At 40.2% G+C, this 72,089-nt stretch overlaps 1 long non-coding RNA gene across 1 annotated transcript; it reads left to right on the top strand.

Moving 5' to 3' along the window:
- Positions 1 to 21,367: 21,367 nt before the first annotated feature.
- Positions 21,368 to 44,556, top strand: LOC140705494 (uncharacterized). Its single transcript, XR_012084888.2, has 4 exons — positions 21,368 to 21,526; positions 41,347 to 41,460; positions 42,686 to 42,762; positions 43,641 to 44,556. It is a non-coding gene; the product is annotated as an uncharacterized LOC140705494 (long non-coding RNA).
- The last annotated feature ends 27,533 nt before the right edge of the window (positions 44,557 to 72,089 follow it).

The raw sequence follows: 72,089 nt of genomic DNA, 5'->3' as shown, positions 1-72,089 counted from the left end.
AGCAGAAGGTTGTAAGGAAACAAAAAATATTCACAGGACTACAAACAAGTTAAAATACCCCCTCCTCAAATACATTATGACCCAGGACAGAATCAATTTGCTGCTGATCTCCTGCTTCTCATGTTCAGCCAGAAGATAATGGAGAAGACTGCCCATAGAGCTGCTTGTGTGCTCAGGCTTACCGGATCATCATCACAGCATATAACTTAATTTGGTGACAGTTCCGTATCCATTTTCTGAACCAATGTGCTAGAAAATAAACCTAGGATTTCAGAGAGGAGCTGTTGATATGAGCCCAAATTAACTTTCTCACAAGAGATTATTTCAGGAACCTTGCAAGCAAGCATGTTTCTAGGCCTAGAAAGATCCACTCCAAGAGAGGCTGATGTGGCATTCCAAACAGGTGAGTTCATCCTTAGACCAAAAGCAAAGAAGGCCTAAGAGACTGGCGACAAACCACCCTGACAAATAAGTGGAATCTGTATAACATCTGGAATTGTGTAGCCCTTCAGGCAAAAGACACTTTCAAAACCCCAAGGAACATCATAACCTATCAAGCTTGTGATGCCTATAAAAGCACATTCACTGGAGAGATGTTTAATACTGGTAAATCCATTTAACCCATCTAATCTCCCTATTTTTTTTAAAAAAAATAATAATGGCAAAATCCTTCCCTCTGCAGCCTAAACTTTGTGACACAGAATTACATATCCCTGAAAAAAAAATTTAAAGGAGGGATTGTGGATGAGTATAGAGAGAGGTACTTGTGTGTACTCTTATGATTGTGGCACAAATGGCACCATGTTTATATTAAAATGAAGCAAAGCGCATTTTTGTCTCTGTGAGTGTAGACACACACACACACACACACACAGAGAGAGAGAGAGAGAGAGAGAGAGAGAGAGAGAGAGAGGCATGCTGGTGAAACAAATCATTTGCCGTTTTTGGGAAATTATATTTCCTGTTTAAAAAACCAAAGATATACTGTCCTGACAATGTGGGTCTTGCCTAAGGTCAGCGTAAAAGAGAAAAGGTTGTGTGTGTGTGTGTGTGTGGGGGGGAAGGTGTGGACCTCAGAATGCTTGGCATTCCTGAGAAATGTATTCTCCGAAGCCTTTCACAGCTGGGATCTGATGGTTGTTGTAGGTCTTTTTGGGTTGTTTGGCCATGTTCCAAACAGCCCAAAAAACTACAACAACCATTCCTGAGAAATCTTTACTCAAAAGGTCTCAGAGTACAGTATTTAACTAATTAGGTCTCACTCACATCTCTTCTTTCTGCAATAACAGAGGTTCACTCCAAATATTCCTATCTTTACAGACTCACAAATCCAATGACCAGCTGTGGTCAGGACCTCAGTTTAGCTTTTTCACTTAAAAGGCAGCACCTCCAGCAAAAGAATACCCCCTAGCTCCTTTTGGCACAAAGATGCAGTACTGAATCAAAGGGACAAGGACCACCTACTGAATCATTAACAAGGTTCCCTGCAGCCCACAGCATGGAACAGTACAGCTGCTGTCTTACTTATGCCTTCTTTCAGCCATGTATCTCCAAGCACTCTGTAAACGTTAACTAGATAGGTCTTTCAACATGGGCATCTTTTGTGCTTCCAAGCCACTTCACAGACTGATAAACTGAGGGGATGGCACAGACCAGGGTTTTATTGAGGAAAACATCAGCTATCACTGATATTAATTGGAAGCTAACAAGTGGCCTCACATTTTGTTAGACATATTGTTAAGTCAGCCTGACAGAACTGCTGCTGCTGATCCCTTGTGTGAAAAGGGAATAAAAATATGGTGGCCATGGGAAAAAAAGGACAGGATTTTGAGGTCTTCAGTGGTCATGTAGCAGCAGGAATTTCAGCACATCATGCTTGTGTAAGCAGCTACACTTGTTGGAAGGCTGTCTTCCACAGTCATCTTTATTTTTTTATGTGGCCACTCAAGGTAAAAAGGTGCTCCTGACCTATATCTACCCTATCCATATGGAACTTAACAAGTAAGGAGATCCACTCCTGCTGCCCTCTACCTTTTGCTCAATTAAAAATATAGTCCTAATCAATGACCAGAGTTGTATGGTGAAAGTAAGTCAGAACGTCGCCTTTCCTGAATGGCAAGAGTATCTCCCAAGTCCTCAAATGTAAATGTAAAATCAAAGGAGAGCTGTGAAAACAAATGATATCAATATTAGAGGCAAATTTATCCTAATTTTCATATGCCATGGATGAACAATTAAAGACAGCAGGCCAATACTGGAAACCAAATATTGAATTAGATCAATATCGATAGAGGCTCATGGATCAAACAGGGTGGTACCACATACAAAAATTTAGAGAAGTGGAGGCCATTTACTGCAGTCAAGAGCCACCTACGCATATTGGGCCAGTCCTACAAGTGAGAATTCTTTTGACCTTATATTTGTAAAAATGAGGAAGACTACAGTAAATGTGTTGATCTACCTTAAAAAGCTAAATGAAACAAAAACTTCCATACATGCAATATGGCACTCAAACAGATCTGGACTGCAAACAAAAACTAATCATGGCAAAGTTAAAAAGAAGCCTATGGTATGACATGAAACTGAAACATCATCAACTCACAGCTGAAGAGGTCTTTTAGCTTAAATCTGTAGGAATGAGGGATCCTACAATTGAGCTAGATTGTTAAACCAAAAATATATTTCATAGAATAGCTTGAACAAAATCATATTATGATGAAATCAAAGTAGAAGGACTAAAATAAAATAAAAAAAATTCTGTCTCATAAAACTGTTGTTTGTACATGTGTCTGTGAACTTTCAAAAGAATAAATCACTTACATGCTTCTGGATAAACCACAGAGTTAGAATAAAGGCTGATATGCTAATATGTAGTAGCAAGAGGTTAAAGATCTGCTTAGTAAACATAGTGCGACTTCCCTCACAAAGCAATATTATCATAAGGGAATAAGTTCACAATAGGAGCATAGATCAAGTGTATTCATCAAGACATCTGCCCTCTTTGCAGACAGAGACCATTGCTTTTCTTTGTTGTCATGTTCCTCTTTGTAGAACAGGCAAATTATGCAGACCTCTGAAGGTATAAACACTAAGAATTTGAAAAATAGACTGTCATCTCTGTAACATTCTTAGAATATGGATATCCAAGTAAATATACCTGAAAGAGGAGTTGGCCTTTAGATATTTTCAAAAATAGAGATTGCGTCTTTCTCTCAGAATGTATTGTTAGGTGTAATCTGATAAGTGCAACACCTACCGGTAGGTCATTTGACTTGAAATCCTTTGCTCAGAGACTGTGTCTAAATTACATACCTCAATAGCCATAAAGTATGGTCAATATTGGGAGTTTTCTTTTATTTCTCCTCTTGCCCTGCTTTTGTATCATTTAGCTGGCTCAAGAATTCTGGGGATCTTGAAAGCGTGCATACTTTAACCTTGGTTCTAAAAGCGTGGCTTATCTTTGCTTGTTTTGAACATAATTGTCATACAGCCTTCATCCCCTTTCTTGGATGATTGTAAGATTCTGTTTTGCTCCCACTGTAGTTTTCAGTCTTAATGTATGAAACTCCTTCCCCCAAGATTTCTATTGTCTGTGACAGGATTTCAAAGCCTGTCATCCACCCAACCAAACATTAGTCAACCAGCTAGTGACTGGAATCTGTCAGGTGTTGGGCAAGTCTCAAACTCCTGCCCTTTATCTTCATAGTTCCACATTTCTGGGCAATTAGCAAAAACAAGGGCCTAAATCCAAGTTCCAGTCTGAGAAGAGATAGATTTGAACACTTCAGCTGATTTATCTGTTGAACGGTGAGTCAACATTGCAATGAGTTAGCCATGCAACAGGATTCCAGTCATTGTTTGTTAGGTTGCTTGCTTGAACTGTGCTGCTTGAATTGGGCAGATGTGAGTACAGTCAGATATGTTTTTCTGGCAGGGGAGAGCTTCCAAGAGCACAAGTTTGCCCAAACAGAAGCTACACACTGAACCGAAGAAAGCTCTACATATGCAGAGGACCTATCCTAGTGTTTTCACTTTGTATTCCATGATTTCCAGAGGCCAAAGGAGATAGTCTTTTTTTATATCTTTTAGAGTATGAATAATCTTTATCTAGTCTAGAAAAAGATTAATAATAATTTCTTGTTAAAGTAAAACAAATTGTTAAAGCAAAATGTATTGTTTCCCCCAGCTTTCCACAACATCCGCATCAGTTTCTCCCTCTTCTGATTGCTCTTTCATGGTAAGTGTAATTTCTAAGTAAACTTACTAAGAATTAACAATTTCTGGGGGAAAAGCTATGTTGGAGCCAAAACATACAAGACACAAAGCTTCACAATTAGACGTGGAACAGACGTATGTAGCAGAAAAGGTCTGATCATCTTCTAATGTCTTTCACATTTTCAGAAGTGGCAAATAAGCTTGCTTTTGTTTGGTGATCAATGGAAGGAAACAAGCATTCTGGTTGCATGCTGATTTTGCAAACATGGCATATTTTAAGATATATCTCTGGAGTCATAAAGTGTCACCATCTAATTCTGAACTATCTGTCACTGTGTGTTTTGGCCCTTAGTGTATTGTAAAGAAAAGAATGAAGAGTCCAATAGAACCTGAAAACGCTCCAAATTTATGGTGGCACAATTTGTCATGGACTAGATTCCACTTCATCAGTTGTAATTCTAGGTCCAAACCCAATTGCTAGTCTCAGATAAAGTAGACCTATTGACTCCACTGCTGAATGGTAAGCGAGTATGTGGAAATAGTATTGGTTCAATGGGTGTGCCGTTGTTAGCTCTAGGAACTAGCTTTAGGCCTTAGGGGAGGCAATTCCAGGGAATGTTGTTTAGGACTTGACTGTAAATTACAGAAGTGATTGCATTATTGTAAGCATCTATTTACCTGAACTTGCAGAGGGAATGGCCAGCACTCTGAGGTTCATTTTTTCAAAAACAAACAAACCCTGAAACACAGGATAACTCTTCCTTGTTAACAGCCACCTTTCTGTCTCAAACAAATGTCTTTCTAAAGCATTTGTCATTATGATAAGACTGTAGTCATATTTCAAACGTGCTATAAAATGTAAACTTCAAGAGATGCAGATTGTTTAGAGTGAAGTATACTAACATTTCTGGAGTTTGTCCACAGCTTGTATGTAATTTTGGGGCTAGTTTACCTAGACTAGGTAAAAAGCATGTAAAACACACTTTCCTCTGTGGTTATGGTTTCTTCCTGCTTCTGGATAGGTTGGAAAGTCTAGAAGGACTGCCTTTCATGTGATATTTCAGCACCTTTGCTGCTGGACCTGCCATAACTCAGAAACACAAGAGAAATGGAAAACACAATGCAGTGTAAGAAAGGAAAAAGTTCAATTGAGCATATACATAACACATAAAATCTCACCTCTAAGACTATTTTTTAAAAAATTTAACCTAGAACTGATATCCTTATCCTTATTTAATGATTGCAAGCTTCAAATTTGGAATGAAACATTAACTGGCAAAGGTGGCCAAGGGCCAAGTAAGCTGACATCAGGCCAGTGAAGCTTTACTGAATCCAACACTAGGAGTGTTGGAAATTGCTTATAACTATATTTGCCATAACCTAATGTTCTGTCACAGTAGTATAGATGTATCCCTGGTCTAACTTGATTCCTTCCCTTCCTCTGCCTCTTCTCCAGCTCTTATGTCAGTAGACCTGTTGGCAGATTACTCTGTTGACCAGTCTCTGAGAACAACAAGCAGAGAACAGCTCTACTCATATGCCCCTCTCTAGTTTCGTATGGAAATCTTTGTAAGTTTCCTATGCAAATAGTTTCCTATGCAAATCTTTATAAACATGTAAAAGGACATCAGGAAACTAGATGCCCCTCTCCATAGGAAACTAGAGAGGGGCATCTAGTTTCCTGATGTCCTTTTACATGTTTATAAAGATTTGCATTTTTAGAACAAGAACAAAAGTGCAACAGCACAAACTTATCTTATCTGGATACGTCATATAAATACTGTATGTATCTGGAGTTCAGTGGACCAAAAAAGGAGGAGTTGCTTGAGGGAAGCATCCTGCAAAGTCTGTTTGCCTCCAGCCAAAGGAATTCGACCCAAAACCGTATCTTAAAGTGTCTAAATCACAAAGGATAGTTTAAATAATGAATATCTTCAAACACTGGAATAAAGTGTAGAAACAAAAGCTACTGTCCATTCCAAATCATTTATTCATCCATTCCCAGTTCACACACAATTTGAAATATCATCATCTCAGTCAAGGGAATCAGGATATAATTTCTGGATAGCAGAAAATAGCAGCTCCATTCCTCTTCAGCACTCCTTTTCTCTAAATCAGAACTTCATGAGTGCAATAGCCCAGTTTTGAGTTCCTCAACCACCAGGCTAAACCTATTTGTCCAATCTGTTACACCAGCAGAAGGGCAATGCTACTGACTGGAAGAGATTTCAGCCACCAAAAGAGGCTTGGTCTAATAGCCACTCCTTCTATTCTTCAACCTCTTCCCCATGCACAGAAAAGTACTGCAGAGGATTGAGGAATCATCTATAGCAGGATTTCAGTGCTCTGGAAACATAAAGGGAGAGAGACGCAAGGCAAAAAATTCAGCCACTACTGGAAATGTTGGACTGAATTTTCTGCCTTGTGTATTTTTACTGGGAACAGGGTAGATAAAAGAGTGAGATGTATATTTGGTACTATCAGAAACACAAGATTAAACTTAAGAGCACTGAGAACAGAGAAAGAGTCTAGCAAATATTGTAGTGTTTTGTAGCACTAACTTGTTAGCTCAGATCTTGTCACCTCTATGGGAAGTCCTTCTTGGCCCAAGATGTGACCAGTGTGTCAGACTTCACAGGGACAAGTGACAAGTGGTCTGTTATAAGCCGATCATCTGGTCTTTTGTACCCATTCTGATTCAGTGCATGTGGTCAAACTAAACACATGTAGAGCACATTAGTCATTACTTAGTCATTACTAAGAAAATGAAAATGTAAAATACAGAAGGAAGGAAGGAAACCTACCTTCTGCCTTCTCTTAAATAATATGGTTGTGTTTTGATGTGAAAGATTAAGAAAAGATATGTGAACTTTTATTTATATAACCCAAGTAGAAAGGGTCAATAAAGCTTTTTTTAAACTTCTCTTAAATTTTAAATTAAGATGGTTTTATAAGGAAGTCTTTAATGACATAAAAAAGACACCTTCCATAATTTCAACCACCATCCTGCTATTCCTTCAGGGAAGGGGAAAAAAGCTGAGAAAGAAAAACATAGACTATCAATTCATATTGGCTTCATTATTCTCTAGATAAAAGGCACTCAACATGAAATGAAGACTCGGAGTTCAAACTTTTAAAGAATTCACATATTTACATCAATTTTTAAAAGGTTTTATAACTAATGAACTCAGATTTCTTTTGGCATGGCATAAAATCCATTTGTACAGTTTTTAATTAAGAATGCAGCCTATGCAATTAAAATTAAGGGTAGAGACTTCATCAGATGTCCTGAGAGAACCCCAGTCGAAAAAATTATGTTAATGTTGTATGTCCTAAAAGCATTCTCTGAATGTTAGAAACAATTTATGAGAAATTATTTCTGTCATACAATAAGGATTTATTTAAAGTTGATAATTAGGAGCTTTTAATTTTGGAGTGTTAGGACCTAGTTTATCACTAATCTCTTTGGCGTTTGCTGTGCATTTGCAAACAAGAAGTAAGATCATTTAAAATAAAGAAAAGGAAAACATACACCCAGTCATGTCCGCAATCTATAATGCAAATAGTGCATTGCACACACAGACAGGGGAATTCTTAATGTGCATTTTTAATATTTAAAGTAACCAGTGCCATTATTGGGAATATTAACACACTTTTATGACGAACTGATTAATATTGCATTTGAAATAATGAATCAGATGCATATATAAATGTGTAAGTAAACTCCAATGTGTTTTAAAATGTTTTTAATATAAGAAATGATATATTTCACTATGATCTCCATAAAGTGTACATTCATTTTCTTTGAGTATGAGATACATGGTACAGTGTGAGGCAGTTTCAGGGTTTCTAGAGTTTAGCATTTAGCTTAAAGGAATATTCTTCGCAAATATGATTGTTATCAGGTATATACTTCCAAAGATATAAAGTCTTTTCAGTTTCATAATAGGATGTGTTTTGCAATCTCAACCAAGGAAAAAGCATGCAAGTGAGATTAATATAGAGCTTAAATGAAAAAGAAAGGAAGTAATTGCTGAAAGATGGTTTAAGTTAGGTTTGCTTCGTGTTGGGTCCAGGAGCTTTCACTTTACTTTTATATTGCAAAATGTAATAAAGTGTTTAGAAAGGTAACAAGGGACCTGAGGTTTAGTAGTCACTAGTGAGTCGATTTTAGTAAAGACTTAAAGGGGAAGAGTGGGAAATGATATTGCAGAGGACAAGAACGGAATTTCCTGGCTTAGGATATAACACAGAATGGGGGGTAGATGATCAGGGCAAAGGGAAAGCTTGCGGGGGGGGGAAGGCTTTTGTGAAGCCTAGAGAGGGGCAGGCTAATATGCCAACATGAAGGAAGATTGTTTCTACAATTCTAGTAAGTTTAATTGAAATATCAAAACTAAACAGAAGATAGAATATAGAGATTAAAATTAAAATATGAGGGGAAAGGGATAACATTGGGTACATGTAGCAGGTATAAGGGTCCCGGTATATACCCTTATTTATTTATTTATTTATTTATTTATTTATTTATTTATTTATTTATTTATTTATTTATTTATTTATTTATTTATATGCCGCCCATCTAGACATGGTCTACTCTGAACAGAACTGGTGAATATGAATGTTTTATGTGGAAGGACACAGCATTAGTTCTCAAAGTATTCACACATTGTTTTCTCGTCCCAGGTGCCTCACATGATGTGAGGTCTCCGAAGCAGATTCTAACATAAAATAATGCAATGGCATCCGAGAAACAAATCCCAAATTAGACCAGCTTGATGAAAACTACAGCCTCAGAACAGTCATACTAAGAACTTGGGAACCAAATAATATCAGATGTTCATCAACAAAAGCTGCTGTTAAAAGACATCTAAAGGGGAAACGGTGTAATAAGTGTCCTGCCAGGTTGGGCCAGAGTTATGTCTAATCTACCATTCTTTTCCCACGGTGGACAAACACATACCTATGGAAAAAAGACAAGGAGCAAGACATTAGTGCAACAGCTCCCTCCTGCTTGTGTTCCTCCACCAAATGGCTAGAGATAAGATGCAGCCAGCACGACTCGCAGAGGCTCTTCTGCTGTAATTTTTCCCTAGTCCCCTTTTAACACTATCTGTGTTGGCTGCCGTCACTGCATCTTGCAGCAAATCCCATTGTTTAGCACTGAACTGTGAAGTGCAGCGTATGATCTCAATACTACTCAGTTATGGGTGACTTCAGCATCTAACTATGTAATTCTTAAAAGTAATATTCAAAACTTAGCATTATGTTTCAGGTGACCTTCAGTTCTAGTTCTACAAGAGAAACATTAAAAATATCCACTTTCTCCACCCTATGTGTAATTACGACCATCTCTACCCAGAATCCAATAGGCCACTTACATTTGTGCCATAGTGGCAAGTTCTTGGCTGCATTCCTATGCATGATTCCAATAATACAAGGGAGTGCACACCCAGGAACTCAACCAACACCTCATTAAGTAGCAAATTTTTTTGCCACTTTCACTTACACAAGTGTAAATTGCTATTTGGGTTCTTGCCTTTGACATGTAACAAGCCTTACTCAAGCATTAGAGAGTAAGGCTAATTGATTATTTAGTGGGTAAATCTGTGCTAAACTTGCTATTGAGTGTAATATTTATATCTATCAGTAGGGAGGAATATGGTTCTGGAGAAGACCGAGATCAGAATAGGAAATAAAGCAGGAGCTAAAATGGGGCAGTTGGCAATAGTGATTTGTAGTTAGATGTCCAGTTATAAATAAATCTGGTGAACCAAACATTTTAATATTTCTGAAAGGCCTGCAGGCAAATATGTGGCCCATATAAAAGGCCCATATAAAAGATGGCGGCAGAAGGAGGGCCAGTGGGAAGGGGCTTCCTTTGACTGGAAAGATAAGTAGCAAGGAATGATAGTTATCTAAATATTAGAATAATTTAATGTAATTAAGTGATGGAAATAAGAAATAGTTTGAGGTTGCGAAAAGACTGTGGGCCAAAAAAGTCCTTCTCACCTTCTCAGGGCTGAAGGCCACCCACTTAATTTTGGAAGTGGTTTATCATTTCTTGTTGTGAACTCTTGAATCATTATAATTCCTTATCTTATTTCTGTTGAAACTATAATCTTAAATACATGTATTTCACCAAACCTGAGTCTCGTTGTGCTTGAGAATTCCTCATTGGGTGGATTGTCAAGCACTAATAGCAACAGCTGAATGTAACAGGTCTCTCCTAAATGGAGGCAAAAGTCATGCTAACATGGAAGTGTTTGGAAAGCTCTAATTACGGTATTTATATATTTATTTATTTGTTTGTTTGTTTGTTTATTTATTTATTTATTTATTTATTTATTAAATAAATAAATAAATACATAAATAAGAAGAATAGCATTAAATTCAGCTGCAGCTTGCAATCTTAATGCGTCAGTGTTCGCCCCCCCCCCACCATAAATATAACTTTTCTCTTGCTGCAGGGACATATCTAGGATTTTTTTTTTCATCCTTCTGAATTCTGTTGAATAGTTTTGCACATCATAAAGGTTGCCTTTTTACTGGCACTTTTAAACTATTATGGTTTATTTGCTGTTATCTTTCTTTTAGAGCATTGATTTCATCGGCCATCTGTTTACAGCAATAGGCTTTCTGATGGCACTCAGTCTCAAAAATTTTCAAATGACAACTCAGAAGAAGAAGGAAAAAACAAAGAGTAGAAATGATGTGAGGGGAGTCGCTTGTTCATTTTCACAAAACAGTCTTCAAAATAAACAGCAACACAATACTCTTTGAAAATATAATATGCATTCTTGCCCTTTATTTGGCTAGTGCAGTATTTCAATGTATTAAACAAAGAATGGGACCTTGGCCATCACATGCATTTAATCTCTAATAGGAAGAGATCATAGGAAATGAAAAGAGAGGAAAAGCCATTTTGTAAAATAATAATATTCAGGAACTCTAAAATAAGTGCAAAATTATAGTACTAAATTATTTCCAGTCCACACATTTGAAGTTTGTCAGGATTGTATGAAGAAAATACCTGAAGTAACTTGAAAACGACAACTTAAGGAAGGTGGAAAAGACCAGTGGTCAGGAATCCAAATGTAAAACATTTAGTTCTTTTACTTCTTTTTTTTAATTATTATTATTGTTACTGCTTTATATAAATTATTTATCTTTTATAAGCAGTCTATCATCTTAATTTGCGTTCATTTCAGCAAGTCATGTGTAACATTTAAGGTAGCCACAGAAAAACAGAAACCACTATCTCTCTCCCCTTCTATGATGCATTTGAAAGATGGAGGCCAAATTTGTGTTCCCAGTCCCCTCTACGGGATGCATGGTGCCCCTTTCTGGCCATTTAAACAGAAAAGCACTTTCAGTTTTGGCAGGAGATGTGTGATGGCCTTTTGAAAAATTGCATTTTGGGGTTATATTTTAAAATTGGGGGGGGGCTATTTGGGGCCCTTAGGTCTTGTGAACATACCCCTAGGACCAACTTTCATGGGTCACTCTTTGCCCATCATGGTCTACAATGGTGGTACATTTTAATTGTGTACCATTTCAAATTATACTACTAGGGAATAATATGGCAGCCTCAATTACTGCTGTGTCTATTCTGAGCTAAACACATCTGCTTTTTGATTTTAAAAAAGGGGGTGCGAAAGATGCTATCACTTCTATCTATAAAGATAATCCCCACTTTCCAAAACTTCTATAGCCTTGACTGAACTCTCACTCCATATATTTCTGAGGTTTCCCTCACTAAATGAATTTGCTTCCTGGCACTGAAAGAAAAAGCATGTGTGAAAAAGACAATTTCGTCAGAAGGCCTCTAGACTTAAAAACAAAGACATGTGGGTGTATTCAAACATAGGACATTTAGATATTACAGTCCAGAACAGCATCATTTCCTGCCATAGCCTCATTCTGTAATACATAGAATTTACATTAACATTATCTATTCTCTCTCTCTAATGACCATTATATATACAGTATGTACATACAATGGAAATACAGAAGTGACCACAGTACACTATATTGTTGGGAAAGTGGGGTGGAGAAGTAGGAAAAGAGAAAGGTCTAACATGAAAGCTTGCATATTGGATGATGATTTTTTACTGGTCTATAAAGGTATCACCTATTTTTGCATTTGTATTTTATTTTGTTTGGACTAAACAGCTACCTTTTATTTTAATGAGATGGGTTGAATCAATAGAGGAAGCTAAAGTTGTCAGTTTGCAATATCTAAGTGGAACATGTTGAAACAGACAATATTGCTAGGAAGTAGGAAGAGATGACAACCTAATATGAGATGCTGCTGGTTTGCAAGATTAAGGAAACAACACTTTGGAAGTCAATAACTCATATAGTCACTGCACATCAGAAGTGACTTGATGGCATATAACACCTTTGGAGTTTTTGCTTAATAGCCAGACAACTGTATAGTGACAAGATGCATGCAATGATTGAAACTATGGTGGGATATAGGCACCAAAACTGTGGTAACATTGAGTAAAACCATTCCCTGCTACAAAGCAAAAAAAACAACAACAATAATTTCACAATTTTTTGTGAGAAATTTGGTCTCAGAAATCCTGAGAGTATGTTTACCGAAAGCACTCAGGGTTGGAACAAACGCAACTGCTCTGTGTATTTGTAATACAGAAGTACTTCGAACATGCCTTACAAAATTGTATGCTAATTCCCTGGAGATACATGGTAAAATGTCCCTTTCTGAAGGACTGCCAATGCCTTTCTTTAAAGCAAGCCTGTTTTTTTAACTCTTTAAAGAAAACCTATCCTTTGATTCATTCTCCATTACCTTTCATTCTCATTCAAAATAAGGAAGTTTAATATTTTAAATTTATTTTGAATAAATCTATTAGCTCTTTTTTTAAACCTGGGGACATTTAAAGTCACTTGCTTTTGCATAGCGAATGATTTCACTTAAAATAAATTATACTTTGAAAACTTGTTTCCCAAATTTTCCAAAATTTGGCACAGAACAAAAGCAGACTATCTGCTACACCAGTGTCAATTTTTCTGCTGAACCGAAGTCCAGTTTCAAAGTTATAATTTGCAGCTCTAATAACTCTACCATGCAGCTATATTGATGCTTTCAAGGGTACGTTGAAGGGTCAGGGAATGGCTCCAGAATGCTCAGTTTCAAAGGAATACATGGGTAGCAAAAAACATTTCTGAAAGAAGTGAACAGTACACTCTTTGGCTGCTGTATATCCCATGACTTCACCAATAGGTTCATGAGAGGCTCTCTGCTGCCTTGGGATCAACAAGCTTATTTTAGGTGACTCTGCAGCACTCAGTTCTGACTCTCCACTATGGGTCCAATAGGAGACTTGGTTCCATCAGGAACCAACAGGAGGCATCTCTGTTCAGTTTCTTCACACGCACACAGACCAGATAATAACTGTCAGCGATGAATTGCTTGCTATCACCTCAAAAACATGGCTGAATGCCTGAAAAATCCTAATTATCTAAGCTTATCTAAGCTTTAGACATACAATGGGGGGGATCTCTTAAAATTAAAAATACCCCATTGAGTATATTCTTGCATAATAAAACTGCTTTATTGCTGCCATAGTTTTCAGAAGTTTCAAAAGACCTAACCTGATCTCAGAGGGGGAAATCTGACCTTGGATGCCCTCTCCCAGCTCCTAGAGAAATGTCTGCGGTTTTGCCTCGCTTCTATTGCAGCTCTATGGCTAGCTGAGCTGAGAAGCTGATGTTTTGGAAGAAACATAATGGGTGGATCAAATGAAGTTGGGATGCCAGACATAGGATCCCAAACATGTTCGCTAGAGTTGGGGTACGTAAGCTGCAGGGGGGGGCGCGTGCCAAGGAAATTCTGAAAAGTTTCTCCCACTTTAACATATCTTCAATAGGGGATGGAATATCTTCCACAATTAGGTGCAAAACACATTTCAGCATTATTGGAAACAGAAACCAGTCCCAAGATGTTTTTAAGAGCCATTTAAAAACTTGGCTCTTCAGGCAGGCTTTCCCTCATGTCAATTCTTGAATTCTATATTTTCTGTTCTTTTATTCCCCATCTTGATCATGCTATATTAATGTTCAATTATCTTTATGATTATGAATGTTGTTTATTTTGATTGTGCTGTTTTTATTGTTATTTAACAATATTTTATGATTTTGTAAGCCGCCCCGAGTAGACGCTGTCTAGGAGGGCAGGGTATAAATCGAATAAATAAAATAAAATAAATAAAATAAACTTTCAGCTCATCTGTGCTGAAGGATATGCATCACCTATTCCTGCTTTAGAGGCGTTATGGTATTAACAGAATAATTATCTATCTATCTATCTATCTATCTATCTATCTATCTATCTATCTATCTATCTATCTATCTATCTATCTATCTATCTATCTATCTATCTATCTATCTATCTATCTATCTATCTATCTATCTATCTATCTATCTATCTATCTACCTACAGTGGTGCCTCGTATAACGAGTGCCCCATTTAACGATGAATCCGCATAGCGATGCGGATTTTGTGATCACAAAAGCGATCGCATTGCGATGTTTCCTATGGGCCCCATTTCCCCCCAGCTGACTGGCAGGTGCTTCCGAGCAACCGTGGTGGAGGCTTCCCCGGTGGTCGCTCTGAAGCCTGCGCCGCCCAGCTGGGGGGGAGAAGGTTCGGAGCGCCCGCGGTGGACGTTTCCCCGGAGGTTGCTCTGAAGCCTGCACCACCCAGCTGGGTGGTGCTGGCTTCAGAGCAACCTCCGGGGAAGCATCCACCGTGGGCATTCAGAAGCCAGTGCCGCCCAGCTGGGGGAAAATGGCCGCCCGCAGTGTTTTTGCACCTCACTTACCGAGGAGGCGAAAATGGCAGCCGGATGGGGGATTCTTCGCTTACCGGTGAGTTTTTCCCCAATAGGAATGCATTAAACAGAGTTTAATGCGTTCCTATGGGTTCCCCCCCCCCCGCATAGTGAAGAATCCGGATAGCGATGTTAATCCTGGAACGGATTAACGTCGCTGTGCGGGGCACCACTGTATCTATCTATGGATTGTTCCATCTTGCTTTTGATTAATCATTTCCTATAGGTTAACTGATGCAATCCACACCATAATGTGCTAAAACCACATATTTTGTAGGAAGATGCCTCATGAACAGACAAGAGGTGCTGACTCATGAAAAGAACTGAGTTAGGCAAAAATCAAAATTACAGTGGAAGGCCAGAAGCAGAATAGGAGACATTTCATATGTCACTGCAAAACAGAAGTCTAAATACAAATATGCCAATGTGTCTAAACTGAAACTAAATTTATTTATTTTTATTGTTGTTGGTTTGTGTGTGGAAGAAATTTTAAAAGGAAAGTGAAAAGCAGGATAACAGAAGTCCTTCCATATGATTTGAAAGTAGAAGGAACAACATAGAAGGAAGTCTTTCCAGACAGGTATTGTAATTACCACACACTTTCCAGTTTGTCGTGTGATGAAATCAGTTTTGACTGGGGTGGGGGCTACTAGGTAATACTTCAAAATCTGGTCAAGATTTTCCAGCGCTAGATACAGTTTCACTCACAGTGTTTTGTTTTGTTTTTCTTTGTAAGGGGAGTGAAAGGGCAACTGTCAAGTATATTGTGGTTTTGTTGGAGAGACCTCAAGCCAAGGAAAACTGTCTTGAAAACACCAGATTTGTTGATAACTAAATGCATACAACAATAATTAGAATGGCCAATACGACAAGAATGGCTAGCATTTGAAGAAACATTAAGTGGATTTATTACTGTAAACCTTCAGAGAAGCTATGCAAACTTTGCAGTGAACATTCACACTCAATTTAGAAGCAAATTACTTACAAGTGTTAAAGAAAGAGAAAGAGAGAACATACCACATTGCTATGAAAAACATGCTGATACTCAAACCAGCAACATCTTAAGGGCTTTTTTTATGGAAACATTTTTTTGCCTTTTAAAAAACCTGAATATTGTGTTTTGATCACAGCTAGAAATCTTGTAAAGATATTCTTTTAAAAGAATGATTTCTAATAATTAGGAGTCAGATGTATTGTCACAATTTGATAGAACTTCTAGTTCAACAAAAAGTTGGGTTTTTTACACTGAGTAGATTAAACCACAGTGTATTGCTTACAGTATTTGACACTTAACCTGACAATCTCCAAATTTTCTCAAAGGAGTTAGAAATAAGGCATCATTTTTACCTCAGCTAGAATCAAATACTGAGAGCAGTTAAAAAATTGGAGAAACTGTAATTCCTCTCAGAAGAAATTACTTGTTAAATAATGGAATATTGACGCCAAATAAGAATCACGACCCAGCAGTAGTTCCACACGACTTTACTTGAGACAAGGGCAGACACACACACACATATATGTATAAAACCCCCACCTCTCGTTTAGAGGTTTCCACCCCTCCCTAATTACTCAGCGTCTGTGCTAATTGGGAGGAGGGAAAGTTATCCACAACAGCTGCTGTCCCATCTACCAGGCTGCTACTAAAACCTGGAAGGGACAACAGTGAAGTTGATCTTAAGACACAACACCCCTCCCCCCATAGTCCAAATAATCACAACTTAAGTAATCCCTAAAATAACCAGGTGGCCTCCGCTCTCGCTGAGAGCACCTTAATTCCCTACGAGGTTCTACATCTATCCTTTCCTCTGGGATTTCCACAATTTGGGGAGCTGCTGCTGCTGCTGCTGATGTTGACAGTAAAGATGCTGCAGCAGCCGCTGTTGTTTCAGCCGATCGCGAAGTCTCTAACCCTACCATACCGGCTGGCTCAATAGCATTCTCTGGCCCATCCTCCTCCTCAATGGATCTGGACCCACTGGTTACTGTCTCCTCCGAGCTACTATGTCTCAGCTGCACCATAACATCTGCTGGCAAGCGACTACGTAGTTGCTCTATATGCCTCTTCAGGGTCCTTCCATCAACTGTAGCAACCTCATAAGACACTGGACCTGTTACTCGAAGAACTCTGGCCACCAGCCAAGCAGGGTTACCCGTGTAATTCCTTGCCCACACCGGGTCTCCACAAAAAAACCCACGTGGTGCTTCACACACCTCTGTTTGAAACCGCCGTTCAAAAACTCTGTCTGGGTGAAGGCAGTCCAAACGAGTTGTTAGGCGATGTCCCATTAAGAACTCTGCAGGGCTATGACCACTCACAGGATTAGGTGTAGTCCTATAAGAGAGGAGAAAACAAGCAAGCTTCTTCTCCCACTCCATCTGGCCAATACGTAGGAGTGCCTCCTTTGTGGTGCACACCATCCTCTCTGCTTGACCATTGGTAGCTAGATGAAAGGGTGCTGACCTCACGTGACAGATACGGTTACTCTCCAAAAAACCCCGGAACTCCCTGGAGGTAAATGCTGCTCCATTATCTGTCACGACAACATCCGGAATACCATGGGTGGCAAAAATCGAACGTAGGGCCCGGATCACCGCCGAGGCTGAGGTTGAAGACACCCGAACCACCTCCAGCCATTTGGTGTAGGAATCTACCAAAATAAGGAAAATTTGGCCCTGAAATGGTCCTAGATGAAGACGGGACCAAGGAGACCGCGTAGGCTCCCTCGACTGTACCGGGCCTTGAGGTGGATCAGGGCATGACTCCTGACAAACTCTACAGCGCTTAACCCAAGCCTCAATCTCTGCATCCAAACCCAGCCACCAAACATAGCTCCTGGCAAGAGCTTTCATACGCATGATTCCAGGGCGTGCTTCATGCAGAGCTAAGAGAACTTGTTGCTGCAAGGGCTTGGGAATTACCACTCGACTGCCCCACAACAGACACCCCTTATGGGTAGATAATTGATCTTTGTGGGAAACATATGGCTTAAAATCCTGGCCCTTCTGAAACTTAGGCCACCCCCTCCCCACCCAATCCAAAACCGGGAGAGGACAGGGTCCCGGGCAGTCCTCTTTGCCACATCTGCCACATGGACAGGCCAATCAGGTAGCTCCTCCATCAACATAATTTGATAAGCAGGTGCCGGATCTGGATCTATCGCTGACAATAGTAAGCGGCTAAGTGCATCTGCATGTCCCATTGCCTTCCCGGAGCGATGCTGGAGAGCATACTGATATCCTGCCAAAAAAAATGGACCAACGGAGGACCCTAGGGGAAAGAACCTGTGGTGTCTGGCGATCGGGTGCAAACAACCCCAGCAACGGCTTATGGTCGGTCAAGATGGTAAAAGGCCATCCATACAGGTAGTTGTGAAATTTCTTCACTCCTGCCACAATCGCCAGACCCTCCTTATCAATTTGCGCATAGTTTCGCTCTGCCGGGGAAAGAGTCTGTGAGTAATATGCAACAGGAACTTCTTTCCCATCGAGGAGCAGATGGCCCAGGACAGCACTAATGCCATAAGAAGAAGCATCACAAACTAACACGACAGGTAATTTCTCATCAAAATGTGCCAGTACCGAGTTCAAAACCAACAATTATTTAACTGCTTGAAAAGCAGATGCCTGATGAGGGGCCCAAACCCAGGGAATTTTTTTTTTCTATAAGAGGCAATGTAGAGGCTCTGCTACTGCTGCCTTATGTGGGAGAAAGGCATGATAAAAATTCAGGAGGCCCAGAAACGCCGGAAGCTCCTGCTTGTTTGTAGGGGCGGGAGCATCCTGAATCGCCTTTTGCTTATCTTCGGAAGGGTGGATTCCTGTTGCGTCTATGGAAAACCCTAGTAATTCCACCCGATCAACCCCCAACAGGCATTTCTCCCGCTTGACCTTAAGGCCGGCCGTCTTGAAACGCTTTAACACGGAACAAAGGCGGTCGGCAAATTCCTCCTTGGTAGAGGCAGCAATTAACACATCGTCGAAAAATGGTGTGACCCCTGGAAGCCCTTTTAAAAGAGAATCCATTAAGTTCTGAAATAATCCCGGGGCTACACTCACCCCAAACTGTAATCGTTTAACCCAAAAGGCATCCTTATGAGTGACAATGGTCACCTCACGTGACGGAAATATAACAGAAATTAAAAGGAAAAAAATACACAATGAGTATGGTCACTGACCATTTTTCAGATTGAATAGATTGTTGTAGATGGGGGGGTTGTTTTCGGGTTGGTTTTGACTAATTAGTCTTGGCCTAAAACAGTTATCCCTTTGTGTGCAAGATTAAGTATTGTAATAATTTCTGCCTTTGCCTGCCCACCCTGGAATAATGAGATGAGACACAGCATAATTGGTTTAAACTAGGGCCACAACTTTATTAACTCTTCAAACTCAAACTTCCCCTTTCACGAGGGGGCCCACTATAGTGAAAATAGGTCTGGAACTGGACCCATTCCCAACATTCCTCTCCATACCTCTATCCAGGGAGTTCCTGTTCCAAATGTGTGTTGTTCTGATGTACAGCATGCTTTTGGTCCCCATGCAGGAGTACCCCGAGGCCACCCACCACCCAAGCCTCAAGACCCTAAGTGCAAAGTGTCCCTTGGGGTCACCTTGCATCCCATCCCTTCCTCTACACCTCTATATACAACAGATAGAGGATCAGTACATACTTTGTTTACCATGGAGAAACACTTCATAATTTGGATTTTGAAGATGTTACGTTCTTTTTTTCTCCACGTGCTTTAAATGTCAACAAAAGATTAGAGGAAAATCATTGAAAATGTGCGAGCTATCACAAATACAGATTTCCCCATGGATTCTCTAATACTTTACAGACAAATGTTAAAGATTTATTGCACATGAACATCAAACATGGTTTTACTACAGTTCTCATTTGGATCAAATTGACACATTTTACATTCATTTTAGCCTAATGAGATTCTTTCACTCCACATTATATTCCAAGTGACCTGGTCTATTAAATTTGGGGCATAGAACAAATGCCTTGATATAACACTTATTTATTTATTTATTCTAGCATTTTTATTAGTCCACTCAAGGACTATTTGAGGTATACACAAATAAAAGTAATAAAAAGAATAAAATACATCAGACTCTACCACCACCACCACCCATCAAACTACGTTACAATAAACCCAAAGAAAACTAATAAAATCACAAGAGTAGCATTAGCTATGAAAAGTTGAGTGGAGCAATGGCACCTTTGGTCAACATGTATCTACAGGAAAGAATAACGTGAGAACTTACCAAACCTCCCTCAGGAGTTCCACAACAACAATAGTACTGCACAAATGGCATTTTCTTACTATATTCCTCATATTTAAATAGCCAGGGCAAGCAATCCAATACACTGATAAATCTTAAATGCATAATTGTATGAATCAGTACACTGCAAGTCCTATGTTGTTATGTGTGATTTCCTTTACACTACAGTATATGTATGTATTTCTCCTGGTCCTATTTTCAGTAGCCAACCATTCAGACAACGTTCTGTGTCATGAACCTTATTTATTGTTTAAAGGAAGTTATGTAGGCAGTTCTTCATGGATAATATGTGATGAGCCACAACACATTTTTCTTGGGTGCATCCAGTCATCCCATTTTATGCTGAAGCTCTGGATATCCCTAGGTAAGTCTGAGGTAGAGATTGAAACGCACAATTTTTTGACTGTGGTGGTTATGCTACACATAGTAATTGCATTCAGCTCTCATCCTGAAACCAGAGACTGTCATGGTAGGCCCATTTGGTCTACGTTTCACATTCATGGAAGCCATCAGATTTTAAATATACTGTAATGTTTGTAACTTTGTGTTGGTATTTCTCCTTCTTTTTAAATGTGCCAGAAGTCTCAAGAATTGGAAATGGCCTAACCGCTGCCAGGTCCTCCCTGAAAGAGGACATGGAAAGTAAGCAGTGCTTTGACAAAGGCAGTGGCAAGGAGTTCTCCTGCCAATCGTAGAAGCTAGAAGTGCAGCTTCTAAGTTGTGGACCATAGGGAACATCTTATTTGGCTAGACTGAGGGAGCTATGAAAGGGGACGGCTGGGCTAATGGGCCTATGAACTGGGTTCAGAATGATCAGGCCCAGATTAACCATTTGAACTTGCTGAATTTATATAATGGCTTTCCCAGCAAGGAGTTCTACAGAAGCCTGATTTACTGTATGTCTGTGTATGATTCAGTGATATTTTAAAAATCAAAACAATCTGTGCCGGAACAAAATGGTTTTTTTTTTCTTTTTAAATCACAACAGTTAATGAAAGCCTGCAAGTTTTTAACGGAGCTCAGTAATATTGTCATACAAGGAGGCAGTAGATGACCTTGAAGGGAGGTGAACGGAAACTAGGAAATGTTAATTAAAATTATTAGTGCCGTTTGAGGTGCTTATCTTGTTTACTGCTAAGGTGTTGCTCCCTTCTGCATAATTAACGGTAATTTTACTTACTTTCAAGTCTGTAATTTTAAATATCACAAAGTTTTATCTTCCTCGAGAAGTAATTCATTATTGGTTTGCGTGTTAACTGCTTGATGTTTTAATCAATATATGCAACTTCCACAAAAGTCTGTTATAATTTATCAAGAGGTTTTTATACATCTTTTATAGTACAGGATTAGGCATGGAACATGAAGCCGAAATCCTATTTAGTAATGAAATTTAAACAGAATTTGGTGTTTATGATGTGAAGATATATTTTTTTTTGCTTGATCTGTCCCTTTACATTTTGCTTTATGCTGGAGGACTGGAGGACAATGATATCTGGAAAACAAACCATGCTGAAGTTAAATCCATTTGAACACAAAGAGTTACTGTCAGTTAATCCTAAAAGAGACAATGCAGATTTTAAAACTAAACTGCTTAAGAAATGAATATGTCTTGCATGCTTTCAATTTGTTTCAAATCCTAAGTTGAAGAGCTCTCTGCTGTTGTCTAATATTTGCATAAAATATTTAATCTCACACTTTAAATTAACGATATGAAAGGCCTAAATGTTTCAAAAATGTTGTTGTCAGAACAATGTAATCTTTTCTCTCCAGACTTCTTCACATAATTGTGATGCCCTTAGCCTAATATTCCTGTAACCTTCTTAAAGTACGGGCCTGAATTGAATTTACCCATAAAGTACTTGCTTTCAGTTCTAAGGGCTTTTAAACTTTTCCTTTGGTTGGAATGTGAAGCTTGCTACAAGTGCTGATAGAGCACCAAGTCGTAGGGTTTCTTTCCATGTTTTCTTGATTTCCTTTATCAGTGAAAAGGTGTTACAGGTGGTGGTAGTGGTTGGGATATTGTGCGATGCATTTTAATATGCTGTAAAGACTGGGAGGAAACTTAATAATTAGGGAATGTTCCCCACACTTACCATATGCTAGCTGGGTTGTTTTGTGTGTTTTAATGATCCATGGAAGTGACAGTGAGGAAAAGCTTCTTTGGAGCTAATAGAAGTGGTAATGCATGTTTTAACATGTGACCTATGTGTAGGACATTGATGAATATAATGGGATATGAGAATGCATCACTAGATCAGTCTTGGAAATTATACATCCCACAGTCCTTGTCATCCTGGCTCCTCTGTGAGGAACACAATAAAGGTGTAGGGACATGGTCTTGTTTCCATTACATGTGCCATCATTACATCACACACTAGTAGTATAAGAAAAGGTATTTTTGTTGTTTAGTCGTTAAGTTGTGTCCGACTCTTTGTGACCCCATGGACCAGAGCACTCCAGGCCCTCCTGTCTTCCACTGCCTCCCGGAGTTGGGTCAAATTCATGTTGGTAGTTTTTATGACACTGCCCAACCATCTCATCCTCTGTCGTCCCCTTCTCCTTTTTCCTTCATACTTTCACAACATCAGGGTCTTTTCCAAGGAGTCTTCTCTCCTCATGAGATGGCCAAATTATTGGAGCCTCAGTTTTGGGATCTGTTCTTCCAGTGAGCATTCAGGGTTGATTCCTTCAAAATAGATAGGTTTGTTCTCTTTGCAGTCCAGGGGACTCTCAAGAGTCTCCCCCAGCACCACAATTCAAAAGCATCAATTCTTTGGTATCAGCCTTCTTTATGGTCCAGCTCTCACTTCCATACATCGCTACTGGAAAAACCATAGCTTTGACTATGCGGACCTTTGTCGGCAAGGTGATGTCTCTGCTTTTTAAGATGCTGTCAAAGTTTGTCATCGCTTTCCTCCCAAGAAGCAACCCTGGAAGGCCTCTCAGAGGTCCCCCTCACCGCCGATCATGCCTCTGGAAGCCTCCCAGGGCTTCTCCGCCACTACGGGATGCCTCTCGGAGGTCCCCCTCACCGCCAATCATGCCTCCCCTGGTAGGCCCGGTCCACCCTGGGAAAGCCTGCATTGGCGTAGGCGGGGGACCTCCGAAAGGCCTCTGGCAGTGACAGGGAAGCCCTTGGAGGCTTGGGGCAGCAGCGATGGCAGCAGTGAGAGCTCCAGGCACCTCTGACTCCTCCATATTTATATTTTGAATCTTCCCTCCAAAATATATACATGCTGCTCTCTAACTCTCCAACTGCAGAGTTGGGTGGGGCCCTCTTGGTCATCAAGTCCAACCCCTGTCAAGGAGGCACAGTGGGGAACCAAACTCCCCACCTCTCCCTAAACCACTGAGCTATCTTTATACTTCAAGATAATGCAGCAATGGACAGGTTTTCACTCCATATCATCACTACAACTCATAATGAGGGATGGCGTAATAGCAATTGCAGAATACTATGAAGCAAGTTGTTGTCTCTGTTTTACATTATTTTTTTCTGATACTGGCACATGTTAACAAGCATTTAAGAAAGAAGAACATGTTTACCACTTGGTAAATTATCTGTTTTCAGCCACTCACTTTCTAGCATGAAAACATCCAAAAGTTCATCATGGCTGATAAGACTGGTCCTTAATCAGAAATTCCAAGAAGTGTATGGTCACAAGCCTGGGAAGTTCCTAAGATAGGTTTACATGGCACATAGTTTTGGGAAAGGGCTGTAGACCAATGGCGGAGAATGCTTTGCAGATAGAAGAGTAAGTGAAGGAGGTGTGAGGGCTAGTCCTGCTGCTGGATCAGAAGACTGAGAGAGGAAAAATAATTTCAACTAGAAAAAATAGGATGAGGAATTAAGTGTCTTGTTTTTCATAATGCAAGTGGAGCTACTGTGGTCCAAGAGGAAATTTCATATTTTGTTGGGCTGCATCCTACATGATTAGCTGTGTTTGGCTACAGCTTGAAGAATATTGTATATAAAAGAAGGAGAGGCAGGGAAATGAGAAGGTTCAGAGGTCAGTGCCTTGAGAGGAAGTCAGAAAGATATAATGCTTTCAAATAAATATGTTTAAGTGAGGAAATCAACATCTGCTAGCTCTTTGTTCAGGATCATTTGGGGGATTTATTAAACATATTGTGAACACATAATAAAACAAGAATCCATAATTCTGAAGGGAGATACTGACTGAGGTAGAGTTTGGCAGTATGGGAGAAGAGGGAGGCTGTTGGGGGTCAGAACAGAAATCTGTAGTGATATCTGTAAAATTATTATACTGTGACCATGACAGTGATCACAGTGTCTGTATTGGATAATTGATGATACCAATGACTCTGTAAGTTTTACAATATTTATTTGTTTGTTTGTTTGTTTGTTTGTTTGTTCTATTTATGCCCCGCCTATCTGGTCATTTCGTCCACTCTAGGAGACTTACAATATAAAACAAATATAAGAAAAAATTATAACAATTAAATAATTCTGCAAGATGGGAAGCAATGCTCTGAAAAGTGAGCATGCACAGCATCTGTAGTATGGTCATGAGTGCACGTGTGTGTACCAGAGGGGATGGGGTAGAACAGCCACTGCACTGGCTGGCACACCATATACTATGAAGAGCAACCCTCATCATTTATGATGGGGAATTGATTCCCCAATCTTTAATGCAATGAATTAAATGGAAACAAAATATACTATTGTGCTTTCTTATGTAAGTAGTAGTATGAATGCATTTACTTCTATCATGAAAGACTAGCTACAAGAGGAGAATGCCTACATATCTGCGATATGAAGGAGGAAAAACAAGTGGGCCGTGCCAGAGAGGGTTGCAGTGTGAAATGCTTCTGGAAAGGGTTTCAGCCAGCCAGTCTTGCTTTACAGTTCATTCCATGTCCTTCCCCAGGATTCTGCTCCCTCTACCTTCTGCAGTCTGGTAATATATATTCAACATTCAGTGGCTTTTGAGTCTGCACAATTTTCACAGGTTAGGTTAAGTTAGGTTTGGTTTTTGGCTCACTAGGAGTATTCTCCTTAAATAATTTTTGCCCTTCTGCAGACTTGGGGGTTCCCTTGAACATATCTCCGTGTTAGCTACAGTCCAGCTGGTGTTCTCCAAGTGAATGTGACATACAGCGTGTGAGAATAAACTAGGAATCGGGGAAAATATGATGAAGTGGATGTGTCCACAAAAGCTCACATAAAAATATAATAGGCTTTAAGGTGCCATATGTTTTTATCTTGTCTTGTTATACTTTGTTTCTTTGGATTTTGCCTGATATGCTTGCACAGACTAACATGGCTACCTCCTACATTCATTAGCTTATGATCCAGTTTGTCTATCAAAAGCAATACACCCTAAGCAGCTGAAGTGCTACCCCGGCACATAAGTCTGGGAGAACTCCAAACTGAACTACAAAAAAATCTTGAGGGAAAACCCCATGCAACAGGAATTCCTCCAAAAACCCAGAGAACTTCAGTGGCCACAGAATATTGAAGTTGTGAGGAAATGTCCATATATTCCTGCCCCACCCCCCAAAAAATCTTACATTGACTGTTACATTATAGACCTGTAGACTTATGAACTGGAGGAGATCACAGCATCTTGCTTTCACATGGCTAATGACCAAGCAGCCTTTTCTCCAAACTTGGGATTAGGTGCCCCCACTGATACCCACAAGCTGCCCATAGTAAAACTATATATATGCATCCCAAACAATATTATATTAAACCTTTAACACTGACCAAATCCATGTATTGTTTTCCTTGGCATTATTTCCACATAGGAATTGTTCTAAAGCAAGTGATTTAAGTACAAAGACCCATGAATAACAAAACCTGGCCTTTAAACATTCTGAACTATAACCCTGTTCAGCTTAGTTTATCTGTTTTTGGCTCACTAGATTTCCAAATGAAAGAACATATGTTGAAAGCCTATCAATAAGCTCAGCCACATGCAATAAACAACGCTAGCACACTTTAGTCTAAAATGTATTTGTACCATTTGGTGGGTGGCTGGGCGGGTGGGTAGGGGGGCTTCAGAAAAGAGTGATTGCTCAAAAAAAAAGAGAGAGGCAAACCCCCAACAAATCTAAGCTGTATAACATCTTTTAAAAGCCAGACATTTTCTACAACCATTTTTATGAGGGCATGTGGCGAAGCTGCAGCAAATATGACTGTTTGTGAATAAAATGAAAATTAGTGCTTTTGGTGTGTTCACCTGTACGTTTCCTTTTAAAGCCAGCGATTGCATTTGAAACCTGCAATTCTCAACAAAAAGAGAGAGAGAAAGGAGAGAGAGAGAGAAGTTCAGAGCTGATTGCTGGATATTTGGACCTCCCAGTGCAAACATTAACTGGCTGAGAGGCACTCTGGAATGTAATGAAGGAAACAATACTGGGAAAAGAGCCAAAAAAGCAGAAACGCTGGCGCCTGGAATCGAGGGATTTGCCTCCTAGTAATAGGAGCTGAACGAGGCCCAGCACTTCTGTTAGGCTGGAAATGACATACTGTGATCCTTGACTTAGCCAAAGGGATTTTAAATGGAGGAAAGAGCTGGCAAGACAAAATCTCCTGCACTTTTCACAGTGTTTTCTAAATCAAGCAAAGGAAATAAGGAGAAAAGACTGAAGTCTATTACATTTGATCCAGTTAAGTCAAAAGTAGAAGCTTTTTAACTGCTATTTCCACACACACCCCCAATCTGCCCCTTCCTTTTTGGTACTTTCTCATCATGTCACACCACCCAGAAAGCAGAGACATAAAGCAGAAACTTGAAACTGCTTTCATTCAAGAAGAAGGGCACCCCAACATTGCATTATTGACAGGAGGTCTGAAAAAACTGACAGCTGCAGAAATTGTACAGTTGAAGTTTAATTCCCCGGAGAAGGAACAATATACTGATGGCATTAATTCTGTTTGGAATTGTTAAAATAAGAAAAGGTTACGGGGCTGAGGAAGGAGCTTGGCTTGTGTTCACCCCCCCCCCCCTTCTGCTCTCTTGTATCAAAGGCAACCCTCCTTTCTTCCCTGGTGTCCTTGGGCTGTCATCTCCAACCTTTTGAAACTGTATCTGATTATCCATGTGGCAATTAATCATAATTAAGCAGGCTTGAGATTTGGAAAGGTACAAAGAAGGTGGCTATAGATCTGGCTTTTGTCCTAAGCACACACCCCCCTTTTTTTTTTGGCTGCGCAAACCTCTAGGTTGGAGCCATAAGTATTTTTTTAATAAAAGCTCAAACCAAAATTAAAACCAGCTTTTCTATCATGCCTTCCTCCTTCTCCTTTTAAACATTACAGACTGTACTAACTAAGTTCCGCAGAACTTGGAAACAGTTTTGAAGAGGAAGCTCGGTAACAAATTACCTTTCTAATGCCAAGTGATTTGGATCCGTTCTTACCAACCAGATTTTTTTCCAATTTATTACAGGAAAACAGTCAATCATTATATGCTGGCATTGTCTCTGGGGCACATGGAGTACCATTCTACCCACTCCGCCCACATCCAGCTTTTTAAAGGCTTAGTAAGGCCAGAATGTCATCTTATTAAAATGTTTTATATATTTATAATTAAAAATATAGGGCTGGCATTAGATTCACTCTTAACAGATGTAACCTGACACATGCCCAGGGTCAGGTTAGAAAACAATGGGTTCTTTTAACTCCTGCATTCTGCTCAGGTTTCTCTTAGGCACATGGGTCCAATTTGTTCCATTTATGATTAGCTTTAAGTAAACTGATGTGCTATTTATTTAGGAGAATTGCCATTTCAGAATATTTCCATATTCATCCCCCCCACACACACACATGGGCTACAGTGTGGTGTATTCTGGCACCATCCTTTATTAGCCTATTACACGGCAGAAAGGGGGGTGTCCCAGTTCACCAAAGACAACAACAACAATTCACTTGACACAGACACTGAATGATTTATTATAGATCTCTACCTCAGCGTTAATGTGCAGGCTGAACATATGAGTCATGGCAAGAATAAAAACCTAAAGGCTTAAAGGGCAATGTGCTGGCATGGGAAAGGGATTTAAATGTCTATGTAACTGATTTAAACATCAAGCATGTCTTACAGATGGGTAACATGAAAAGGCTGGCTTTTGCCACCCATCTTTGCTGAAGCCTATTGGTAGAGTAAGGTGTCAGTCAGACCACCCGAGTAACAATAGAAGAATTTGCCTTATAATTAAAAGATACAGTCCAAAACCCACAGCACCAGCAGCAAATGAGATATTTCCCCCCCCCCTCTCTTTTTTTCTCTTCTCAAAAATCCACATGGTCAAGGCTTCATGGTTCTCCTTTACAAATAAAATATTGTTTGCCTTTGACACAGTAATAAAGCAAGGGGTGTTGTGGGAGTATAGTTGGTCAGAAATATATGACTATCATTCCCCCCGCTGCTCCTCCTCTACTCCCAGACACAAAATCTTACTTCAGTTGCAGAAATTCACATTTATTTAAAACCAAAATCGCCCTTTGGAAAATTTCCAGTTCCACTCAGCTCTCAGAAATCTATCTGACCCTTCACTTTTTAAGCAACTCACACAACATGGGGCCCTTTACCACACGTAACAGCTGCTGGCTGATTCATTTTAGATGCAGGATAATATACTGCAGCGTCAGTAGATATTCCAAATAGTGCAAATATTTCTGATCCCTTCAAAAATGATTGAAAATAGTAAATGTCCTCATTTTCTCAACTTTATCTCGGACTAAGCCCCATTGAACTGAGCAGTACATACTGTATCTGAATAAGACCAATGATAAGGTGGAGAGTCAGACTGCAGAAGAGAAAGATTTGCATTCACCACTGCTGTTCTTAGGACTTTCTTCACTATGAGAAGGGAATGCAAAGCTCTTTAGGTTCCAACATATTTTTAACATTTAATGCATGTTTAAGGCAAGCAGGCACATACAGTGAATTATAGCAATTCAAGCAGAATGTTAGTAACGTGTGTGTGTCACCCCAGTCAAGTCAGACATCTCTGGAAATGGACACAGCTAGTAGACTACCTTTGACTGTGCTCACCTGGCTTGTGCATCCAAGCTCAGGACTATATAGAGTTTATTTAGAAGAATGCACAGAAGCTGCAAACTGGTTTTTCAACTGGAGGGTAAACTTAGACATTACTTTCCCTTTATAAAATTTGACAAATATGCAATTTATACAGTAGAAATGACAGTTTATTCAATTTTTTAAATAATGACAAAAATATTAAAAAAGCAAAATTTAAGAACCATATAGTGCAAATGTATCTACTCACGAACAAGGCCCACTGTGTTTGGATTCCTGGATTGAGGAGGGGGGTTGGACTTGATGGCCTTATAGGCCCCTTCCAACTATGATTCTATGATGGGACTTCCTTCCAAGTAAATACAATTTTAAACTTACTTTCTAGCCGGTGAATTAATTGCAAGGGGACTAACTTTTGACTAAAAATGTCTATAACTCTGATGTTAATCTTCTGTATATTTATTTATTTTAAGCATTTGTTTGGCCATGAAATTACCTTCTTATTCTTGGCTTGCTTTGAGGTTAATAGGGATATTGCTCTGGGAAACACAGACTGCCCAATGCTGATTACCAAAGTGACAAAGCTTTCACAGAGATTTTTACTGTACTATCTAGTTGGAAAAGAAAAACAGACTCTGCTCTATCTTTATAAAATACTTGGCACTGCAGACAAAGGCTGAATCAAGATATTCAGAAGCCTATTGGCTTTCTATAAAGATGTATGCGTGTAGCAACTAGCCTTATATACAGTATGACATCCACTTGCTTGTAAAATGCCACTCATTTGTGCTACCTGAGATGCTGGTAAGACTTGAAGAGACTCACGAAATTTGGTAGTAGGAACGTGGGAGCCTTTTGGATTATTCAAACAATTGGAAAACACAGCACTTGGCCTATTTCTGAATTCCTATTTGTCTTCTTTAGTTCTCCTGTCTCATCCTTGTCACTATCAGTGGAGTCGGAGCTTTGAAATGCCTGCATCCACATTAGTTTAGGATTGCTTCCAGGTCATTTGGAATTCAAGCTGAGAACCTGGTCCAAGAAGAGAGTCACATAATGTAGAGCTATGAGAACTTGGGAAAACCTGCTTGGCAGGTTCTCTCATTTGAGTTAGGTTTAAAAATATCATTTATTTTGAAAGCCATTTTTGGATTCACTGAGCTTGTAAATCTACCCAAAGCAAAATCCAAGAGAGGATTGTGAAAGAGTTTTGGGTAAGTGGGAGCAGAAGTCTTGACAGCCAAGGAAAAAACACACAAAAAACATTTTGTAAAAAGTTATACTGTAGACTTTCCCCCTAATGGATTCCCCCATTGCAACCCTCTGACCACAGCATCTGACATGTGAAGTGTACTACAGACAGATCAGAAGTGGCACATATACAACCTCGCATAGCTGCTGCACAGATGTTTGGACATGTTTATGCCAGAAGATAGACTGACTTCTTTTTTCTTTGAAAGATCATACAGAGTTACTGTACAAATACAGAGAGGGAAGTAGTCCACAGAAAATGATAATCCTTCATAAGGAGTTCTCTCAGAGAAGCTTATCTCTGTGCCTTCATCAAGATGGCCCTAGCCTTCTTCTCTTGGGATTTCCTCTTGTATTTATGTTTCTTCTAAAAATTATGTGTTTATTCCACCATTTTCCTGCAGTTCCTTAATTTGAGCATTGGTACACTGCCTGAGAGTTTCAGGATATTTTTCTGTTTTTTGTTTGTTTGTTTTGTAGTTGTCCTCTGTTAAGTTTCTATTTTAAGTTGATTTTTTTGGTTGAAATTCACAGAATAGAATAAAATAAGTACAATACATTCAATATTGTAGTTGAGGAAATTTCCATATTCCTGCTTATGAAAAACTTATATCTGTACCGTCGTTATTTGTTACTCACAAGAAAAATCTCCTTTCACAACGTTAAAACTCCTTTTCAACTTCATTTCCTATGAAATCTGTAAATAATAGAAATTTGATGAAGCATCAAGGCTAACCTAGAAAGAAATATATATGTGAAGGATTATTTTTGTAGATTAAAGACAAGAGCTTGAAAAAAACATTACTTTGGGGGCTCTGACTTCTAGAATTTTCTATTCATCTGGCCAGAGGCCCTGGATACCTGAAGGACCGCCTCCTTCCATATGAACCTACCCGGCAGTTAAGATCTAACCAGGGGGCCTTTTTGAAAGAGCTGTCCCTTAAGGAGATAAGAGGGAGGGCTTGTAGAGAAAGAGCCTTTTCGGCAGCTGCCCCCAGACTATGGAATGCCCTCCCCACTGAGATCTGTCTGGCGCCGACGCTGATGACATTTCGGCGCCAGGTCAAAACCTTTCTGTTCCAGAAGGTTTTTAACTGAAATAATATCAGCTGTGGATCTGATGGCAATTTTTAGAATATATATTTTAATTGCATTTTAATTATTTTGCCCTTTTATTTTGCCTTTTTATTGTATTTTAAATGTTGTAAGCCGTCCAGAGATCTTCGGGTAGTGTGGGCGGCATATAAGTTAAATAAATAAATAAATAAATAAATAAATAAATAAATAAATAAATAAATAAATAAATAAATAAATAAATAAATAAATAAACAAACAAACAAACAAACAAACAAACAAACAAACAAACAAACACATACATACATACATACATACATACATACATACATACATACATACATACATACATACATACATATTATTGTCTTCTGCAACAAAATGGTGCTTGTTCACAAGTCAGTGTGTTTCATATATCTGCAGGAGAAGCACACTTTTGTGACCTTTGATAAGAAAGTAATATGGTCTAACTGAATTTAAAATTCAAGCAGTGTATGCTCAGAATATTGCTTTAAAAAGTGCTAGGGTTTGTAAACTTGTTGCTGTTGCTGTTTTGCTCCAGGTTATTAAGAATGTAGACACATTTTAAAGCATGGAATGACCATGCTTTAAATGACCAGGGAACAGAAATATTAATTTTGTATTTCATAGTAGGCATCCTTCAATCTAGAGAGGCTATGGTAACGTGCTCTAAATAGAGGTCTTGGAACAGCATCTAGTATGGCTGAGAAGGCCAATCCGAGAGTGACAATCCCTTCCACACTGAAGACAAATCCAATCTGTCCCCTGTCCAGCTCCCCGATTTTGCTGGTTTTGGGACTGCCTCTTTGCTTCTTTGGCCTGCTGAACAAGTGCTTCTTCAAATTGGGAGAGGCTGTGCTGCACCACCTGCCTCAAGGCTGGACCCCTAGATGTCAAAATTTTCCATCTGTTGAGGTCCATTTCTAAGGCCTTCAGATCCCGTTTGCAGATATCCTTGTATCGCAGCTGTGGTCTCCCTCGGGGGGACTTTCCCTGCACTAATTCCCCATACTGTATATGAGATCTTTTGGAATCCGACCATCAGCCATTCTCATGACATGCCCAAATCAACGTAGATGTTGCTGTTTCAGTAATGTATACCTGCTAAAAATTCCAGTTCATTTTAGGACTACAGTCATGCCTCACTTTACGATTGCCCCGCTTTATGATGAATCCACTTGATGGTGAGGTTTTTGCAATCACTTTTGTGATTGCAAAACAATGGTTTAAATGGGGTTTTCCTGGTTTGCGATGATCGGTTCCCTGCTTCGGGAACTGATTTTTGCTTTACGACGATCAAAACAGCTGATTGTTGGGTTTTCAAAATGGCTGCTGGGTGTACAAAATGGCTCCCTGTTATGTTTAGGAGCCATGTTTTGCTTTACAGGCACCCGAAAATGGCTGCCCCTACGGAGGATCTTCGCTGCACGGTGAGTTTTCAGCCCATTGGAACGCATTGAGGGGTTTTCAATGCATTTCAATGGGTTTTTTTGTTTCGTTTGACGATGTTTTCACTCTACAGTGATTTCGCTGGAATGCATTAACGTCGTCAAGCGAGGCACCACTGTACTCTATTTGGAACTTTGTCCTGCCAGGTGATACCAAAAATGTATCTGAGACAATGCATATGAAAAGTGTTCAACGTCCTCTCCTGCTGTGCACAAAGGGTCCAAGACTCACTGCTGTACAGCAGTGTACTTAGGACACAGGCTCTATAGATCTGGATCTTGGTATATGCTGTCAGCTTCTTATTAAGCCATACTCTCTTTGTGAGTCTAGAGAACATGGTAGCTGCTTTGCCAATGCATTTATCCAGCTCGTCATCTAGAGAAATCATGAAATCATGAACAACCTACAATTCTTGTGTAGAGATGGTAATAGAGGGAGGTAAGTCCACGCCCTGGCCCATGACCTGTGTTTTCTTCAGGCTGATTGTTAATCCAAAATCTTTCTCTGATCACAAGTCTTGCTGATGTCAATATATGGTGTTCCTTTTTCACGCAATGCAGTCTCTTTATTTGCAGTTTTACTCTGCTACAGACCAGGGACTGATCAGTATCGCAATCCTGAAAACTGTGTGTAATCATAATACTAGGAAGGTTAGAGCATCTAGTGAGCTATACCTTACCTGTTTGTGATGGGACTCACCGAAACCTGTTATAGCCGCACTACCCACCAGTGTGACCTATTGACCCACTTATTATATCAAAGCACCACGACCAGTGTGGGATAGGTGAAAAAATTCCCACTTCCAACAGCCAATCAGGATGCAAGTCAAAAATTCCTATCTGGCTCCAAAACAGGTGACCAGTAGAACTCACACTGGTGTCAGGATGGGCGGGCGGGTTGCTCGCAAGGAAAGAGGCAGAGGGAGGGACGAGCCTTCCCTTAAATATGCTCCCCCTCCCATCCAGATCTCGTGCCTCCAGCCCCAGTCTTGCGTTATCCCTGGGGCATAGGACAAAGACGCACCATGCTGCTGAACATGTCAGCAGTGGACTGGGCAGCATGTCATAACTACAGTTGTGGTCTAAAAGGTATAATATTTTAAAATTTAGAGTCTAAAGTTACCTAGCTCCCACATACCGACAACTGTTGCCACAATCCTGTTCAATTCATGTATGCTCTGGAGTCAGTATCATTGGGTTGAACTAGAATTTATCCCAGGTGAAGGTGTGTTTGATTACAGCTTTAGATTCTGACAAGATACTTAAGCCTTTGTAGCACCAACTGGGGAGTTTTAAGCAAAATATTTTAAAACTGTCTGGATATTTAGCTGTGCTTGGGCACAAAATGAGAATCTGTGTGATATGAAACTAGAACCTCTCCTTTCTGATGCTAAAAAATCTCTTTTTTAATTATACTAGCGCTATTCTGAATGCCAGGAGGTGTTAATTCCTTGTCTGAGCTATGTTTTCCACTCATACTAATACAGAGACATGTATTCCAATATATATCTTATTGTTCTCATCCATTTACTCTAATGTCTATGATGAAATCTACAGTGACCTTTAAAAAAACCATCGCACTGGCTATGAAAGTAACCCCATACTTGTGCCTATACACTCTCATTAGCTGTTATCTATTTTTATTCCCACGGGGGAATGGGTAAGGAGATAGCTGCATTTCAAGCTGCAAAACCATGCAGACCACGAAGCTTTTCTTTTCTTTTTTTTAAATCACAACTATGTATCTGGAAAGAAAGAGGGGGCGGTTGTATTGATGTTGGCATGGCCACTGTCGTTTTCAGCAAGGATCTCTAAAACTGAAATGACAGGCCAGATTTCTAAGTTCTTTACTTTACATTGTAAACATTGGGCAAACGTAATCATCACCATGTCATCCTGTTCTTCCAGAAAGTATGGGTGGGCAATATGTGGCCACTCAGTTTTTGCTCTGCTACATGGGAGCATCATCACAGACAAGAAGAAAGAATGATGGAGTGATCGAGGGAACTGGGTATGTTTAGCCTGGAGAACAGGTGACTGAGAGGTGTTATGATTTGTTGTTTAGTCGTTAAGTCATGTCTGACTCTTCCTGACCCCATGGACCAGAGCACGCCAGGCCCTCCTGTCTTCCGCTGCCTCCTGGAGTTTGGTCAAATTCATATTGGTAGCTTCAATGACACGGCCCAACCATCCTCTCATCCTCTGTTGTCCCCTTCTCCTCTTGCCTTCACACTTTCCCAACATCAGGGTCTTTTCCAGGGAATCTTCTCTTCTCATGAGAAGTATTGGAGCCTCAGCTTCATGATCTGTCCTTCCAGTGAGCACTCAGGGTTGATTTCCTTCAAAATGGATAGGTTTGTTCTCTTTGCAGTCCAGGGGACTCTCAAGAGTCTCCCCCAGCACCACAGTTCAAAAGCATCAATTCTTTGGCAATCAGCCTTCTTTATGGTCCAGCTCTCACTTCCATACATCGCTAAGGGAAAAACCATAGCTTTGACTATGTGGACCTTTGTCAGCAAGCTGATGTCTCTGCTTTTTAAGGTGCTTTCTAGGTTTATCATTGCTTTACTCCTGAGAAGCAGGCATCTTTTAATTTCGTGGCTGCTGTCACCGTCTGCAGTGATCATGGAGTGCAGAAAAGTAAAATCTGTCACTACCTCCCTATCTTCCCCTTCTGTTTGCCAGGAGGTGATGGGACCAGTGGCCATGATCTTGGTTTTTTTATTTATTTTGAACTTCAGATCATTTTTGCACTCTCCTCTTTCACCCTCATTAAGAGGTTCTTTCATTCCTCCTCACTTTCTGCCATCAGAGTGGGATCATCTGCATATCTGAGATTGCTGATATTTCTTCCAGCAATCTTAATTCTGGCTTGAGATTCATACAGTCCAGCCTTTCGCTTGATGTATTCTGCATATACGTTAAATAAGCAGGGGGACAATATGCAGCCTTGTCGTACTCCTTTCCCAATTTTGAACCAATCAGTTGTTCCATATCCAGTTCTAACTGTTGCTTCCTGTCCCACATCGAGATTTCTCAGGAGACAGATAAGGTGATCAGGAACTCCCATTTTTAAGGACTTGCCATAGTTTGCTGTGGTCCACACAGTCAAAGGCTTTTGCATAGTCAATGAAGCAGAAGTAGATATTTTTCTGGAACTCTCTGGCTTTCTCCATAATCCAGCGCATGTTAGCAATTTGGTCTCTAGTTCCTCTGTGCTATGATAGCTATCCTCACATATTTGAAGGGCTGTTAGGTGGAGGAGTTTCTGTAGCTTCAGAGGGTATGAACAGATACAACTTACAACAAAGATTTTGCCTGGATAATAGGAAATTAAAAAAAGAGTCAGGAGGTGAGGCTGAGGAGCCTAATGCTGAGGGAGGCCCGGAAGGAAAAGACATGAAATCGGGCCGTCTCGGTGGTGGCTCCTCGCCTCTGGAATAACCTCCCTTCAGCGATTCACATAGCCCCCACGCTGGGTATCTTTAAAAGTCAACTAAAAACATGGATGTACATTCAGGCCTTCCCTCCTGTCAATACTTGATTTTCCTTTATTCTCTCTTTATTATCTGCTTTTAGTACTGTATTTGTGATTGATTGTCTTATGTAAAATTTCTGTGTTTTTATTGTATATATGTTACCTTGGAAGCCACCCAGAGTGGTCGTATAGACCAGATGGGCGGGATATAAATAAATAAATAAATAAATAAATAAATAAATAAATAAATAAATAAATAAATAAATAAATAAATAATTTGGCAGTAAGAGCTAGCCTTTGGCCAGTGGAATGGACTGCCCTGGAGGAGAGATGGGGACTTCCTTTAATGGAGGTTTATAAACAAAGTTTAAATGGCTGCCTACCAGGGATGCTTTGAATGTAGCTCTTCTGCTTTGGCGGAAGGATGTACTCAGTGACCCTTGGGGCCTCTTCCAGCAGTACAGTACTATGATTCTATGCTGCGAGTTGCAGTTCAGCAACATCTAAAGAGCTGCATTTTGCCCACCTTGGTTTAAACTCATTTTATCCCTTTCTGAATTCCTAGACATTGTATATAAGGAGACAGTGCTGCACAACCAGCCCGTGCACCCATAGCGAGTGTTTTCAGCCACTTTGGTTCCAGTTGCAACCGGAACCCCATGTAGAGGTAGAGTCACAAAGGGGTAGAGATGAGAACATAAGAGGCAGAGCCCTGCCCTGAAAATTTGAGGGAACATAGAGCAACAGCCATGTCTACTTTATGTTTGAATATAATCCCTAGGTTCCCCCCCCACAAGCCACAATTATCCACATTTGCTTTGCCTATTTATTTAGTTTTTTAAACAGGAAAATAACACAGCAATCCAATGTTTCTTGATAAAGTACTTACAGACGGTTCACACAGAAGTTTTGGTGGATGGAGACCCACTGCCCAAGCGAGAGTGATTTAAAAAATTTCTCTGAGGGACAGCTAGAGCAACAATAACTGTTTTCTGGCTCTTTGGAACCAGCTGGTCCTGAACACATAAAGGATTTGCATTTGCTGGACTACATTTCCTAGAGTTCCTCAGGCAGCACAATGACAAGCCATGCTGAAAGGAGAATTCTGGGACTTGTAGTCCAAAAAAACCCCACAAATCTGCACCTTGAGTTTTCACCTGTTTCTCATTCCAGACCTGGAGGCACATGGGGTTTCAGCTAATTTTCCAAACCAATCCCTCTTCTTGAAATGCAGGTATGACTTCAGCATGCTTGTGTGGTGATGCTCTTACCCTTTCTAAAAATTGCTGTTGTGCTAGTCCTCCATCAGTTTAGGTCTGGCTTTGATTCTGCAACTGTGTCCCTATTTCCATATACTTACATCATTGTACAACTGTTTTAGATTAGTGCTGTAAAATATCTTAACACCTACAGTGTTCTCATCCACCATCTGTACCACTGATAGCACTAAATCAGGTGGTTGCATATAGATAGATAATTTATTGGTTAGGCTCTGTTTCACTTAAAGCATATTTGGGCAGAAAAATTAAAATACTTAAAAGAGCCCCCTTTCTTGTAGGAACTCAATGTTTCCTATTACTACCTGAGTGAAATGTTATTTTTAATGGAGCAAGAAGTCTTTTCGCATGGAAAGTCTCAGGTTAGAAAATGAAAATTACCTAATGATACTAATAGGTTTCTTTTATTTTTCCCTAAAATAGTCTGTGCCTCTATACATCAGTGTGATGTGTGGAAATTCAACTAGGATAGGGTGGTTTGGGTTTTTTTGGGGTGTGTGTGTGCATGGGGATACAGTGAACAGAGTGGGGCTCAGATCAGCCTCTCAGCTGCAAATGCACAAAGCTGATCTTAAAAAAATATGGCAAGCTATAGTTCCTAGGAGACATGCAGAGCAAATGATTTGCCTGGAATTAGCACTTACTCAACATTTATCCAAACGCATCTTGCACCATTTACTAAATTCTAGGTATAAAAGAGGGACGTGGTGGCGCTGTGGGCTAAACCACAGAAGCCTGTGCTGCAGGGTCAGAAGACCAGCAGTCGTAAGATCGAATCGCTTTGTCCCAGCTCCTTGCCAACCTAGCAGTTCGAAAGCATGCACATGCGAGTAGATAAATAGGTACCACCTTGGTGGGAAGGTAAAACGGCGTTCCCTAGTCACGCTGGCCACGTGGCAATGGAAAATATCTTCGAACAAGCACTGGTTCTGTGGCTTGAAAACGGGATGAGCACCACCCCCTAGAGTCGGACACGACTGGACTAAAAATGTCAAGGGGAACCTTTTTACCTTTTTAGGTATTAAAAATGGATGTCTTTCTACAGAGGGTCCCTGCAGTGGTGGGATTCAAATAAATTAACTATGTCCTAATGACCATTTTAACTAAACCAAAAGATATACCGAAAGGTAATTTAATAATTCACACATTAAATACAGTGGGGTCTTGACTTGAGAACTTAATCCGTATTGGAAGGCGGTTCTCAAGTCAAAAAGTCTGTAGGTCAAGTCTCCATTGACCTACAGTGCATTGAAAACCAATTAATCCCGTAACAGGTCGTTTTTGTTCCATTTTGGTTTTTTTCTGGTCTGTAAGTCGATTCTCTGGCTGCAAGTCAAACCTAAATTTTGCGGCCAGAGAAGTCTGTAACTCAAAAAGTCTGTAAGTCAAGCCGTCTGTAAGTCAAGGGTCCACTGTACTGCAATAAGAACAGTAAAAGAGGTACAGACAACTAGATTATGTTTAAAGGAAGATTTCGGTTAAGCCTCGTTAATAATATAGGAAGGACCAAAGCAAAGTGGCAGGTCAACCTTGCCCCCATGGGAATCGAACTCTGTCCTCTGGCTCTGTAGTCTTTGACGTAAGGCCCTGAGCTATCAGACAGCTCTGCTAGTAGAGAGGAGGCCAGACTAGATAGACCTGCTAGCTGGCTGCCAGGAAGGACCCAGGGAGCCCCTCCCTGGCTCTGTTCCCCCCCCCAGCCAACCAAACAAGGGGAAGCCCCTAACAAAGGGAGGCCACGTGCTCTGGCCCGGCAGGGGATTGAGAACAATAGCGGGCCAACTGCTGTGTTCTGCAGAGCCACGTGGCAAGGAAACGGCCCAAAGGGGGGGGGGGCACGCTAAGACCCAATTACAACCAAACCCTTTCAATTCGGAAGAAGCACTCTGTCCTATCCAAACAGCTATTTCCAAATAAAACACCTGGACTTTTAATAAATTATAACCCAGGATTTAGGTAAACAGGACCCAAATAGAACACAGATACGGCTCGCGCTGGCACAATTGCGCTGCTGCCCGCAATCCCCTAACACTCTTTAACAACCAAATAAAATTGAAGAGTCCCCTTAGATAAATAAAATTAAAGAATACAGGAGTTGCTCCCCTGCAGGGACTTGAACCGGCAATCTCTGGGTCTGTAGCAGAACACCCTTCCACACAAAGCTATTCGTGCTGCTGGTCAAATTTAGAGGAACAAAGGCTAAAGAAGAAGAGCAGACTCTCGACCCTGCCCTCCTGTCCTCCAGAGCTCTGATCCTTGATGACTCATCCAGGAAGGGCCGTTCTGCCTTGGAGGATGGAAAGGGAAGGGGTGTGTGTGTGTGTGTGTGTGTGTGTGTGAATGCAGTTTTCAAGGGAAGATCCCACCGCCGGAGGGAAGCCCATCGCTCCTCCCCTCCGCAGCTCAGCCATGTCGGCTGCTTGCCCCGATCCTGCTCTCCTGCTTGCCCTAATCCACTGCTTGCTGCGTGCACGCACAGGTGCCACCCGCTGACCCACACCCCACCTCCGATAGCTCAGTGTGGCGTGGGAAGGGAGGCAGCTAATTGCACCCCCTCGCCCCTGCTCGTCGCTGGTCACCTGGCCCCTCCTCCTTCATTCATCTCAGGCCAATAGTACATTTAGGAACCAGCTCTATAGAATCGGTGCGAACCGGCTGAATCCCACCTCTGGGTCCCTGTATATGGGCCCCTCTGCAGGCATTCTAATGCATTACTTTGGACCTGGAGCCACATGTGGTTCTCAGCTTAATTTCTTCAAACCCTCAGTTGGTCAGTTCTGACATCTGATGAAAGAGCTGATAGTTAGGGCAGGGTGGGTAGGGTTTTGACAATTTAGACTGCACAAAATGTTGCTGGTGGAAGGACATAAACCCACCTGCCCTTAATATGGGCATACTGCCTCCACCCTCTGCTCTCTAGGCAGAAGTAAAGACAAAATAGGAGGGTTTAGCACAGGCCCAGTCTGGCCACCCACACCCTCAGACTGCGACTTTCCTCCCCATTCTTTTATTCTCTCCCTGTGTCTGCCAGGCTCATATGACGTCAGCTGAACCAATAGGGCAGCAAAGCCTTGGACACCAGAATTGTTAGTTAACAGCTCTGAAAGCAATCTTTCCCTCCTCTGGCACCCCTTTAGTATGGGATGAAGGAATAACTAGGGAAAGAGGTGGTATTTCTGCTTTTGGCTTTGGTTCTGTGTCGGTTCAGGGGAGCAGTGTCTGCTTTCCCCTTCACCTTTATGCTTTGGATTAAAGACTGTTTTACATCGCTAGAACATCTTTTCATGTCATTGTCATGCCTAAATATCAGAAGAAAAGTAATGAGTAATGGAATAAGCATGGAAAACAAACCAAGAATCCTCATGTGAAATCAGATAATAAATGGAATTTATGACCTTCATTGACTTCCTCCTTTTTATATCTGAGCTACCTAGTCTACCACTAAAATCAGAAGAGCCATGCTGATACCTGACCTCCCAGAGGGAAGAAAGAAGAAGAAGAAGAAATACTGAAGGCTTGACTATCAACATTCTAAAGAAGGTATGGGAAATCTCTAGCCCACAGAGCAGATGTTGCCTGCAGAGGTGGCCTGTCTAGCCTGCAAGCTTCTTCAGCTCTCCTCAGCGCTAAGGGAAAAAAAAAGGGGGGGGAGGTTAAATAACAGCTACCTTTATCTTTCATGGAACTGAGCTATGTTTCTCAGGCTAGCAAGTAATATACAGCCACACATTCATGCATAGACATGCATAGAATTGAGTTGTGCTTTCTATGCTTGTTAGGAAAATGTCCAAGTTGAAATAAGATGTGTGTGTGTGTGTGTGAGGGGGAGTATCATTGTGAAAGGCCATCCTGATGAAAAGATGCCTACTGGGATTTTAGAAGTATTATGAGGCATTTCCATTGTACTCATTTTTAATATCTTTGATTCAAAACAACTGCCCCGCAGAGTGTATCGTGAGCTGGTCTGGAGACTGATGAAACAGAATAATTTTCAGAGAACACATTACCAATTTCTTTGAATCCATAATGGCTCAGAGACAAATCTAGAAAATAAAGTTAAAATGTGCATCAGTCAAGATTTTTTAAGGGGCATTTTAAGGCACAAATATAGTTTTAAATGGAGGGTGGGATAAACAGCATAATTACCTGGTTCATATGTCACAGCATTAATCATAGAATCATGAATAATGGGGTTGGAAGAGGCCAATAAGACCATCAAGTCCAACTCCCTGCTCAATGCAGGAATTCAAATCTGTTTCATTACAAAATATTAATATATTGCTATTATAATATATTAATATGACAGTAGCTAAGAGTCCTATAATAACAAAGAGCAAAATGCTCACAGCATGTTTTTCAGAGGAAGTAAATACGAAACAAGCTGGATTTACTCTGACTCCAGGATGAAGGGAGCTTTTAGTGTGAGGACTTCATCACAAGGGCTCTTAAAGATTTGCTAAGCACAGTTTCAGCATCTGTGAACATGGCTTATTTATTCAGAAGGAGAGGCAAGTGCTGGATTCCAGAAGGAGGCAAGACTTTGCAAAACATCAGGGACACTTTCAGAGTTCCAAATCTAAGATTAAACATTTCCCTGTTTTGGTAATCATTAGTGAGCTTCAACAATTAATTTGCTATTGATGATAATGAAAAATTGTAATTAATTGCATTCTCTAACACTTACATGACTTACCATTACTTTTCATCACTGTACAAAACCAGAGTTCCTGTTTCATGTAATCTTGCTAAGTTTTTTCCATGACAGATACCTTGTTCCATGGAAAATTTCCCAGGACTGTAAAGCAGAACTTTTGTGTTTCTTACCTGTCTGGGGGCGAAAAGGTGAGATAAAAATAAAGAGTAATTTCATGCTTTCCTCATATTATAAATTTATCATTACTGTTCTATAGGTTCCCTGATTTTTTAAGGCTTTAAAGGTGCTACCAACTGCTCCTATAGGTGAAATTTACCAGTGCCTTTTCTAGAATGTGACTTAGGCCCAAGCTAGAGATATTATGTCAGCATAATATCAACCTGTGGACTCAACACATAAAGGCTGCCTGCTCCACATGGCAAGCTGTTGATATGTGAAGGTCCCCAGGCTATCAAAGATTGTTATGGGCCTTTGTGCAAATACCTTTTTACAAGGCTTTTGAAATAGAGATCATGTACATATGTATCTAGGGTCTTTTAAAATGTAGATTGTTGACCTGGCAGATCATAAAATGTCCTCTGAACTCATTAGCAAGAAGTACAGTGTCATCCTAATACTTCATTAGGCAAGTTTAAACATTTGTATTGTTTTGCGTTGTGAAAATATTTTGGTTTATGTAACTATGATTTCAAAGTTAGTTACTCTCCTCCTCCTCTTTTTCCCTCCCTTTCTTTGGTAAGTAGAAAAAAATCTCTTCAGTAATGTAATAAAAATAGTTGATTATCCTGTGTGCATCTGGAAATGTAATCCGATTATCTCACTTGACTATTTGAAAAAGCTAAGTTATTGCAGAGACCACAAGCATATTTACAGTCAGGTCATAATTACATCCACTCAAAACTAAGGCTCAAGTTAGATAAACTCGGCGTGTCACCATGTAAATCAAAGTGACACTTCCTCAAAAAGTAAAATGTATCTGTCTATCCTAATACTGTACTGTAAGCAAATTAGTTTGTTTTTGTTTAATAATTGTTCATTGGGAAGTAAATGCAGGTTTCCTTTGCAGGTCTAAGGGCCCAGACGCAACATTTGAGGTGCATGAAGGCATTGACACTGTAATAGAAGGAAACATAGTTTTCACATTGTGAGACACTGGCTACAAAATAAGTAGAGTTAGAACAACAAGCAGCCTTTGAGCCAACCAACTTGTTGCCACACCAGCATGTTAACTGCCAAATATCATAACAAGCGAGCAGCAGCGCTATTCCGTTCTCTATTTTTCATGTTGCTTTGGTAACTGGGAGCTTAGATCACACAAACGCATCCCGACTGCATTGCTAGTTACTTATTTTTCTTGCATAGGGCATTCGTCAACTTTGCTTTCTTTCCCACTCAGGGACATGCTTTTTGTTTTTGTAATTACAAGTTATTTCTGTTTAATTTATGGGGAAAATGCATATTTGGCAAGTCATTGTCAAAAATGAGCTGAACAACAATGACAGAAATCTCAGCCATAGGACCTGGCCAAACTCAGTTGTTCCAGCTATTCCCAATAGGTCAGTACCACAAACATGATTGAACATAGAGATTCAAAGCCAGGTTTTTAAAAGCTAAGTATTCAAGCCTTTGTAGTATAGTGGATGCAGTGTCGGACTGGAACTCAGGAGAACAGGGTTCAAATCCCTACATGGGCATGTAAACTCACTTGGGGGTTTCAATGATAAAATTACTTTTTAAATATCTCACATACCTTGGCAACTCTGCTGGGCTTGCCATATGTTGGAATCAACTTGAGAGCACATAACCGACATTCGAGCACTCAAACCTTCTGCCTGGATGAGTGAATTCGTTTGTTTCACTCTTTTCTACTTTTGACTTTTAAAAACTGAAGTTCTTCATGTTGAATTTATGGAAAGGTATGTGAATTTGAGACGTTCTTATTTCAAAATATTAAACCAAATAAATTCCCACCCATTTTTATCCTTCTCATGAGTAATCACGGAAGCTGTCATAAGGAATTAAGGACATGATTGTAATAAATATTAAAGTTTAGTGGTAACTTACAAACTAAGGCTAGCAGCCTGTTGCTTTTAATCAGAGGAAATCATGGAAGCAGACTGAACTAGTTGATGAGATGCTGGGTGTGTTCTGGGTTCGGGACAAACATGTGACTGACACCTTACGAGTTATGAAGTGTGAGTAAAAGGATTTTGTTGTTTCTTTTTACAAGAAGCATCCCGATTGTTTATCTAACCTTTTCCAATGAAAAGGGTGAGACTAGGCAGATCTCTCCACATTTTTCTCTGCACCAAAAAGGGAATAACCAAATTCCAAATCCCTCCAACAGCGGATTGGCTACCTGGCAGCACGTTAGAGGTTGGGATTCTGATGCCATACTTTGCCTCCAGGAAGAAGAGCCAGACTGTGTAGCCTTGGGAAAGGCACAGGGTCCCAGAGCCCCTCAAAAGAATGGAATGATAAACCACTTCAGAGCACCCTCTATCTAGAAAGCCCTGAAAAGGGTTAGTATAAATTGGACTTGACTTAATGGCATGAAATTACAGCGTACTTCATCAGATGACTCTTGTTGGTGTGTATTGGTTATTAATGTCTCATGGAGTCAGAATATAAGCGTAGAAGAAGGGCCTCGGGGGGGGGAATCCTCTACCTTTCAGATATCATTCACTCTGCAATATAACTTTGGATCAGTATAGTATATAACATTAATTCCACTGACATGGTTTGTTGTTGGGATGGCTGTGATTTTCAGTAAGGAATCAAGGAGGGATTTCAATTGCTGATTTCAATTTTTAAAACCCTGCTGAAATGTCTCTACTGCATCCCACTTCCAGTCCCCTAAGCCAATTCCCTTAAGAGGCTGACATGACAATGGCACTTAACTTATTCACATCACATCTGTCATCCTTCCACTTGCTGCATGTGCCAAAGATTGTTATATTTGGCTATGGGCATATATGCACAGATTTCAGACAGTTTGTGTATATACTTTAAACCAGTTGTGCCAGATGATTTCTATATTCCTAGAACACAAGATGTTGTCTTGATGAATAGTGAGGTAAACGCTCCAGCAATTTTACACATAAATGTGTCAGGTCTCTTTTACATAATGGAGAGAAGCCTTTTCAGGGACTGGATAAAACAGGGTTTATGAATCATGGCATTACATGCTTCCCATGAAAGAGAGAAGGAAAGGAAAGTGATTTTTCTCCAGAAAGTTCTCAAAATGCTGTATAGATTCCAGCCAAAACATTTTTTCCCAGGTTCTTCTCTCATTCTAATAGCAGTGGAGAGTTTTCCAGGAGGATTAACAAACAATGGGTTTAGAAAGGAAGGGAAGGACGATTTTATGAAATCATCCTGGCAGATTTTAAAGTTGTTTTTCACTAAAGGCAGACAAAATGCAAACATATAAAAACAAGATAAAGTTCCCGTCTCTTCTTATTTTGAGTTAGGATATTCTCTTTACAAAATTATTTCATATTTACTGTATTGTGATGGTAATATAAAATTGCCAGAAACAATACATTACATTCACTAGGTTTCCATGAATGGATAAACTACCTCCATATATTTTATTTAATTTATTTATTTAACTTATATACCGCCCACTCTACCCAACTGTCTCTCGGCGGCTTACAACAATTAAAATACAATTAAAAAGATAAAGCAATTAAAATACAGTTAAAATACAATTAAAATATATACTCTAAAAATTGCCATCAGGATCCACAGTTGATATTATTTCAATTAAAAGCCTTCTGGAATAGGAAGGTTTTGACCTGGCACCGGAATGTCATCAGTGTCGACGCCAGACGAATCTCAATTGGGATGGCATTCGATAGTCTGGGGGCAGCTGACTTGTCTACATCCCTCTTACCTCCTTGAGGGATGGCTCTTTCAAAAGGGCTCCCTGGCTAGATCTTAACTGTTAGGTAGGTTCATATGGAAGGAGGCAATCCTTCAGGTATCTAGGGCCCAAGCCATTTAGGGCTTTACTGTATATGTCAAAACAAGCACTTTGAATTGGGCCCGGTCAGCAACTGGTAGCCAATGTAATTTAAACAGAATCGGCTTGATATGTTCCCTACTGGCCCCAGCACTCACCAGCCACACAGCTCAATTCTGGACCAGTTGCAGTCGCCGGACCATTTTCAAAAGCAGCTCCACATAGAGCTCATTGCAGAAATCAATACGAGATGTTACCAGTGCATGTGTAGTCAGGAGACTCCACTCGTCCAGGTAGGGCTGTAGCTGGTATAATTTCCGCAGCTGAAGGAAGGCGCCCCTGGCCACTGAGTCCACATGGGCTTCCAGAGTTAGACTGGGGTCCAGGAGCACCCCCAAGCTGCGGACCTGATAATGTCCCTTAGGGGGAGTGTAACCCCACTCAGGGCAGGGAAATGGCCCTCCAACCTGTCCGGCGAAGCACCCACTAATAGCACTTCCATCCTGTCTGGATTGAGTTTCAATTTATTAACCCTCATCCAGTCCATTATCAGGTCCAGACACGAGTTCAGCACAGAAACCGCCTCACTTGGATTGGTGGAAAACAAGAGGTAGAGCTGAGTGTCATCAACATATTGCTGACTCCTCAGCCCAGACCTCCTGATGACCTCTCCCAGTGGTTCCATGTAGATGTTAAAACAACATGGGAGACAGTATCGAGCCCTGAGGAACTCCATGAGCACCAACGCCATGGGACAGAGCAACTGTCCCCCAGCACCACCCTCTGGACACGGTGAGCTAGGAAGGAGCGGAACCACCATAAAGCGGTGTCCCCAACTTCAAACCCAGCTAGGCTATCCAGCCTATCCAAAAAGACACCATGGTCGATGGTGTCGAAAGCCACTGAGAGGTCCAGGAGTATCAACAGGGTCACACTCACCCTGTCTCTCTCCCATATGGTATGGAGACTGCCTTGGTACAGGGCGACCAAGGCAGTCTCCATACCGAAACCCAGCCTGAAACCTGATTGAAATGGATTCAGAAAATCTGTTTCATCCAGAAGTGCCTGGAGTTGCCCGGACACAACCTGTTCCAACACCTTGCCCAAAAAAGGAAGGTTGGCCACTGGTCGGTAGTTAACCACCAGCCTTGGGTCCAGGTTAGGCTTTTTAAGGGGTGGCCAAATTACCACCTCTTTCAAAGTGCTAGGGACCACTCCCTATCTCAAAGAGGTATTCATGGCCTCCTGGACCCAAGTGCGAACCCCCCTGACAGATCTTCCAATTAGCCAGGATGGGTAAGGGTAGAACAGAGTGGTGGTGGAATGGACAGATCCAAGCACCCTGTCCACATCCTCAGGTCTCAACAATTGAAACTTATCCATTAATACTTGACCTGAGCATGGCACACTGGACACATCCTCTGATTATGCATTAATGGTGCAGTGCAACCCACTGCGAATCTGAGCGATTTTCCCCTCAAAATGAATGGCAAACTCATCACAGCGAGCTGATGAGCAAGTCCAGGACCTTCACTGGATTTTCCAGTTGAAGAAGATCCCAGACCGCCCGACACAGCTCTGCTGGACAACATTCTGAGGAAGCAATACAACTGGAAAATATTGCCATTTTGCCAGTCGTATTGCCACAAAATAGGCCCGATAATAGGCTCGAAGTTGTGTTTGATCGGACTCCCAGGGGGATTTCCTCCACCTGTGCTCCAGCAGTCTCCTCTCTTGCTTCATCGCCCGCAGTTCAGAAGTATACCAAAGAGCTGTCTGGGCTCTGTGTGCTTAGGTGCAATCGTGTCAACCACCTGAGTATCTCCCTATTTCATAGGGTGACCTGAGCCTCGACAGGAACACCAACCATATCAGACAAATAATCTTCCAGAGCATTCAGGAAACCATCCGGATCCATTAGTCTCTGGGGGCTGATCTGCCACCCTTGCAGAGGGGAGAAGCTAATAGACTAAACTTGACCAGGAAGTGGTCTGACCATGGCAATGGGGTCACAGTCAGCCCCTCCACATCCAAACCGCCATCTTCCAGTCCTGTTGAGAAAACCAGGTCCAAAGTATGGCCCTTCTCATGTGTTGGGCTGATGACACATTGAGACATCCCCATGGTTGTCATGGCAGCCATGAGGTCCTGAGCCGCCCCAAGGCAGCCTCTGCATGGATGTTGAGGTCCCCCAGCACCAACAGCCTGGGAGTCCTCAACACCAGGTCTAAGACTATATGAATGATCCTGCAGTTCAGCAGGGAATTCCATCCAGTGGAAGCTGATGAGACTATTTTGGCAATCTCCCTTCAGTCTTCTGCCATGGGACCAGATGGCCCCACAGCAGGTAGGTACAGTTTTTCAGTGCCTATTTCAACCAAAATCTTCAGCTCACCACTGCTCACTCATCACATCCCTGCAGAAATGCCAGGGAAGTGGGACCTTTTACGTGCAATGCATGCATCACTGAACATAGGAGCATAGGATAATTGAATTATAGAACTCGAAGATACCCCAAGGGTCATCGGTCCCAACTCTTTGAGGAAACAGGAAAGTCACAGCTAGAGCATCTCAGATGGCCCTTAAATCTCTTTTAAAATTTCCAGAGAAAGTGAGTCTGCCATCTTCTGAGGAAGTTCATTCCAATGTTGAACAGTTCTTGCTGTCCGGAAATTCTTTCTCATGTTTAGCTGAGATGTCCTTGTAATTTGAATCCAGAGCTTCAGATCCTACCTCGTAGAGCCCCAGAAGTCATGTTTTCTCCATCTTCCATGTGACAGCCCCTAAAATATTTAAGGATGGCTATCATATTACTTCTCAGGCTTCTTGTTTCTAGGAACACACCCACCTCCCTCCACCATTCTTCATTGTAATTCATTTCCAGAGCTTTTGCCATCTTAGTTGCAATGACCTCTTTACTTGTTAGCTTGGAATGTCAGTGTTTCCCCAAAGAACTCACTAGTAACAAAACCGTTACACGGCAGACTGAGAAAAAAGTGACTTTGTATGTTGTCCACAGACCACTTCAGAATGTAACTCACTAGCCATGGTGCTACAACAAGCAATTCTTAGTTCATCTTCCTTTATATGAGTTATGGACTGGCTCTGAGTTGTTCTAAAAATAATACATAGTACACAGCTGGGAAGGACAAAGGAGTGGCAACATGCCCCAGGTTTAAATCACTGCCAAAAGAGACAAATAACTGCCAAAATGAAAAGAAAGCTTTCAGATATCCTTTATCTGGAAACATGCACACACAGAGAGGGAAAGGGAGCAACAGGGAGAGAGGGAGAGTGTGTGTAGGGGCACACGGATCACGATGTGAAGTGGAACACAGAAAGGAGAATACATCATTCACAGTCCACAGTGAGGTAATGAAAGCATCCAGTTCCTTATAGGTATCAGAAAAGTTACTTTTGGTCACTGCTTTTGATGCAAAATGGCCCTCTATAGGGATAAAATGAGGGATCTGGAAGTTGTCATCTGGCAAAGTAACTTTTATAAGGCGCAGTACACCTGAAGATAATTTTAGGGGAGGTGAGCTCGAGACCATTACAATTTCCTTCAGTGCTATTTTTCCAGATTGCATTGGTTTGCTGAAAGGATTACATTCAAATGCTCGCCATTCAAAGCTTGCAGATCCGGGTGGTTTTATTTTTGAAACAAATTCCCACTATTTGTCAAATGAAAGGTCTGCCTCTTCCTCCTCCTCCTCCTCCTCCTCCTTCTCCTTTTTTGGCTTGATTTCTTAATTTTGCTCTCACACTGTGAAAAATATTTTTTAGGAATGATGAGTGCAGGAAAGGCGACAATAAAAAAGCAATAAAAGCCTGCTTTTGTTCTGTGTTACTTATTTGCACAGCAAGAGGACTGGATGAAGGAGCTGAAAATGATTTCAGCATGCCTCACCCTTTGTTGCCAAATATTTCCAGGCTCCCACGCAACAATTCAAACATTCTGTAGAGTATGTTGCAGCCATTAAAGCAGACAAAACCTGATGTCAGGTACCTGGTTTTTAAACATGTGATTTTTATGTACATGAAGAAAGCAAACTTCCATGTTCATCTCCTTGCAATGCTAGATCCTTTGCTTCCTGCCACATCCTCTACTTCTGAATACTAGATCATTTGTTTTGTTTAAACAGCCCTACCAGAACTAGTCAGGCTCAAAGGAAGGAGAGACTCTGCTATGGCTATAAACAAGAAAAAGAACAGGGTGTGAGAGAGTCACCTGAAGTAGCCATTAACCCCTGGAGACTGATGGAGAAAGCAGGAAGCCGGATTCTGCACATATAAGTGACTGTGAAATCCTGTTTTATTCCATTTGAAATGTGCCTGCCAATTCTTCAAGGAAGTGTTGCTAGATCTGAGAAGGGCTTTTTTAAAAGGATGCACAGAATGTATCCCAAAACAAGGGTTAATAATGACAATTGCACAGTTCTTAAGAGCATGTGTTCTGGACGTATGTGCATGTTCTTCTAGAAGATCACACAGAAATTTCAGAATATTTCCATGCATGGAAGAAACGACAAGGGTAAAAATGTAAACGGAATGTAAATGGAATTTGTATAGCCCACTGTTGTCTTTAAAAAACATATTTAATTATTTCTGTCCTTTTACTGCCTTGGGACGCAAGGTTGCAACAAAGATACTGTACTGGTTGAAAACTAGGCAAAACCTTGACCAATTTATCAAGGAAAATGGAAGTCATGGATTATTCCTGGGATTTTAATTTTGACATCTGGGAACATGTTGTTCATCTTTTTTTCCCCTTCCCAGTCCATTATTTCAGAAATGTGACATATATTTTGTGCAACAGAAGTGTATATATACATTCAAATTCCATTGTAACGACTGGGAGAAAAATAAGACCGCCAAATTGCTGTCATGCCATTTTGATGTGGTGAAGCTGTACTTACGAAAACCATATGTTGTTTCATTTCAATTAAAGGTTTGATGATGAGCCCTAGGAGGCTACAGGCCTCTCCTCATGTAAGTAATTCTTAACTCATATGAGTAATGGAAATGAAATTATTTATGACAGCAGCAGGAAAGTATGTCAAAATGACTCACAACCCTAGTACACTATATGTAACTGTTAAAGCAGAGAGACCTGCAACCCATTACTACCCCAATTCTGTCTGTGTTGCACTAAGAAGGCATAATGTGTTGTTGGATTCTATCAGTGTTACATAATCTGTCCATACCTTAAAAGCCACCTATAAAAGTTTCAGCTGGCATTTGTAGCTCATCTATCGGCATATCTGGCAAGCTGCTAGAGCAGCCATTACTAGTACCAGTTAGACGAAAAGAAAAATAGCTTCCATGATTGCGATGTAAATTTACAGTTGCAATTAAGTGAGCATATCGGTTCGGACATTGTGCATTGAGAACATTAAATGACACTCATTTAGCTATTGAAATGAGGGGAGTTTGAGGATGGGAGGGTGTCTGCAAAGAGAACGATGCAGTTGAATTGGCTGCAGGCTGAAAGCACGTCTTCTGCACAAAGGTGACTGCACTGCTTGACCCTTAGTTCCGCATCATGAAATCTGTTTACAAATAATTATTTTAAATGTACAAAATCTTTGTGCCTCTGCCACGATTCTGCTCTTGATCCAGCAATAATTGTACATTCATGGGTAACTGAACACACCTCCTAGTGGTTTAGATGTATGTGGGGGGTGGGGTCAACAGGTCTATCAGTTTCACAGCTTGGATAAGTTACTTTTTGGAACTCCCACTTTCAGAATTCCTGTGTAGTGGTCATGCTCAAAAAAAAAAATCTCCACATCTTTATGTGTTACTTCTGTTATCATAAGGGAAGAATTTGGGACAATTCTGTTAAAAAAAACTAAATGGTTTGAATTGCAATGAATTGCAAATGCAATTGGTTTAGTTGGTTTCTCTCAGGGAAACAAAAACCACATTGTTTGTCTTCTTCTTAAAGGGCTATGAGCATACAGTGTAAGAGCTGAGCAATTCATACAATACATAACTCCATTCTCTGGTGAGGGCAATAGAAAATTGCTCTTCCATCTTATCAGGTATGCAGTGATCATCCAGATGCACCTTGATGGCAACTTGTGATTCCTGAGCCTTGCTACTGTGAGACTGGGCGACAAGATAGGGTCTGCACTTGGGGCAAACCTGTCACACAGACTCAGAGTTGTGGGGCTCTTGCAAAAAAAATCGGTTTCTTCCACACTAGGAATCAATACTCATTGATTTAGGCTGTCTCATCAGACACCTCAATAGAAGGGGGAAGAATGTCCGCTCCGGCGTGGTACTGGATAGCCATGTCAGGGATGCTTTAGGGTATGGCTTTTGTAAATGTGTGTAAGTATAATTGTTAGTTAAAGTCCTCACTGGTCACAGCTTTGGATAGTGTGACTGAAAAGTTGGGTGAGTTCATGATTGACATGTGGTGCCAAAACTTAGGCCATCTCTCTGTCAGGTCGAGACAATCGGTGACTAGATGAGAGGTGGTTTGGCATGGGAGGACCTCCCAGCCAGTTGCCCACTTAGGGTCATGAGGCTCGGTGGGATGAATTGGTTGGGGGGTACCATTTCACAGAGCACCTGAAGGCATGCTGTACAGCAGGCAGCACGATTCAGAATTAGGAGCTCACCCTGCTTTAGGAAGTGTCTGGAGATCAAAGTTCTTCTGGACATGGAAGAGTATCGCACTATGGTAGGCCCCCTTGTAGTTTGGAGGAATATAGTTTTAAATAGACACACACCAAGCACAGAAGAACTAGTTAGAAGAAGAGGCAAGCAACCCATCCAAGGCTTCTCATTCATAAAAGTTGTTGCAACAAGGCAGTTGTTGATAACTCGTACAAATCACCTAGAAACTATTGTTTTGTGATTACATAAAATTGAAATTAAGTTAAAAGAAAGATTGATATTGTGCCTTAGAGACCAACAATCAACTGCTGTTGGTTTTTTTAAAAAAAGTTCTATTGACTTTACTGAGACTTAGTCCCATTTCAGGAGATGTATGGTTACTGTTGCCAAGAGTAAATGTGACTAGATGTTTCTGATAAGTTACTGGGAAAGAAATGATACGGAACACATGGGCCATTTATTTCAGATGTTAGCTTAAATTCAGTTGTAAGCCCCAACTAGAGTAGAATAGTCCCAGTTAATCATTTAGTCAGTCAACACTTAAGAACAATTGCACTGATTCAGTGGGTCCAGTGAAGTTGAGACTAATAACTGAAAGTAGGTCATTAGGTTTAGGCTTGAGCTGTTCTTTTGTTGGAAGAAGATATATATTAATGTTTGTTTTGTGTAAGCTAGTCACAGAAGCCAGGTTGACAATGTTGTGAAGGTTTTATTTTATGTAATTCACATTGTAGATTAAACATTATCCAGAATATGACTCTCCTTTATATGTGAAAACTAGAACTTTTCCTTAAAAGTATGAGTGACAGGGTGTATTTACCAATATGCTTCCAAACAAGCTGTGAGTTGACCAGTGGCGAGGGACTGAATAGCACTGATATTTTGCCAAAGTGGGATCAACATTCTTAAGCCTTCAGGACCTTGACAAAATGAAATTGCTACAGTAGATAAGAAAGTCTGGATTGGCTAACTCAGTTCCCTAAGTGAAAATAAAAAATGAAGCTGAGCCATGCCTCTCTAGTCCGAGATAGCGAGGGGGGAAAAAAAAGTCCAAATGGCACAGTCTTCTTAAGTAGGGGGAAAAAAAACCAAATACCATCCCACAGCAGATGGTACCAGAGCAACACGGCATTCTTTCAGACAGTGGAAGGCTAGTGCATAACTAGACCATGACCATGTGGTGAGGATTGAAATGCTGGCAGTTGCACACAACCTGGGCATACAAAGGAAATAAAATGGATTCTGAATTTCAGCTCATGACATAGTGAAACCAATACAAAGCAACCAGCCAGCCAGACAAACGACAAAAGGGGGGGAAAAGAAGAAAACCTTAATGACACTGTCATGATACAGAGTTATATTTCCTATTTATTCATTTATTTATGTCACCTTGCTTTTTTTGGACAATCGGACATTATTCTTGAGCAGAGAAAATGTTTACCCTGTTTTGACACACACACACACTCTCTCACACACAGAGAGTGAACCGGTGAGCTTGATACACAGTGCAAATGTAAGAGAACTAAAAGCAAGATAATCCTGCTTTTCTCAGGTTGCTAATCAGTGACTGAAATCCTGTGGCTTGACATAATAAGTCACAAAGAAGGCCCATTGAATCAGTGGGGATTTAGTGATTTGATTCTTCAGAAAGTTCCAATGATCCAATGGGGCTAGTTTAGTTGCAACTTGCTATACTAAGGTCCGTTGCAGCTAGAATAAGCCCTTTTGAATCAATGAAACCTACAGAGGAGTTGCCTCACCAAATCCTCATGGATCCAGTGGGCCTCCTCTAGTGCAACTTGCTACATTAAGCAACAGGATTTCAGCCAGTGAGATACCATGTCACGATTGTTTTGAAACATCTGTAATTTCATTCCCATTTCTCCACTTGGTTTCTCAGCTATAGAGCCAGCATTCATGCTAGTGATTTGTGACATTGTGAATGTCCACCACTGTTCCTTTTATGCCATATACTCTCTACCGTGGGCTACTGTACATTTTTCCAGCACTCGCTCTGCTGTCTTTATAGTCCAATTATGCCGTTAGACATAGCTAATGAATCACTGTAATCATCGTAAAGGTTCTAATATGTACAAACTGCCAGAAAGTCTTAACTGTTCCAGACCCTCTTAAACCGTATTCATTGTAGACATTTGGCTAACATGACAAGAGTTTTGAACAACAGAGAATTGATGTAACTTATGACACTGCTGAAAATAGGATTTGTCAACTAAATTGTCATGATCCAGCAAACGTCTGATCTTATTTCAGATCAGCTACTTTAGATGTGTATTTGATCTTTAGCAAAATGTAAATACTGCACTGAAGGTTCTCCTTATATAAAAGCCTCATCATCGTTAAGACTTAGGTTTTAACTTAACAGCTTCAAGCAAGGAGACTTCATTCATGTTATGGAACTTCCGCTTCTCCTCTTTTCCCTGAATATGATCCAGAGAGTCCCACAACTCTTTCGGGCAAATTTGGATTGAGGGTGATGAAGTGGGACAGAGAAATCCATTCCACTAAGATTATCCATTCTGCTGGAGAATGAATGCATAGAAGCCTTGGAATATCATCTGTATGTTTCTAATTATCTACAGTGTGGTGGCCATGGTAATTCTAGAATATCCTTGTACTATAGCTAATCCAGGGGGGATTTGGTACAGCAGACCTCAAGGAGTGACATATAGCTCATAAGCCATATGTAGCTCCTGAGACTGTTTGTGTCCACCTAGGTTGCCCTGTTGCTCCCACAGCCACTTGTATCACTCAAAATGGCAGTTCAGTGGTGCCTCACTAGACGATGATAATCTGTTCCACTGAAATAGCTGTTTAGCGAAATCATTGTCTAGTGAAAAGCATTTCCCTATTGGAATGCATTGAAACCTGTTTAATGTGTTCCAATGGGGAAGAATCGTCGTTGTCTAGCAAAGATCAGCCATAGGAAAGCTGCTTTGCGAACCACCGATCAGCTGTTTAAATAGCTGTCTTGTGAAGCTTAGGTCCTGAAAACACCTGTTTTGCGAGCGCGGAGGGAGCTGTCAAAATTGTTGTCTAGCAAAAATTGGTTTGCGAAGCCAAACATTGTCCAGCGAAATTCCATTATAGGAATCACTGTTTTGCGAATCGCTATAATGATTGCAAAAAGCCAATGTCTAGCGGGGTAACTGTCTAGTGAGGCACCACTGTAGTGCCACTCTATCCCTCTACTTGACTCTGAAAATTCTGCCAACATTCTCCAACCCCCAAGAAAATTTCTGCACCTTTTCTGCATTTTGGTGCATCCTTGATACCTAAACATTTAGGTAAGCCCCTAGATGCAATAGATTTTCTCCTCTTTGAAAGTAACAATTGGATTTAGTTCTTCTAGTTTAATCATATTGCATAACTTTTACGCTTCAAAGTTTTCCACAGACAGGTATATATTTTATTCTCCTTAATCACTGACCATATTTGTTTTTATTCCCATGTCCTTTTTATTTATGTATATTGGAAAATTAGAAGCGAGAGGAATTTGTGCTATTAAAACGCTCACAACTATGGGAGACAAAGAATGAATAGAAAAAGTAATAAATAACACAGATACAGGAAAATACATTCAAAACAAGAAAAATAATTGGGAAAATCTAAAAGAACAAATTCAAGAACAAGCAAACATGAAAATCCACTGTCCTCTAGGGATAAACTATATACGTATATAATTATGGGAGGCACTCATGTGGAAAACTGAACATTTTTAAAAGCCAGGAAGGCTCTGAGAAGAAGCGGAGGGGAGAAGCATGTGACGTGCTGGGGTAAGATTTAAAAACTGATGCCAGGAAAAAAAAAAGATGGAAATAAATGAAATAAAATACATTAATTGAACACTGGGATGAAAGCAAATGCAATTAGCTTGAGGAGTGAAGGGGTAAAAAGAATATAGGGTGCTATTTTTATTAGGACACTGATGTAAAGGGGATGCATTTGGGCACTTCGGATGTTTGTAGTGCATAAACATTGGTGCAAAATAAACGAGAGGTGGTTTGAATACTTTGCTTACAATCCGTGTGCTAATTCAATTTCCTGGGGACAGAACACTTACACATACTGCCGAACAATTATCATGTCCTTCCCAGTTCAGCATTTTAGGCACCAATCATTAAGTCCCTTATTTTGCAAGTGTCCCAGTGAAGTAATTTGGCTTTCTCCAGAGCAAAGGCTTTCAGCGGGCTCCTATTCTCAGTGATGGACAAAGTGATCCTTGTACCATAGCTAATCTTCCAATTATACGTCCCAGCAGCAGCATAGGTCAAATAGGAAGCAAATGTAATAGTCCCCAAAACTGTGAGAGAAATTCAATAAACTGAGCAGATTAATCCTAAGTCATTTTTCCTCCTTCATTGCAAGGTGACTTTTGGTCATCACTTTTTGGTGGGGATCTGCATTGCCTTGTGGAGCCTGTGCAACATGCATTCAGCGTATGTGCAGCTCACAAGCAGGCGCCATCCAGACTTTACAAAAGTTATTTTTATGGATTACAAAGGTCGTACAGTGCCGTGTGGAAAAAGGAAGAACACAGGGATATCTGCAAGGTGAAGGGAGGCAAACCCTGTGGACCAGCTGCCTGCTGCCATTTCTGCTTCACCAGTGGACAGACAGACAGACAGACAGACAGACAGACAGACAGACACACACACACACACACACACACACACACACACACACACATTGAGTGCATCCACTTCCTGGTGCAAAGCTGATGTATGGGTAGGCCTGCTGCAAGGGCAGGATCAGCTCCAAAGAGAGGGGTGATGTGAAAGAGAGTCAATTCAGGGTGGAAGAGTGAAGGCCTGCCTGCTGCTCAAGAGGGGAGGAGACAGCATGTACCTAATATTTGTCTGCAAGAAATCTGAATGGCCAAAGCAGAGATACCCAACAAGCTGGAAACAAGGATGACTGCAAACTTCCTCCTATCTCTCTTCTGATTCCTCACTCTGTCTTTCCCCCCTCTTCATTCAAAAAAGGAAAAAAGGAAGGGGGAGGAAACAAGCAGATGCAGGCACCAGGTATGAGGAGGAAGAGAGGATTCAAGATGCTGCCAGTTTCCTGGCTGCTCTTCCTCTCTTTCTGCTTCAGTAGCTTCAAACACAAAGGCTACAGATTCCTCCATATCCGCTCAAGTGATCACACACCCTGAACTGATGCAAATGAATTTGATTTTGTAAAAAAAAAAGTAGTAGCTCCAGCAATGGAGGGAAAAATCCTGTAACTCTGGGTTGCTTTTCATTGATTTTACCTCATTTAATCAATGGAAAATAACACAAATCTGACTCTTCCAATACTGGAGCATTTCCCACATTCTTTGTCAATGTAGTTGCGCCATTAATGGGAGTGGACAATACTGAGCTAGATAAAACAATAGTTTGACTTCAGCATGAAAACATTTTCTCTTTGGACTACAATTCCCATAATCCTGCTGGCTGTTGGATTCTGGGAACTACGGCCCACTAAAGTAATATTTCCAAGCTGGATGTCTGACTCACATAAGGCAGCTTCTTCTGTATTACTTGTATGTGTACACATAGCTAGGTATGCACAAATTTGATTCCTGTGTTGAAATAGGTTGAATGCAAATACATTATTGTTGTTCGATACCCTTGAATACTGCATTCTGGGAAAGTAATGAACACTATAATTAGCAGTAGCAGCAGCAATATTGTGCAAAGTAAGATGTACTTCATGGTATATCCCAGAGAAGAAACAGGCAAACTTCAAGAGATCACTATCAACAAGAGCTGTCAAGTTTTAGTGCTTTCTCTCCTTTACCATTAAATTTATGTATCATCCTGCCTAGTTCTTCTTGATCTAAAACTGGATTTTTAAACAAAGTACAAAAAATTTTGAAAACATATAGGACATAGCTACTTCTTCAAAAACAAGTTGGCAAGAAGATGATGGCTTTTTAAAGCTGAATTTAGCAACAGTCACTTAAGTTTGCAAGTTCAGTTTAAATCTAGGAAAAAAATGAATTGGAAATATTTGTCGACCCCCAGGGGATGGGTGAGAATTTCAGTTCAGTGCAGTTCTGATCAGAATTAATCAAGACTTGCAGGATTTGAAGGCGGTAGAAAGCAAAACCAAGGGATTTTCACATCTAAACATGCCACAGGTTGCTGTGATTGAGGGGCAGATGTGTGATCTGATAATTGGTAGAAGGCCTTTGAAATCAGGCTAAAGAATGCATGAGTCCAGACCAAGTGGCATGTGGACCAAAGACAATAGATTATCCCTTCTCCATTCTTTCCTGCATCATGGAACAAAATTGAGGAAATGGCCCTAGTTCCATGAGAAGGGGGAAATGTATTGCCTTGGTCATCCACTAGTTCCAACTCTGGATCTGTAAATATTTTCAGAATTCACCACAGGTATTTAGTCTATTCAGTCATATTTCTAATTCATTTAATGTCACATTTTACACAAGTACTGTATACTCACAACAGGTCACAAAAAATAAATGTGCAACAATCTCAGGGTGGTATCAGCACATTTCATTCACTGGAGGAGCCATAATTCATCATACAAAATGTACAAATAATATATGACAACTTTAACATAGATAGGACAGCAATTTGTTAACAGCTCATTTATTTTTCTTCCCCCAAGCATGAAAACAACACAGTTTGGAAAATATTCAAAGACAAGTGATTCTTTCAACTCTTGGATTCTTCCCTGCACACACAGAGACAAAAGTGTGCACATGCATGCACACACCCACACCCACAACTATTCTTTTAAAAACCCTCCAGCCTTCTGCTGCAGGATCTTTCATTGTTATAACTGCTCTAAGTCTGAACATGTGAACTGCCTTCTTAAATATCTGCATTAGCTTCCTGCCTGTTGTTAATTCCATCAGATACTCTCACTATTTCCTTTTGTTTAGCCCTAATATATTCTTGCCTGTTCTTCTTCTTCATCTTCATCATCTTAGAACTGTGGAGCTGGAAGGGACCCTATTAATTATCAAGTCCTAGCATCACCACCCTCCATAATCTGAAGGGTTAATGCAACTTCCAAAGACTTCATCCATGCTTCTGCACAAGTTTGGAATTTCCTCCCAGAACACCTACAGGATGGTGCTTCTCTTAATTCATTCAAATTCTTCATGAAACCTGCATTTTCTATGAAACTCTTGCCGCAAATTACTAAATTCCATGCCTTACTATAACTCAGTTAATGATGAAATATAAGGATTTGCAACTAAAACAATTGCCTTCTATTTATTTGTTAATTCCACCTCCCTCCTTCTCTTCCTCTAGTGCTAGGTATGTTTATATTACAGTTTGGGAGTAAGGTTAATGGGTTGCATATACAATTGATTAAATGTACAACTTACAATTCCTTATAATGGAAAGCATATTGTTCTATTGAATCTTAAACTAATGAAAGCATACAAACACATAAAAATTGAAGTAATGAAAGCACACAAGTTTGCCAAAAACAAAACAAAACAAAAAAACAAGGAAAATGAAGAACTGTATGTTAGTTGCAAAAGTGCAATATTATGGGTTAGTTCTTCTAGTGTTTTTAAGCAGTAGTGGAAAGGGCAAAGAGGAACTAGGAAAGATCAATGCAGGACAGAATATTTTTTAAATTCCCAGATGGTATGGCCTCACTCTGAAGGCATGGTAAGATCAGAGCAGATTGCCTTGGGTTATTTGACTCTGAAGTTGTCCAAATATCTGACATTGTTCGTGACATGTTTAATCTGAAGTGGAAGTTCACATTTAGTGGTGGAACTGAAGTGGAACGAGGAAGCACATAATCTTATTTCTCCATGAGTTGTTGCAGCAGAGAATGTACAGTCCTTCTGGTGAGAGAACCTCAAGAGGATCTTCATGGAATACAGCATGCCTTTGCAGAAACTGAGCAAATAAGAACTGCATAGATTGTGAATAGTTTTTTCTGAGAAAATAGAATTTAGAGGCCACTGGAGTTCCACAGAGGGCTGATGGTTGGTTCTAAAGTAAGTGACATGAGGATCACAACGCCAACATAAACCTATAAATCTATAATTTTTAGTTTTAGGTACATGTTGGAAGCATATCTATTTATGCAGGCCTTTCCTACACAGTCCAACTTAATATCTGATTCATGGACTACACAAATAATGTATACTAATGTATTTGTTGCATAGTAATGTGCTGTGTATATTGTGTAGTCTATTTGTATTTTCATATAGGGTTGTTGTTGTATACCAGTTTGAAACTTTGGAATGAAAAGTTTATTTATGAAGTTTATACGTGTTTATAAATAACTAACAAATAACAAACCAATCCTATACACATAATGCCAAATCAGTGGAATGTTCCTAACCAACACGTGGAGATCATATGTGGGAATCTGCATGCCTTCCTTCCTTCCTTTGGTTTCCCTCTCTCAAAATTCAACACTCGTTAAATAAAAAAAGAGAAAGTGATAATTAAGAAAATTTCTTTGGCTCCAATGTAGTTTTCTTCTTTCTAAAAACATCACACGGGGCAAGTTTGTCTGTTAAGTGCCGTTGAAGTATTGTGTTGCACAGACCTAGACAGGGACTTTAATCTTGGAAACAGTTAAGTAGAGCTTACTCAGAAATAATTCCTATAGAGTGCAGAAATCTGAGTGATTGCCATTTTTGCTAAGGAGAGGAGCCTCCCTACTGTCACCTTCCCAGTGGTGGAGGAAATCCAGCCATTCAGACTGGGGGATACCCTAGCCAATCAGGACAAGACGATGAGGCTGGGAAGGAGCCAGCCTGGTGCAGCAGCAGAAGGCAGTCTTCAGTCTGGTTTATCAAGGAAGTATTTTAGGAGTTCTGTGGCTACTTGTTGCTAGGATTTGCAATCCCCTAAAGACTGTCACAGAAGAAAAGCATGTCTTCCACCCTCCCTATCAAGCGGAACTCCCTCTACCACCATCATGAAATCTTGATACTGAAAAGTGTTGTTTTTTTCCTTTTGTAAAAGGAGACGATCACAAATCATGGGAAAAACAATAATTCAGAGGAAGTGCTTTTCTTCTTCGTGGCTGTTTCCCATATTGTGTCTGGGAAAGTCCACAAGAATAAAATCTTAGGTCAATCTAGTATCAAGCCTCAACCCACAACATTGGTTTTCTCATGAGATGAGAAATTCCATTATTTGAGCAGCCACTGGTCAAAATGCTTTTTGCCAATTTTTAAAATGACTGTTAGTATTCTAGATGAGGAATCCCTGCACTGATTTAATCAACAGGATGAAACAGCACTTTATCAGTTTGCTGTGATATTTGCAATGTGTCTTCTTAGCCGGTGCTAGAACTTATCTTGAAGTGGGTAAAACAAGATAGCTCTTGCAGGAACACAGATCTTACAAAAATGCAGGGAAAATATGGCTTTTTAGACTACAGTTCCCATAATCCCTGACCTTTGTTGTTGGCTGAGGCTGATGAAAGTTGATCCAACAATATCTAGATGGCCAGCACTTCCCCAGCATGTCCTTTAAGAATGGCTGATAGCTCAGTGGGAATATGTCAGCATGAGGTCTAAGGTGCAGTCCAATTAAGAAGAAATGAAGCAGCAATGCCGTAAGAGAGTCCTTGCTCAGATCTTGAAGGATCACTGCCAGTCAAAATAGACAGTATACAGTCAGACAGAGAACAAGACAAATGATCAGAGTCTTTTATTAGACAAATCCCTATAACCTCCAGTTAGAGAGAGTGCACAGGCTTATAATGCACCATTGCAACAAGAGTTCAGCCATGGACTTCAGCTGTGTTGGATTCTGGCCCTGTGTTCTGAAAGGTTGTCTATTTCCAGAGCAGTTTGGCACAGATTATTCTAATCCATGCAAACAACACTGAGAAGCAGAGATCAGATGTTGCACAGTTATTCCTCATGGTGAAATTATTTATAGTGTTGCTCTGGATAGCCTGGTGGGTCAAATTAATAGACTATTGCCTTCCTATTGCTAATTTATCTCCAGAAATTTTGAAGCTTGGCTCTCCTTCCTTTCCCCTCTCCTGTAAGTGGGACTCCCAAGGAAGGAAAAAATCACTTTGTCTTTGTATTATTCAGATAATGTTTTGGCTTCAAAAGGGGTATTCTAAAAAGTCCTTGATATTACTTAAATAAACTTACATCTCCAGGAATGTTTCTGGCACTGCGAAACACGAATCTGTGTGAATAGCCGCTTTCTGAATGATCTCAGGTGAATTTCTCATCTCTGCTATTGAATTTGGCTAATGTGAGCAGGAAGGAACTTTTGATGACTTTGCCAAAATTCAGAATGTTAAAAAATAGGTAAATGATTAAAAAGTAACATTGCAGAATGTGAAAAAAAAAATTAAAATGAGGTTTTAAAAAATATGAATGTGAAGAAAAAGAAACAGATTCAGGGGATAGGTTGATGCCTGAGTTCATATATTTTCCTTCATTATTCTGCAACCTCACACATTTTGATACTAATTTTTCATTTACTACTCTGTGATTCTTCCTATTTTGACCCCTGATTGTGTAAAGTCATATTCCTGCAAAGGGAAATTATGATGATATAGTGACAGCCACATAATCTTCTCCATTATGATTCACTGAGGGAGAACTGAATATAAGAAAGAAAGAGGATGTGCTTTTTTCCCATAGAGGCTCCTGAAAATGCTGTTAATTATCCTCATCTTGAACTTTATGTTAGAAGTTTTTAAAAGAAACAACAGAAGACCTTTTTTTTAAAACTAAAGAAAATATCATCTTTTTCTCCCTAGCAAGTTGTTTTGACTTATAAAGCATAAGGTGTGTGCGGGATGCAACAGGTTGCTTCCGAGGAAGCAGTGTTCTTACATCCCTCACACCCCCTGTAGGCTTTGAAATCAGTGTTCAAAGTGGACTTTCTGAATTCATGAAAACCCACAGGTCTGTAATACATCCCTAATGGAAGTCAAACACGACACCCTAGAGATAAAACACAGTGGCCTTACCCTCTGTTCACAGTAGGTGTCTGTGTATAATAAATATTTTATTTTACTACAAAAACAAATAACTAAACATACCCCCTGTGTTTGTTCTGAACTCTACAGTAGCTTTTGTGAGTTTGCTCGATTTCAAAGCTGAGGCTGGAAACCACAAAGTCACATCAGTTACATTCCATGCTTGCACAATAGAAAACCAAAGCTGCTTTTCTTTTATATAATCTCTGGACTACTGTCAGAGGCACTGAAGAGACTCTGTCATTGGCATTCCTGTGTAGACCCCATATTTTTGGATGGTTTGATAGATGGTACTATGATGCATGCTGTGTCTCACCTTGATTTGTGGGGTGGACATTCAAACTAAGAGATATTCAGAAAAGTGGAAAAGATTTATTACATAAGAGTAAGCCATCTGCAACCTTTGGCTCCTTTCTAATCATGAGTGCTGTTTCAAATGATCATTAGAAGTTATACAATGTACTTTCAAGGCTGCTTGACAGGGATTTCTTAATCTTGAATATGATTAAATCAAGGAAACAAAGAAAAGGAAGAAAAGCAATAGATTCCTCGCTTCCCCACCACACCCAATAGTTTCATTTCTTCTTCTCTAGGGAATTTCCTGTCTGAGTTTAGACAATGCATTTCCAATAATATAATAATGTGCAAAATGTGTTCAGCTGTGGTCCATTATCATGTTGGCCGAAACTAACATTATAAATTAATTTAGTTGTAATGTTACTATTGGAATTTCTCTTTTAAAAAACATGTTGATGCAGGTTTCCCTGAATATTTTTTTTATAAAAAGGCAGAACAAACCATTTTTGATTTTAAACAACAATGACAACTGCAACCATAATAGCAACAAAGTCAGTTGGAAGTAGTTTTCTGTATATTTATTATATACAGTATCACTATATAATTGCTTGTTACATTCCTATGTTAACCCATATTGTTTTACCCTCCAGAATGAATTGCTTGAGAATTCTGAGATTTTTAGTATCTGGTAGATGCTAAAGAATAGCTGGCTTGATAGCTCAGTGAGCAAGATATCTAGCTGTGGAGCCAGAGGTTGGGAGCTAAATTCTCCACTGTGCATCCCAAGAGAACCAGCCTGTGTGGCCTTGGAGAAGCTGCACAGTCCTAGGGTGCCCTCAGAAGAAGGAGATAGTAAAGCACTTCTGAGCACCCTCTACCTCGAAAAACATGCAATAAGACAGAATTGACTTGACGGCACGAAATTATATTATAGATGTTAAAGAATTGGGGGATTGTGTTATTGTCCACATGATTTCATTTGACAAAAGCTTAAGCTTTCAGTGAAACAGTAATTCCAGTAATGCAGATAGAGACCTATTATATTTTCTTGCTGTGCATGAAGGATAATATTTCAGGCTCCCTATGAAAGGTGCATGGATGAAATGCTTTCTTTTTGTAGACGAGACTTAGAAGCCCCAGTGCGTATTGTGCTTTTGATCCCAGAAAGCAAGAGTCAAATAAACCGTGGGATTAGAAGACTAAAACTTTTACAGTATGGTATCTTGCTTTTTTGTTTTAAAAATATAATATTTGTCATATTATTTTAATTTAGCATTTGGGGTATAGTTTTCTATATTTCAATAGCTTATATCACACTCAAGACACTAAAATTTATATGTCTTTTTCTTAAATAATATTCTAGTGTAAATTTTTGTAAGCTTTAGGTTTAGTTTATGACCCATAAACTTAGACAATATATTAAAATCTCACAGGGATTTAATATCAGGAGCAGATTATCTCTCTCTCTGTCTCTGTCTCTTTTTAAAATCTTTCATTTTCTCTGCCTTATATGCCTTATAGAGACAAAGGAATATCAAGTATGTAAAAAGGTTTAATAGCTGTTAGTAAATTTTACAGCAACTGTCAATAAATTCATAATTTATTGGGGCAGTTAATAGGTCAAGGGAATGTATTTATATCTTGCTATAAACTGTTTACCCAAGAACAAACTAATTTCTAGTGATAATGAAACATGAAGGCTATAAATATTAATTTTAAGGGTTTTCCCTAATGCAAGTTATGATTTTTTATTTTCTTTTTTTGCAGACTAATAGCTGACTGAATTTCAAGGTGTGTGAGCATTTCACTAAATAATATTTACTTTTTAGTTGCAAAATATTGCCCTTATTTCTCCATGTAGTAATACATACATACATACATACATACATACATACATACATACATACATACATACATACATACATACATACATACATACATACATACATACATACATACATACATACATACATAGCCCGGCTTAGTTTACCTTGGTAGAGACAGTTCCAGGGCCTAAGAACAGCTAATAAGACACTCTGTTACGCCTCTAAGGGTAGTGGAACTGAGAGAAGGGCCTTGTTGGAAAATCCTCAGATCTGGAGAGGTTTGCATGGGACAATACTGTCTGTCAATGGAACTTACTAATGTTACAATGAAGTCAAATTACACAGAATGTGATAGAATATATTTTGGAGGGGAAGGGGGGGAGGAAAAAGGATGGTGTCAAATGCATAAAGTAATTACCAGTAAAATCAGCAAAGTCTTTCTAAAGAAGCTAGGACACATCACCAGTGTGATACAAACCATGAGCATGGTAAATTCCTGAGAACACAAGCTCCTCAGCCCATCCGTATCTTAAAGTAAATCTGATCTTGTTTAACACTCCCAGTAAATTTTTGTTCCTCAGAGTTTGGGCAACTGACTGGTAGGAAATTTCTGCATTCTTTTGCATGGAGAGGGGGACAAAAGCCCCTTCCAAAAGAGCCCAATTTGTGAAGGGCAAATAAAGTAAATGATGCTATGCAACATTGTCCATACCCAGGCCATCTGCCCAAGAGCCCTCATCATTGTTCTCAGTTTTCACTGGATCTAGACCAACCATCCAATCCTACGGTTGCTACAACTGATTGCAGAGAGGGGTTTGCTCCCAATAAAAATTGCATAGAATTGGAGCCCCAAATGGGGCACCCCACACAAGTTAAGCTAAGAGAACATAAACCACCAATTCAAAATTCAAAGAAGGACAGATTAGACATCTTGGAATCAGGCCATTCCACCACCAAAGATGATCCAAACTCCGGGGTGTGCCAAACACAACCAAAGGCCATTCAACACTTTCACAGAATTTCAGGGTCCAGGATAGGAGGTGCCATACTGAACATTTCTTGAAGGACACATTTTGGGCAGTCAACCAGCTCTGGAGTTAATGTCCCAGTGATGCTGCACTCAGTAGGGCAGATACGTACCTACCTCTGAAGCTCATTCTTCCAGACTCCACAGAACTTCTTTTGAGGACCTTTCCTCTTTGTGGAACCATTAGCCCTGCCAGATCTGCCCTCTCAAGTAATTGAGAGAAGACAATTGGGTTTAACTTAGTGCTATGCCAAGATTATTCCCCTTGAGAATTTTGTTTGACCTTCTCAATCAATTTGTTGGTTGGTAGGTGGGATTCCTTCAAAAAAGAAGTTCAAAACAGAAAAAATAGATAAATTATCTTGGCTGAAGGTCAGGATGCTTGTGCTTATCTTGTTGGTAACTTTAGAGCCATTACTGATGCAGCCAGCCTGTCCTTTCCAGCTTTCCATGCTGGAATTGAGGAGGGGGCAAAGATTTCTTGATGTTACTCCTTCTAGTAGGGTTCCCCCACCATGGCAGCAAGCAAGGGCCACCAGATAGCATGTCTCTATAATGGCCCCTTCAAAATCTGACATTGGAAGGCTTCATGAATATGTTTCATGCTGAAGATTGATATATTCTGGCTCAATATTTCTCAGAAAACTGTTTTATAAGAGACATTCTGAGCTCTTTTTCTTACTATCCTACAGACAGAAGGCCATTTTTTGCAAAATTTGTTCCAATTTTTTGCACCATTTTTGGTTGACTGCCTTCTTGCCTTCATTTCATTTGAAAGACACCAGAAGCAAAATGGTGGCCAGCCTGCCATTACAGCTGCTGTTGTGGCCCCTTGACAGGACACTGCAAAAAAACTAAATATCCTCTGAGGGAAACAGGAAAAAAGCTGTGTTACAATCACGACTAATGATGAGCTAGACTACTGAGAAACTGCTGAAGAATTTCTCCTTCCCCACCACAATTTTTCTTCCCAGAAATGAGGAGGATAATTTGTAAAAGGCCCATTGTGCAAGCTGAAATCTATAATCTATGCCAGAAAGAGCAATTGTGGCCATCCAGATGTTACTCCTGGCCTCCGTCGCCATTAGCTATGCTGCCTCCGACTGACAAAAGTTGCAGCCCAAGAAACAATATCTGAAGGCCCATAGTCACCTACTGTTGCTCTATTCAGTCTTAGTAAATGGTCAGTGATGTTGCTATCATCCATTATTTTCCAGGGGTCTGGATAGTCTGTCATGGCAAAAATAGTGAAGAGTATCGAAAAGACAAATACGCTTTAAGTGACATTTCTGTCATCAATAAGTATGCATTTCTAGTCTAGTCTAGCCTAGCCTAGTCTTTTTGTCTTTCACAGGACTCTGCATGTTCTATTAGACCAATGATTCTCAACCTTGGGTCCTCAAATGTTTTTGGATTAAAACTCCCAGAAGCCAGGATTTCTGGGAGTTGTAGTCGGAGAGCATTTGGGGACCCAAGACTGGAAACCATTGCATTAGACCATTTATTTCCTTCCACTGCTCAGAAATTTATAATATAGCACAGCTACATTGTTGGAAAATACTAGATCTAAAAGAATGCTACGTTCCTCTCTTTCAATTCTGTTATGGAACTGAGTTGATAGCAACAATATTTCAAGGTTTGTTTGTTTTTTTTTTTTTTTTGCTGCTACATTTAATTTGTTCATTAAGCACTAGAATATTTTGATGTATTTCAAGGCTATATATATGGACCCTATCTGATATAATACCAGAAAGTACTGTGACTGATGTCTGATTAGAACACTAACACCCATTAGTTTACATTTTTAAAATACTAAGTGCAGAGTTCTGGTTTACACTAATGTTTTGTTGCAGTGCCCACTGCAAAATGCTTTTCCTTTTCCAAATTAGAGTGAAGATTCCCACCCATCAGTTGCATGATCCAAGATTATAACCTGGAGTGTCTCTTGACTCAACCGCTCTCAAACCGAGAGCTAGAAACTCCAGTTTATGCAGGTCTCCTGCATAGTGTCACATTAAAAGCCAATGAACTGCACCCAATTAAAATTTTATATTTAATATTAGGTTTTTTTTATTAATCTAGTATTTTATTAATAGAATTTGTAAATATTTAATGCCATTTTTTTACACATAATACTCAGTCTTATTAATCTACTAAATTTTATTAATAGAATTGTTTTAAGTTTTTGTTACCACTACAGATTAATTGTTTGATTAAAAAAATATTAAGGTGCCAGAGTTGAAAGAGCATTTTACATCCTTCTTAAATGTAGCAATGCACAGAGATGCATTCACTGTCCTCTCTTTCTCCCTTCACAAATACTCTGGTTTTCCCTCATTTGTCCTTTATTTTCATACTTTGGTCTTTGCAAGAAAAGCTGGATATCCAATGCCATAGGTCTCTTCTTTGTACCTTCAAATCCTAATTAAAACCTGAGCTTGTTTGTGTTTCTGTTGCCAGTAGCTCCTTCAGAATAACTGACCCTTCTGCCAAGGAAAGGTTCTTCAATGATACACTTTGCATGCTTGATAGAACGCTATTCTGTGAGTTATCTGAGTCCTTCCCCTTGCTTCCCAATTAGTAGCACAGTCACATAGCCAATTGGAATATGCATGTAGTTTCCGCACTGATATGCCATTGCCTTCTCCTCTTGCTGACACTTTTGATGTTGCTCCCTTTCATCGTCGTCATCCTCATGTTCCTACAACAGACTTAACATCTAAGGCCTTCTACCAGGCATAATTGGGAACTGGATGGCCCAGATTTTATATCTGGGTCCTTTTTCTCAAAAAAATCTTTGCAGAATTGAGGGTCCAATCCCATTATGCCTTTGGCTCCATTCCTTCTCACTATGCAACAGATTGTAGGCTAACTGTGACTTTGCCTCCTTGGAAACAGGCCCATCTGTCATGACCTAGACATGGAAGCAACCTTGTGCACTGAATACCCGCACTAGGGTGATCTCTGTATACACCACATGTTGCTGCACATATGATGCCACTGGCAGGACATATGCATCCAGCCACTGGGATTCTGGGATTCACCGTAGTTACCGTACCTTGTTTATATTTTTTGAGAGGGTGGCATGCAGGGGGTGCATATCTGTGTGTGCACTCAGAGATGGCAATGCACAACTGAATTGTTCTACCTAGTGTGGGCAGGAGTGGAGTCCATATCTTTTTCTGTTGTGAGGCAGATGGGGAGCTCCTGCCATTCGTCAGGTATTGTTACTTGTACACAACAGCTTTGTTGTCCATGACCACTTCTAGAGCAGGGCATTTGTTTGTTCAGTCATTTGGTCATTTAAGCCTCTTAAACCTCTTTGGGTCAGAGATACTGATTTTGGTTGCAGTGAATGCAGAAATATGCAGAATAGAATATATATCTGCTCCCATCTGGTTACTTGAGATCAGCCCAGATCGAATCCCATCTGGTGAGCACAATGGTCTGAAATAAAACTGGAGGGGAAAAAAGAGAACTCTATTCAGTAGCTGTGACCCACTGATTCACATACCTATATTTTCCCCCTGCAAATTTGCCCCAGCAATGTCCTCTTCCAGGTAGACCTGTTGAACTGGGTTTTGAACTCCCCCCCCCAGGGTTTGATGAGGGTGGATTAGGTGTGGAAAGCTTTTTTAAAAGCCCAGTAGTACATTCTGCTATCTGGTGCTTTGCAGATCTTACATAAAGCAAAGAAAGTCTTGGTTGTGACGTTTACTGACACAGCATAGTTTGTAATCAAAGCATTATCTCATACTCAGAACTTGCAAAAGTTAATTTTGAACTGTAGCTGTCAGAATTCAACAGTTGCTTTTATCATAAGCACATTTTCTTCATCATTCTCTTCCTGTTTTTATATCAATGGGTTCCCTGTTGTTCACATGATAGTGGAGAAACAATCATGTTGGAGGACAACAGTCACCTTATCCAGTTGTTCCTAACAATCAACATTGTCTTCCCTATCTAGTACTTAGAAAACATGTTTGAAGATGCAGCTTTCCTCCCAGCAGAGAATAAAATACAATAGTGTGGAAGCCCTCAGAACCTACATAAGAGACTATCCTTCATTTTAACTGCATGATAAATGTTGAGTTATATGTCAAGGATGGGCAAAAAAATAAATAAAATAAAACCGAAATTAGTTGGTCCCACCTACTTTTAAGTTTGGCTTCCCTTCCCTTGGCCACTCTGTGCCATCCTTCCAACAGACACCAGGCGCCATTGCATTGTTGGAATGACTCTGTGTATGAGAGACCTAAACTGAAGTTTTATTTGCTAGTTGCTCCGGACACTCTTGTCTCCAAACAGCTGCCCCTTGTATTTCCTTTACGTACCATCAGTTGGATCAGTCCTTGCCACCGGCCACAGATTCAGTCAGAAAGGACATGCTGCACCAAGTCCACCACAGTAGCAGTAGTATTTGTTGCTAGTCCCTGTTGCATCCAGCAAACGTGAGCTGGTGCTGTCAGGAAAAAAAAATCTTAACCACAATGTCCATGTGTCTGGAAACCTGACTGGACTGATTCCCCAACATGCACATAAAGATACGCGCTTTACCTGTTTGCTGTTGGAAATGCTGGTGAAGTGCAATTGTTTCTTCAGCAATACAAACATGAAGTGCCCCTAAGAGATATTACCTTTGACATTGGTACTACTACTACTGGACTGAAAAAGAAGTGTGTCTTGTTATTATACCATCTCTTTTACGCTGTTTGATGCCATGTGCCTGGTAAGACAGGAGCCTCAGAAGAGCCTAAGCTTTGAATTCCTTTGCTTTTGTCAGCCTCATTA

This window comes from Pogona vitticeps, chromosome 3 (genome assembly GCF_051106095.1).
Source record: "Pogona vitticeps strain Pit_001003342236 chromosome 3, PviZW2.1, whole genome shotgun sequence".
Taxonomy (NCBI): Eukaryota; Metazoa; Chordata; class Lepidosauria; order Squamata; family Agamidae; genus Pogona; species Pogona vitticeps.
This window is presented reverse-complemented; position numbering and strand designations above follow the sequence as displayed.